This window comes from Chrysemys picta, unplaced genomic scaffold, assembly GCF_011386835.1.
Source record: "Chrysemys picta bellii isolate R12L10 unplaced genomic scaffold, ASM1138683v2 scaf212, whole genome shotgun sequence".
Lineage (NCBI taxonomy): Eukaryota > Metazoa > Chordata > Testudines > Emydidae > Chrysemys > Chrysemys picta.
Window position 1 is genome coordinate 33,259 of NW_027052919.1, and position 64,742 is coordinate 98,000.

Genomic DNA, 64,742 nt, shown 5'->3' on the forward strand with positions numbered 1-64,742 from the left:
GCCTGTAGCCCCCTTGCTGGGCTTGGGAACCCTCTCCAGGTGTGTGTACGCCGCCTCCTCTGGGGCCGGTAGGGGAACCCAGTCCCACCCTGACATTGATAGCAGCCCAGGGCCCTGGACCCAACAGCTAGGTCTGCTCCTTTCTCTTTGCTGCACTTTTCCAACCTCTCTTCTCAAGTTCCCCTCCAGGCTTTCCTTGCTGCTCTGAACTTCCTACCTCGTTCTCAATCCTGTTGCTACCCCGGTTGGGCTGTATCACCACTGAAGTCTGGCTCTTTAGGGGGACGGATATGGTGCCTCTCAGTTCGGGCTCATTCTGTAATCAGCTTTCTGTGAGTGCCAGGGGGCTCCATTTCCCCTTCCACTAGCTCCCAATTTACAGAGAGCAAGAGCAGTACCTCCAGCAGGGAGCGGGAGTTGCTGGTGGCCTCAGAGGCACAGGCCCTGCAGCGCCTCGGGCACCTGGTGCAAGTGCCGCATGATACGGAGCTGGCGCATCACATTGGCCGTGACGTCCTCCTGCTGCAAGGGAACGAGAACCTGTCTGAGACTCTGACGCCTCCGAGGAATCAGGGGGGATTAACGGCCCCTGGAACCAGCAGCATTTCCACCCAGCCCATGCCCACCTCTGAGGGATGGATTCCCCCTCCTGACTCCCAGGATGGAGTCTTCTTGTCCTTCCTAGTGACCTCCAGTGGCAACCCTCCTCCTTGTACGGGGAGCTCCTGCCACTTCCCCGTCAGTGCCCCTGACAGCTGTTCCACCTCCAATCCACAGCTCAAGTTCTCAGACCCCTCTCCTCCAGCCCCACCCAGGTTGGGTAGGGAGGGGACTGTAGCGGGGGGGCAGGAGGGATTCTGGCAGCAGTGAAGTGGGATGTGGGGAGGTTGAGACCTTTCCCCAAGTCACCCCAGCCACTAATGCTGAAGCCGCAGGATGGCAGCCCTGGTGAATGGGACGGATCGGCAGCCCCTGCTGACTGAATCCTCCTGTTCTCTCCAGCAGCGCCGGCTTTAGGAAGGACGGGGCCCAAATCGAACATTTTTGGCGGGGCCCCGGCAGGGATGACTAACAAAAAAAATAATGGAAAAAAAAGCCTTTAATTTCTTCCATGTATTATTTACTTTCCATAACTATATAAAAAATAAAATTATATATTCTGTACATTGCATCATATATGCTGTTGATCGGTTATTAATGAGCTCCGTTTCTCGTGTGTGGTCCCCGCCACTCCCTGGGGGTGTGCTAGGGTGACCAGATGTCCTGATTTTTTAGGGACAGTCCCGATTTTTGGGTCTTTTTCTTATAGGATCCTATTATCCCCCACCCCCTGTCCCGATTTTTCACACTTGCTGTCTGGTCACCCTAGTGGTGTGCACATGTGTGGGTCCCAGCTGCTCCCTGCCCCCCTCATTGAAGCAGGTGTGCAGGGTTACTGCCCTGGGAACTGCAGGGCACCAGTGGACATGGGGCTGGCTGGAGGCTGGGCAGGGGCTCACTGGAGGTAGGGTCTGGCTGCAGGCAGGGCAAGGGGTGCGGGGCTGGCTGGAGACAGGGGTGTGTGGGGCTGGCTGGCTTTGGGCAGGGCCGCAGGGGGGTGCGGCAGGGGTTGCCTGGAGACAGGGCAGGGGGTGTGGCAGAGGCTGGCTGTGGGCAGGGGGTGCAGGGCTGGCTGCAGGCAGGGCAGGGGGGCGGGGCTGGTGCGGGCAGAACAGGGGTGGCGGGGCTGGAGGTAGGGCAGGGGTGCAGCAGGGGCTGGCTGCGGACAGGGGGTGCAGGGCTGGCTGGAGACGGGGCTGGCTGCGGGCAGGGCAGGCGGTGCGGGGCTGGTGCGGGGACGGGGTGCAGCAGAGGCAGCTTTAAATAGCCCCCGAGTCCCCCGCTATCCCAGGGCTCTGGGGGCTATTTAAAGGGCTCAGGGCTCCCCTGCTTCTACCGCCCCGGCCCTTTAAATAGCCGCGGGAGCCCTGGGGAAGCAGCGGGGCTCCAGTGGCTATTTAAAGGGCCAGGGCGGTAGAGGCAGCGGGAGTCCCAGACTTTTTAAATAGCCCCCAGAGCCCCGCAGCCCTACCCCAGGGCTCCAGCAGTGGGGGTCTGGTGGCAATTTAAAGGGCCTGGGGCTCCGGCCCCTGCTGGGAGCCCTAGGTCCTTTAAATTGCCCCCTGGGGAAGCCGGACCACCCTGGTACAGCGCACTGGCTCTTGCCGGTACACCGTACCGGGGCTTGGGCCTGGGGCCCGATTCAGGGGAATTGGTTGAATTGGCCTAAAGTCGGCCCTGGTGGGGGTATGGCCACAGAGCCGCAGGGAGGGGAACCCTGAGGTGTGGGGGCTGGGTGTGTACTGGGAGTTCCTCCTGAAGGGACGGGGGTTGGCCAAGGTCACTCAGCCCCGGGGTGTGGGAGGGGGACAGGCTGAGGGCACTCAGAGCCCCAGGAAGTGGGGGGGGGGGGCTGGCCAGGGGCACTCAGAGCTCTCGGGGGGGGCTGTCCGGGAGGAGGGCACTCAGAGCCCCAGGAGGTGTGGGGGGAGGAGCACACAGGATTTCAGGAATTCCCTGGCAGTGAAGAGCTGCTGGCGGCAGGGAGGAGCCAGCCGTGACAATCCCCACTTGGGATCCCTGGCTTGGCTAGAGGGTATGGGGGCCCGTGGCCAAGCTGCAGCGGAAGGTGACCTGAAGAAAATGCCTCGGCCTCCAGCTAGGAAGGGCCTGGGCCAGACAATGACCCACCACGCAGTGTCCCAGCTCCCTGCCCCACACCTGTGGGGCACGGCCCCTCCTCTGTAGGGAGGTTGGCATGTACCTTAGTGCTGCTTCCTCCATCCCCAAAGGCCTCTCCCAGCCAGTCTCTGGCAACCCCTGCCGTTCAGTATGCACATTACCCTGCTGTGACATACCGGGGGGGGGGGGGAACCCCTCGGGGATGGGGGGGCTGTCACACAGCTGGGCAATTTTACCCGGCTGGGCAGGAGTGACTGTCTCCCTGGAGCTGGGGTCTCAGCCCAGGTGTCTCTCTGCCCTTCCCCCCAGTAGCGCCCCACATTGAGTTCCAGCCCCACATTCACACCCACAAGTGCTGGTGGGTTCCAATCCCAGCTGAACACGCCCACCCGGCCCTAGTGCGGAGCAGAAGGGCCCAGCGCTGCCCCACAGACCCTCTGGCTCTCCGAGCCCGCTCTTACCCATCACCGCAGCACGTCTGGCCCATGCTGAACGCTGCTGCTCTGTGCAGAGAGGCTGGCACTTCTCGCTCCTGCCGTACGAGGAGCAGGTGCTGCTACCGACTGCTCCCCCTAACCCCCGCCCTGCTGCGCTCTGGGGATGCTGCCCTGCTGTGGAGCTCTCAGGTATCTTGAACTGGAATTTGTTTGGAGAGAAACTGCTAAGGAGCCTTATCAGCCCCGAGCAGAGAGTACCTGGGAGCCTGCCTGGGTCGGGCGGGTCTGGTACAGCCTCCCCCCAGATAAGGCTCTTCCCTGGACCTGCCACCCATTGGAATCTGGAACGATTCCCTCCGAGGTAACACCCGGGGCAGCCAGGGCAGGGCAGGGTACGGCCTGCTCCCCTGGAGCGTTAGGGCTTTCAGGAGTCAGAGGTGCCAGCAGAGCAGGTTGTACGTTAAAGCAATGAAGGCAGTTGGGGGGCAGAGGAATTGGGTGCTTTGCCATTGCACTTGATCAGCTCAATTTGAAAATTCTTTCAAAGGAAATCCAGATGTATACATCTGACTGGGGTACATGTACACACATACACACGCACACTCACATGTGCACACACTCATGTGCACATACACGTACACGCATACATACACACATGTACACATACACATAGGTACAGATGTACACATACACGCACACACGCTGTCCCCGGAGCGCCCCAGGATGCGACTGACGGGGTGGCTGGCTATTATGGAGGCAGAAGGGGGTTGGGAGAAAATAATCAAGAAGAACTTTTGCTGAAAATGCAAACCTAAGCTGGAAATCTGTGCAGGGCTGGGTCAGCGAAAATGATCTTTTGAGCTGTTCTTATTAACCGTGGTCCTGTACTTCCTGGTTTGCGTCGGACCCAGGCAGGAGACTGGGCTGCTCTCAGCTGTAGAAGCCATTGGAATGAGCCAGGTCGGAATGAGCCAGGCCCTCAGAGCCTTCTGCCACCAATCGCCCCAGCAGTCACTGATCCACACCAAACCATGTCCTTCCAGTCAGGCAGTTTCATATGCACACGTCAAACCCTTGGTTTGCCACTCAGACACCACGGTGATGGGCACAGTAAGGACCGAGAGACGCTAAACAGGCAGACAGACAAGGAAATAGTGGCCCTGCCTACAGGTGTGTGTGTGGTGCAAACGGATGAACACCAGTTGCTGGCTGAAGGCACAATCTTAATTCCCACATCCCCTGTCTGTCAGCTATCGTTCGCTTGGCAGCCTGAGCTCCGATTTCTAACCCAGCGTTTTGCTCTGGCCTATTGTGGTTCTCATGTCCGGGGGCGCCTTGGCCCCTGGTATCAGGAGCGGTGCTAAGGAGGCTGCTTTTCAAAGGTCCTTAAGTAGGGTTGCCAACTTTCTACTTGCACAAAACCAAACGCCCTTGACCCAACCCCTTTCATGCCCTTCCCCAAGGCCCCACCCCCACTCACTCCAGCCCAGCCCACCTCTCTCAGTCGTTCGCTCTCACACCCTCACTCACTTTCACTGGGCTGGAGCTGGGGGTTGGAGTGCAGGGAGGGGTGAGGGCTCCGGTGGGGATGCGGGCTCTGGGATTGGGCTGGAGATTAGGGGGTTGGGGTGCCAGAGGGGGATCCGGGCTGGGACAGAGGGTTGGGGTGCGGACTCTGGGAGGGAGTTTGGGTGCGGGAGGGGGCTCAGGGCTGGGGTAGGGGATTGGGGTGGGGGTGTGGGGTCTGGGAGGGATTAGGGTACAGGAGGGGGTTCCGACCTGGGGCAGGGGGTTGGGGTGCCGGGTGTGAGGTCTGGGAGGGAATTTGGGTGTGGGAGGGGGTTCCGACCTGGGGCAGGGTTTCTGGGTGCGAGCTCCGGCCAGGCGGCGCTTACCTCAGCCAGCTCTTGGTCAATGGCACACCGGTGCTAATGCAGGCTCCTGACCCCTGGTCTCCCTCCGCTGGCAGGCTCTGAGCAAGGCCTGCCCAGAGAACATGGATGACGAGCTCTCGATCCTGCTGACAGCACCCCCCAGCACAGACAAACTCCAGCACATCTTGGAGGTGAGCAGAATGGGGAGGGGCCGCAGGGGTTTTACCTTAGCCCTGGGGACTCCTAGAAAGAAGAGACTGGAAAATCCATATTTCTATTAGATCCTTCCGAGTATGCATTGGTGATATAAACTCACTGGGTGACCTTGGGGTAACTCACTTCCCCCTTACGGCATCAGTCTTCTCCACTATCAAATCTACACTGGGGAAGAAGGACAGAAGCCCCGACAATCACCTTCACCTCTGGGTGTCTGGTCCTGGGAGCCGAAACCAACTGGACTATCTGCCCCATCTCCTAAACTGCCCTGTCTTTCCCTCCTAGGGCCTTGTCCTTAGTGCTCAGCCTGGCCCCTTCCCAGCTTGTCCCTGACCTTTAAAGGACTCTCCAAGCCCCTCCCATGCCTGCTTCCCTTGGGGTCTCTCTCCTGGCTGAGTACAGGCTGCCCTTCTATCTCTCAGCAGGCCTGGGTCCTAGTCACAGGCTGCGTCTTGTCACGTGACCCCCACACTTATTCCCTTCACCCTAGGGACCTGCATCACCTGGGCCAGGTGCAGTTGAGCTCCAACCCCTTTCCCTGCCATCTCACCCTGGGACAGGTTGAAACTGGTAACCTGTGGGTAACAGTAACTGGTTGCTCCCAAAGGTGCTGAAGACACAATGGAAGAGGAAATCCTTTGGCCTGGATTGAAATTATTCCGACTGAAAGTGAATGAGAGAAAATAGGTCCAGAGTTCTCTTCCTAGCAGCAGAAAATGTAGCGATTGATAGAGGTTCAGGTCAGAAAGGACCATTATGTGCATCTAGTCGCCCCTCCTGTATAACTCAGGGCTAGAATGTGACCACGTGGTTCCTTCAGCCAACCATAGCATGGGACTGAGTCAGAGCACGTCTTTTGGAACGACATCCACATGCAGGAGAGCCAGCTGGCTACCAGAAAATCTCTCTTCTGCAGTGACGTGGGGTTAAGGGACACGGGGGAAAAGACATGGCGGCTGTGACTAAACTTAGAGCAGCAAGGCCAGGAAAACCAGGGTTAGGTCCCAGGCCTGGCTATCAGATCTGCTGTTTTCTATTCCTGGCTTTGGGACCATGAGCGAGTCTCTGCACCGCTGGGTGCCTCGGTTTCCCCAGCTGTCAAGGAGCTAATCAAGGTTTTGTTTCTTCTCCCCATTTTACAGGGTGGGAAACCGAGACACAGTTGGGACCTGTCTACACTACAGGTCTGTCGTGCGTTTGTAATCTGCTGACCCCCACATGTTGTTCAGAGCCTATGGACAACACAGCTCCTAAAGGTACGTTTGTTCTGTGCTTATCCCCTCTGTACCAGCAGGGCTGGACAGCATTTCTCACTGTGATGTGGGGAGCAGGTCCTGGGTACTAAGGGTCTGAAGAAGCTCTCAAGGACTAATTTTTTAAAATAATTGTTATCAATGAATTGGGAGAAAACATACAATCACTGCGGATAAGATTGAGGGGTGACAAAATACAGGCAGAGTGGTAATTCCTGATGGGGAGAGGGCAGTGATACAGAGCGATCTGGCTCATTCGGCCAGCTGGACCCATTCAAAGAAAACAAGTTTGAGCAGAGCCCAATGCAAGGTCCTATACGTGGCAACAAGGCACGCCGGCCACACCTCCAGAATGGGGACGTGGATCCAGGAAAGCAGTGACTCTGAAAAGGATTTAGGAGCCAGAGTGGAGAAGCCACTCAACATGAGCTCCCAGTGTGATGCTGTGGTGAACAGGGCTAAAGCCATCGTTAGACGTAGGAGCAGAGCCGTGAGTAGGATAGGGAGGTGACACAGCAGCAGTGAGACTGCTATTGGAATACTGCCTCCAGTCTTGGTGTCCTCCTTTGAAAAAGATGGTCCTAGAAATTGGAGCTGGGGCAGCAAAGAGCCATGAAATGTTCTGAGGGCTGGAGAAAAATGCCTTCTAGTGACCTATGGAAAGAGCTCAACCTGTTTAGCTTATCAAAAGAAGATTGAAGGGGACTTCATTGAAGTGTTGAAGTGCCTTAATGGAGAGAAAATACTGGGTATTAAAGGGCTCTCTAGTCTAGCAGAGAAAGGCAGAACAAGACCCAATGGCTGGAAGGTGAAAAGAGACAAATTCCTATGACAAATAAGGCACAAATATTCAACAGCGAGGATGATTGACCACAGGAAGAAGCTACCAAGGAAAGTGGTGGATTCTCCATCTCTTGATGTCATTAATAAAGACTAGATGCCTTTCCGGAATGTGTTTGCCCCAAAAGTAGCTATTGTGGTAGACAGGAGGCCTGTGATATGCAGGGGGTCAGATTAGATGCTCTAACGGTCTCTGCTGCCCATAAAGTCTACTCATTTCTGAGAAACCGAGTGTAGCATTGGGAGCAGCTTGTGATGTTTTACTGTCTAGCCGGCTTGCTTTCTAGAATGAACACTCATTGAGTGGGGTGATCCACAGGGAGTAGCTCAAACCTCCAGAGTGTCAGCCCTGTGGCAGGACATTAGCACTGCAGGGGAGGGGTGTGTGTGGCAGTGACATCACAAAGGCCTTTTGCAGAACATCAGCCTATTGGCCAAAGGTGCAGGGGAGGTGGTGACCTCACAGAGGGATGCTGACATCAGCCAGGCAGGACAGGGGCGCAGGGCCAGGGAAACCTCAGAGACCCCTGTGGCTTTGCTTCAGCAAGTCCCCTTCTCGAGATCTCTCTTTGAGGTCTGAGAGAGTATTTGGGTTCATGTATGTGAGCACCAGGAGGAACCTCTTTTGAGTTTTCTCCTTTCTTTTTCCTGATTTCACTAGAAAACTGACGTCCCTGTTTAGAAGGTAAGAGCCTCCGAGAGGTTTGGAACCTGTTGAGTCTGATGCATCTGGTGCCAGCTGAATTTTAGGCATGGAAAACACTAGCTTAAGGTGGCCAAATTTTATTCCCCACCTGGGATTTTGTCCCTTAGAATCTCTGGGGACATTAAGGTTTGTCCTTTTTGTTTTACCTTTTCCTCCATCCCTCCCTCCTTTCTCTTCATCTCTTACTTCTTTTGTCCTTTCCCCGTTCCCCTCCCACCACCAGGAGGGGTGTGTGTGTGTCGTGGGGGGTGCTCTACAACTCCCATTGTGGGAGGTCCACCGAAAAATGTGGCGTTGAAATAGTGCTCAGACAGTGATCCCCAGCGGTGACCTGGGCCATCCTTTGGGCTCTCTGGTGAGAACCCTCATCCCCCCGCCCCTCGGTCTCTACCCTGATTGGCTGAGCAGGGGGTTATTGACAGGGAGGAGACTCAGGTCCCTGTTGTTTTCTTTTAAGAACAAGTAAATAGTCATAACCAGTCATATGTTCAACAAATTTTGCTGCTTCTCTGCAGTTCATTATTTTCTCTACCATTCCAGTTCTCCTAAAATACTTGCTGAATAATTACTATGAACTCTTGCTGGTCTGGAACTCACTTGAGAACACTTTATTCAGGTCATTCAATGTCTGAAATTCAAGATCCGATGGTTAGTTTGAAAATCAGGGCTCTTGGGTCCTATTCCCAACTCTGCCACGGACTGGCTGTGTGACCTAAGACAAGTCAATTCTCCTTTCTCAGCCTTAGCTTCTCCCTCTTTCAAGTAGGGATAACAATCCGCTCCTACCTACCTCCCGACAGGTGGAGGATGGGGATCTATTGGAGAGTGTCACTAGGAGCAGTGCGTAAGATGAGGTGTCCTATCACGTTTACTCAGATCAGATTAGGACATAATAGAATGGCTGAAATAGTCTATTTTATTTGTATTTTATTATGTTGCAATTGTTAAGAGCAGCAACTACTTAGCTCAGACTGAAACATCTCATCTAATTTTTGAGATCTAAGTGTCTCTTCTTTGTGTAGCTCAAACCTCCAAAGTGTCTGCCCTGTGGCAGGACATTAGCACTGCAGGGGAGGAGTGGGTGTGGCAGTGACATCACAAAGGCCTTTTGCAGGATTTCAGCCTATTGGTCAAAGGTGCTGGGGAGGTGGTGACCTCACAGAGAGATGCTGACATCAGCCAGGCAGGACAGGGGCGCAGGGCCAGGGAAACCTCAGAGTCCCCTATAGCTTTGCTTCAGCAAGTCTCCTTCTCGAGGTCTCTCTTTGAGGACTGAGAGAGTATTAAGGGTCACGTACGTGAGCGCCAGGAGGAACCTCTTTTGAGTTTTCTCTTTTCTTTTTCCTGATTTTACTAGAAAACAGACATCCCTGTTTAGAAGGTAAGAGCCTCCGAGAGGTTTGGAACCTGTTGAGTCTGATGCATCTGGCGCCAGCTGAATTCTAGGCATGGAAAACACTAGCTTAAGGTGGTCGAATTTTATTCCCCACCTGGGATTTTGTCCCTTAGAATCACTGGGGACATTAGGGTTTGTCCTTTTTGTTTTACCTTTTCCTCCATCCCTCCCTCCTTTCTCTTCATCTCTTACGTCTTCTGTCCTTTCCTCTGTTCCCCTCCCACCACCAGGAGGACTCTGTGTGTGTGTGTCGTGGGGGGTGCTCTGCAGTGGGAACAGGGACAATTCTCCAACTTTGGGCAGTCGAGAGCCTGGGTGAGATAAGGGGCGTTAAAGCCCTTTGTAAAGGAGAAAGGGGAGTTTCACGGTGTTGAGCACCAAGGAATTCTAAACTTTGCTAAAACATCTAGTCTGCAGAAACCAGAAATGGTTGGGGCCACATTGTAACCATTGTCTTTTTTAAAGCCCATTGAGGGATGTGAGTCCCACCCTTTTAGGTATCTGGGGTGCTGGGAGAAGAGAAGAGGTGCCTGTCTCCATTTTATGGCCTCAACAAACTACGTGCTGTGCCCCAGTTCTCGTCAGAGATCCCTGAAAAAGAACGTCTTCCCATCCATTAACATACCTGGAAAGATACTGGAACTCCTTATTAAACAATCAGTTTGTCAGCACCTACAGGACAATTTGGTTCTTAGGACTAGTGAGCATGGACTTGTCAAGAACAAATCATTCCAAACAAATCCTAGCTCCTTCTTTGGCAGGGTTACGGGCCTAGTGGAGGTGGGTAAACAGTAGATGTGATCCATCTTGGTGTTAATAAGGACATTCTCACAAACAAACTAGGGAGATGTGGTCTAGATGCAATTAGTATAATATGTGTGCACAGATGGTTGAAAGCCCGTACTCCAACAGCCCAGAACCAAACACTCCTCCTCCTGGGCAGTGTGCTCTGACCTCTAATGGTCAGATGCTGCTTAGCACTGTCAGAGCAGCTTTTGCTGGGGGATTCTCCCAGCACTTTCCAATAGTGGGAAAGTATGAAATCCCCATTTGACTGCTGGGGACAGAGCCTAGAGCGGGGAGCAACTTGCCCAAAGTCCCACAGGTCAATAGGAAACCAGCAATGTCCAGTGTGGCCCGAATCTCACACGCTCCTTTGTCTCCTTTGGGTCTCACAGGAGCTCATTGAGGAGCTGCCTGATAACTCTCCACCCGGCGCCGTCCTCGCTAACTCCCTGATTGCTGTGGGCAACCTCAGGTACCGAGACCCTCCGGCCCGGTTCCCCTAACCCCAGTGCTGCTCCGGCCCAGGGCTGGCAGTCACTGCCCCTCCCACTCCCTCTCCCAGGTCACCGCCCAAGGTGGCTCCTCTGGCAGAGGTGCGGGGAAGGGTCACTCTCTCCTGGCTGGGCTGTTCTTTTCACTCCAGTAACATTGCAACGGCTTTGGGGAGAGGCTCACTCCCAGGATCAGATACAGGAGGGGCAGCAGGGTGCAGGGAACAGGTGCTATTCCTGCCCTGCCACTGTCTGTCTGAGAAACCTTGGCCTTGTCATTCCCTGGCTCGGTGCCTCAGTTTCCCTTCTTGCCAGCCTGTGCCTATTTCCCTGCAGTTTAACCTGCGTCTTGGTGCCAGTCCCATCCCCGCACTGCACAGTCTAATACCGGCTCCTCTCTCTTCCAGCACCATGACACCTGCTGTGGAGCCAGAGCTGGAGACCCACCTCCTTCGAGCTGCCCTGCACGCCGTCTTCACCCTGGGCATGGAGAAGGACACCGCCCAAGTGCAGGTAGATCAGCTAAAGTCATGGATTGAAGAGCCAGCTGTCATCCTGCCATGAGTCCTTGCTAATTGCCTGCAGTGGGATGTGAAGGAGAGAGGCCAGGATATGTGTTTGGGGGTCACACCAGTGCTTCCCAGAGACCCCACTTCCCATCCTGTGGCAAGTTTAGCCCCAGTTTCCCTAACTCTGACCCATGGCTCTCCCTTGCTTTCAGGATCTGCCTAGGGTCTTGCCAGACCTCCTGGACGCCATGCTGGGGAACCTGCTGGCAGAGTCCCCAGACACCGACAGGCTCCAGTACATCTTGGAGGTGAGCCCGATGAGAGGGGTGGGGGCAATTTTACCTTCACTCTTAGATCCATTTTCCAGTCTGTCCTCCTAGCCGGGCCCCCAGTGGGCATCCTTGGTCAGGGCAGTCAGTGCAATGCCTCCTTTCCCCACAGCACATTAACTACTGGATCGTGTCCAGGGTGCCACGAGAGAGAGCCAGGGCCGTTAAGAGCAGCACGGCCCTGCTCAGATTCACCATCACCCTCCCTGAGTTTGACGTACGTGATCTCTGACCCCAGCTTCCTGACTCCAGGGGTAGGTGATCTGGCTCTGACGGGCTGTAGGATCTGCTGCTGCAGGGGCTGTGGGTTAGGAGTGTTCCTCTTGGGAAGGCAGAGTCAGAGCAGAGAGTGAGCCTGGCTTGAGTCAAGTTCTTCTTGTCCTAGTTAAGTGGTGACTCTGGGCTTTTAAGGGGACTGTGCTCCAGGTTCATGCCTCCCTGTCATCCTGGAGCAGCTGGGGAAGCAAGTCCTCATGGAGGGCCCTGTCCACAGCCCTGTGCTGCAGGCTTCCTTGGGGGCAGAGGAAATTAAGGGTCTGGCTCTAGCTCCTATCCTCTAGCATCTCCTGCAGAGGGGCTGAGGGGAAGGAGAGTCCTGGCCCGGGGGGACTGGGAGCTAACAGGAAAATGCTGATGGAGTCTCCTCTCCCTCTCCCGTCCATTAGAACTCAGCGGAATTCCCCAGGATGGGTCACCACATGGCACAGCTGGCTCTGTCCGTCAGTGACCCAGCCAAAGACATCAGCCGGCAGGCCAGGGATGGGGTTTACCGGCTCTACCAGCTGCTGCTGCACCAGAGGGATAAGGAACCCAGCTGGGAAATGGCACCCGCTAGAAGAGTGAGACTGGGACCCCAGCCAATTTCTCTCAGACTGACCCCGGCTGGAGGATGAGTCTCTCTATCTCTTTCTGTGTTCCACACCACGCCCTGCAATTCTGTTGGGCCAGGCACGCAGCGAGGACTCTGCCCACTGTGCAGCCACCAATGGGATTGGAAGGACACAAGCCCTGCAACCAGAAGGACAAATGTGTGTGTCTCTCTCTCCCTGTCACCTACTCCCTCCTGGGGGAAACCCAGCAGCTGATGGGGGAAAAGTTGAGCAGCTGCATTAGACTCAGGAGATTGGGGCGGGGCCCAGGCCTCATTCCCATCCTGTGGCCATTCGCTGGCCTGGCACAAGGAGCCTGGTGGTGAATGAAAGGGAGAGCAGGTGCTCCTGGGAAGGGAGATGAATTCACCTCCATGAGCAGGAGCGAGCCAGCTTGTCTCCGGAGCAGCTCCACCCAGCTCTTTAGCCAGGTTAATTAATGACAAGCTTTGCCTCATCCCAGACTTATGTTCTTAGGACAGGGTGCTATCGCTCTTGGGAAGGGCAGGAGAGTCCCCCAAGTGCCCTCTGCGAGACTCTCCTGTCCCACAGGGCCGCACCCAATTCCTAGTGGTCTGGTGTCTGTGTCACCCGAGCCACCATCCAGAGTTGCTCCCATCACTGGCAGCCTGGGAGGCCAAGGACTGACGGGTGATGGCGTCTGACCAGGCAAGGCTGAGGCACATGGGCAGGGGACGCTTGTCCTGCTGCTGGCAAGGCTGGACCCCTTCTGGAGAGAACAGGAGGATTCAGTCAGCAGTAGGGTTACCATGTCTAATAAATAAAAAAAGAGGACCCTCCATGGGCCCTAGCCCCGCCCATTTCCCCACCCCTAGCCCCACCCCAACTCCACCCCTTCCCCGCCCTAACTCAGCCCCCTCCTTCCTCCCACTCCCAGCCATGGGGAAAGGGCTGCCCCAGCGCTACCGGCTTCACGGTTTGCCGGGCAGCCCCCAGACCCTGCGCCCCCGGCTGGCGCTTCCCCAGCGCAGCTGGAGCCCGGGAAGGGAAGTGCCTGGCCCGTGGCTCGGGGTCCGGAGGCGGGGGGGGCTGCCCGAAGCCAGTAGCGCTGGCTCGGGCAGCTCGGCTCTTAAAGTCTGAGAGGGGAGGAGCGGAGCAGCTCAGCTGGAGCCCGGGAAGGGAAGTGCCTGGCCAGCGGCTGGGGGTCCGGAGGCAGGGGGGGCTGCCCGAAGCCGGTAGCGCTGGCTCGGGCAGCTCGGCTCTTAAAGTCTGAGAGGGGAGGAGCAGAGCAGAGCAGCCGTGGGAGGGGAAGTGCCCGGCCGGCATTTTCCCGGACATGTTTGGCTTTTCGGCAATTCCCCCCGGACGGGCGTTTGATTGCCGAAAAGCAGGACATGTCCGGGAAAAACCGGACGTATGGTAACCCTAGTCAGCAGGGGCTGCCGATCCGTCCCATTCACCAGGGCTGCCATCCTGCGGCTTCAGCATTAGTGGCTGGGGTGACTTGGGGAAAGGTCTCAACCTCCCCACATCCCACTTCACTGCTGCCAGAATCCCTCCTGCTCCCCCCGCTACAGTCCCCTCCCTACCCAACCTGGGTGGGGCTGGATGAGAGGGGTCTGAGAACTTGAGCTGTGGATTGGAGGTGGAACAGCTGTCAGGGGCACTGAGGGGGAAGTGGCAGGAGCTCTGCGTACAAGGAGGAGGGTTGCCACTGGAGGTCACTAGGAAGGACAAGAAGACTCCATCCTGGGAGTCAGGAGGGGGAATCCATCCCTCAGAGGTGGGCAGGGGCTGGGTGGAAATGCTGCTGGTTCCAGGGGCCGTTAATCCCCCCTGATTCCTCGGAGGCGTCTGAGTCTCAGACAGGTTCTCGTTCCCTTGCAGCAGGAGGACGACACGGCCAATGTGATGCGCCAGCTCCGTATCATGCGGCACTTGCGCCAGGTTCCCGAGGCGCTGCAGGGCCTGTGCCTCTGAGGCCACCAGCAACTCCCGCTCTCTGCTGCAGGTACTGCTCTGGCTCTCTGTAAATGGGGAGCTAGTGGAAGGGGAAATGGAGCCCCCTGGCACTCACAGAAACCCTCTCCCCTCTCTGTGGAGCAGGGTCCTTTCCTCTGCCCCCAAATTCCTTCATCTGGGACAGGAGCTCTTTCCCTCACACCCATTCCCCTCCCCCCTTTCCTTGATCTACCCCCATCCCATTCCCCCTGCGCCCAGGCAGAGCTCTGCCTGCCCCATATGGTGCAGAAAGGCCTGTGATATGCAGGGGGTCAGATTAGATGCTCTAACGGTCTCTTCTGCCCATAAAGTCTACTCCTTTCTGAGAAACCGAGTGTAGCATTGGGAGCAGCCTCTGCTGTTTTACTGTCTAGCCGGCTTGCTTCCTAGAATGAACACTCATTGAGCGGGGTGATCCACAGAGAGTAGCTCTGTGACATACTGGTGGAGGGTCTGCAAGGTCCATGGCCACCCCAGCCACCTCCACCTTGCCTGCCTCATGGGGGTTTGTGTCAGAGGACACCTTCTCCTTCTCCTTTCTTTCTAACTTCTTAGGGCCCTGGCCCCTCATTCAGCCACTCAGCAATTTCCTAAGCAGGCCGTGTCTTTTGATGTGGCCTGCTTCTCTGCCCCCAAAACAAAGAACTCTTGCTCCCATCTTGGCCTTAGGCCACGCTTGTACACTTTCTCATGCCCTTCTCCCTGGGCTAACCTTCTCAGCACAGCCCAGGCATGCTCTCCTTCTCTGCTCTTTTTGTCCATGGGCATAGCAGATCCTGGGTTGATTTCCCTTTGCAGGATCTCTCACAGGTATTGCTGCTGCTGCATCTGTAGCTCCACCTGCACTTCCTTCTGCGTCTGTTGGTTTTCTAGGAGCTGCAGGAGAAACCCCTAGATCTGTTTTGGCTGCTTAGCCAGTCCCTGGAACTGAAGTGGGAAATCCAGCGACCAGCTTGGTCCCTTGATACACCTGCTTGGGGGAGGGATAGCTCAGTGGTTTGAGCATTGGCCTGCTACACCCGGGGTTGTGAGCTCAATCCTTGAGGGGGCCATTTAGGGATCAGGGCAAAAAACTGTCTGGGGATTGGTCCTGCTTTTAGCAGGGGGTTGGACTAGATGACCTCCGGAGGTCCCTTCCAACCCTGATATTCTATGATTCCTTCAGCAACCAAGACTTCCCTCACGGATCACAGGGGGAACTCAATCCTGCCAACTATGCTAATCATAAATGAATCTACTCATCGTTAGGTGCCCCCCGGCGGCCAGGCATGGCATCACAGCCCTTTTGCTGGGCTAGCGTCCCCCATCCATGGTCGCTCCAGCACCACGGCAGTTTCTCTGCCTGGTAACTCCGGCCAGGTCACCATCTTTAGTCCACCCTTCTGGGGCCCAGCTTGCCTCACACTAAAAGTCCAAAGAGGTCTTTCCACAGACAGAAGTCCTTCTGCCATTGCTGGGGCATTGCTCAGCCTGTAGCCCCCTTGCTGGGCTTGGGAACCCTCTCCAGGTGTGTGTACGCCGCCTCCTCTGGGGCCGGTAGGGGAACCCAGTCCCACCCTGACATTGATAGCAGCCCAGGGCCCTGGACCCAACAGCTAGGTCTGCTCCTTTCTCTTTGCTGCACTTTTCCAACCTCTCTTCTCAAGTTCCCCTCCAGGCTTTCCTTGCTGCTCTGAACTTCCTACCTCGTTCTCAATCCTGTTGCTACCCCGGTTGGGCTGTATCACCACTGAAGTCTGGCTCTTTAGGGGGACGGATATGGTGCCTCTCAGTTCGGGCTCATTCTGTAATCAGCTTTCTGTGAGTGCCAGGGGGCTCCATTTCCCCTTCCACTAGCTCCCAATTTACAGAGAGCAAGAGCAGTACCTCCAGCAGGGAGCGGGAGTTGCTGGTGGCCTCAGAGGCACAGGCCCTGCAGCGCCTCGGGCACCTGGTGCAAGTGCCGCATGATACGGAGCTGGCGCATCACATTGGCCGTGACGTCCTCCTGCTGCAAGGGAACGAGAACCTGTCTGAGACTCTGACGCCTCCGAGGAATCAGGGGGGATTAACGGCCCCTGGAACCAGCAGCATTTCCACCCAGCCCATGCCCACCTCTGAGGGATGGATTCCCCCTCCTGACTCCCAGGATGGAGTCTTCTTGTCCTTCCTAGTGACCTCCAGTGGCAACCCCCCTCCTTGTACGGGGAGCTCCTGCCACTTCCCCGTCAGTGCCCCTGACAGCTGTTCCACCTCCAATCCACAGCTCAAGTTCTCAGACCCCTCTCCTCCAGCCCCACCCAGGTTGGGTAGGGAGGGGACTGTAGCGGGGGGGCAGGAGGGATTCTGGCAGCAGTGAAGTGGGATGTGGGGAGGTTGAGACCTTTCCCCAAGTCACCCCAGCCACTAATGCTGAAGCCGCAGGATGGCAGCCCTGGTGAATGGGACGGATCGGCAGCCCCTGCTGACTGAATCCTCCTGTTCTCTCCAGCAGCGCCGGCTTTAGGAAGGACGGGGCCCAAATCGAACATTTTTGGCGGGGCCCCGGCAGGGATGACTAACAAAAAAAATAATGGAAAAAAAAGCCTTTAATTTCTTCCATGTATTATTTACTTTCCATAACTATATAAAAAATAAAATTATATATTCTGTACATTGCATCATATATGCTGTTGATCGGTTATTAATGAGCTCCGTTTCTCGTGTGTGGTCCCCGCCACTCCCTGGGGGTGTGCTAGGGTGACCAGATGTCCTGATTTTTTAGGGACAGTCCCGATTTTTGGGTCTTTTTCTTATAGGATCCTATTATCCCCCACCCCCTGTCCCGATTTTTCACACTTGCTGTCTGGTCACCCTAGTGGTGTGCACATGTGTGGGTCCCAGCTGCTCCCTGCCCCCCTCATTGAAGCAGGTGTGCAGGGTTACTGCCCTGGGAACTGCAGGGCACCAGTGGACATGGGGCTGGCTGGAGGCTGGGCAGGGGCTCACTGGAGGTAGGGTCTGGCTGCAGGCAGGGCAAGGGGTGCGGGGCTGGCTGGAGACAGGGGTGTGTGGGGCTGGCTGGCTTTGGGCAGGGCCGCAGGGGGGTGCGGCAGGGGTTGCCTGGAGACAGGGCAGGGGGTGTGGCAGAGGCTGGCTGTGGGCAGGGGGTGCAGGGCTGTCTGCAGGCAGGGCAGGGGGGCGGGGCTGGTGCGGGCAGAACAGGGGTGGCGGGGCTGGAGGTAGGGCAGGGGTGCAGCAGGGGCTGGCTGCGGACAGGGGGTGCAGGGCTGGCTGGAGACGGGGCTGGCTGCGGGCAGGGCAGGCGGTGCGGGGCTGGTGCGGGGACGGGGTGCAGCAGAGGCAGCTTTAAATAGCCCCCGAGTCCCCCGCTATCCCAGGGCTCTGGGGGCTATTTAAAGGGCTCAGGGCTCCCCCGCTTCTACCGCCCCGGCCCTTTAAATAGCCGCGGGAGCCCTGGGGAAGCAGCGGGGCTCCAGTGGCTATTTAAAGGGCCAGGGCGGTAGAGGCAGCGGGAGTCCCAGACTTTTTAAATAGCCCCCAGAGCCCCGCAGCCCTACCCCAGGGCTCCAGCAGTGGGGGTCTGGTGGCAATTTAAAGGGCCTGGGGCTCCGGCCCCTGCTGGGAGCCCTAGGTCCTTTAAATTGCCCCCTGGGGAAGCCGGACCACCCTGGTACAGCGCACTGGCTCTTGCCGGTACACCGTACCGGGGCTTGGGCCTGGGGCCCGATTCAGGGGAATTGGTTGAATTGGCCTAAAGTCGGCCCTGGTGGGGGTATGGCCACAGAGCCGCAGGGAGGGGAACCCTGAGGTGTGGGGGCTGGGTGTGTACTGGGAGTTCCTCCTGAAGGGACGGGGGTTGGCCAAGGTCACTCAGCCCCGGGGTGTGGGAGGGGGACAGGCTGAGGGCACTCAGAGCCCCAGGAAGTGGGGGGGGGGCTGGCCAGGGGCACTCAGAGCTCTCGGGGGGGGCTGTCCGGGAGGAGGGCACTCAGAGCCCCAGGAGGTGTGGGGGGAGGAGCACACAGGATTTCAGGAATTCCCTGGCAGTGAAGAGCTGCTGGCGGCAGGGAGGAGCCAGCCGTGACAATCCCCACTTGGGATCCCTGGCTTGGCTAGAGGGTATGGGGGCCCGTGGCCAAGCTGCAGCGGAAGGTGACCTGAAGAAAATGCCTCGGCCTCCAGCTAGGAAGGGCCTGGGCCAGACAATGACCCACCACGCAGTGTCCCAGCTCCCTGCCCCACACCTGTGGGGCACGGCCCCTCCTCTGTAGGGAGGTTGGCATGTACCTTAGTGCTGCTTCCTCCATCCCCAAAGGCCTCTCCCAGCCAGTCTCTGGCAACCCCTGCCGTTCAGTATGCACATTACCCTGCTGTGACATACCGGGGGGGGGGGGGGGGAACCCCTCGGGAATGGGGGGGCTGTCACACAGCTGGGCAATTTTACCCGGCTGGGCAGGAGTGACTGTCTCCCTGGAGCTGGGGTCTCAGCCCAGGTGTCTCTCTGCCCTTCCCCCCAGTAGCGCCCCACATTGAGTTCCAGCCCCACATTCACACCCACAAGTGCTGGTGGGTTCCAATCCCAGCTGAACACGCCCACCCGGCCCTAGTGCGGAGCAGAAGGGCCCAGCGCTGCCCCACAGACCCTCTGGCTCTCCGAGCCCGCTCTTACCCATCACCGCAGCACGTCTGGCCCATGCTGAACGCTGCTGCTCTGTGCAGAGAGGCTGGCACTTCTCGCTCCTGCCGTACGAGGAGCAGGTGCTGCTACCGACTGCTCCCCCTAACCCCCGCCCTGCTGCGCTCTGGGGATGCTGCCCTGCTGTGGAGCTCTCAGGTATCTTGAACTGGAATTTGTTTGGAGAGAAACTGCTAAGGAGCCTTATCAGCCCCGAGCAGAGAGTACCTGGGAGCCTGCCTGGGTCGGGCGGGTCTGGTACAGCCTCCCCCCAGATAAGGCTCTTCCCTGGACCTGCCACCCATTGGAATCTGGAACGATTCCCTCCGAGGTAACACCCGGGGCAGCCAGGGCAGGGCAGGGTACGGCCTGCTCCCCTGGAGCATTAGGGCTTTCAGGAGTCAGAGGTGCCAGCAGAGCAGGTTGTACGTTAAAGCAACGAAGGCAGTTGGGGGGCAGAGGAATTGGGTGCTTTGCCATTGCACTTGATCAGCTCAATTTGAAAATTCTTTCAAAGGAAATCCAGATGTATACATCTGACTGGGGTACATGTACACACATACACACGCACACTCACATGTGCACACACTCGTGCACATACACGTACACGCATACATACACACATGTACACATACACATAGGTACAGATGTACACATACACGCACACACGCTGTCCCCGGAGCGCCCCAGGATGCGACTGACGGGGTGGCTGGCTATTATGGAGGCAGAAGGGGGTTGGGAGAAAATAATCAAGAAGAACTTTTGCTGAAAATGCAAACCTAAGCTGGAAATCTGTGCAGGGCTGGGTCAGCGAAAATGATCTTTTGAGCTGTTCTTATTAACCGTGGTCCTGTACTTCCTGGTTTGCGTCGGACCCAGGCAGGAGACTGGGCTGCTCTCAGCTGTAGAAGCCATTGGAATGAGCCAGGTCGGAATGAGCCAGGCCCTCAGAGCCTTCTGCCACCAATCGCCCCAGCAGTCACTGATCCACACCAAACCATGTCCTTCCAGTCAGGCAGTTTCATATGCACACGTCAAACCCTTGGTTTGCCACTCAGACACCACGGTGATGGGCACAGTAAGGACCGAGAGACGCTAAACAGGCAGACAGACAAGGAAATAGTGGCCCTGCCTACAGGTGTGTGTGTGGTGCAAACGGATGAACACCAGTTGCTGGCTGAAGGCACAATCTTAATTCCCACATCCCCTGTCTGTCAGCTATCGTTCGCTTGGCAGCCTGAGCTCCGATTTCTAACCCAGCGTTTTGCTCTGGCCTATTGTGGTTCTCATGTCCGGGGGCGCCTTGGCCCCTGGTATCAGGAGCGGTGCTAAGGAGGCTGCTTTTCAAAGGTCCTTAAGTAGGGTTGCCAACTTTCTACTTGCACAAAACCAAACGCCCTTGACCCAACCCCTTTCATGCCCTTCCCCAAGGCCCCACCCCCACTCACTCCAGCCCAGCCCACCTCTCTCAGTCGTTCGCTCTCACACCCTCACTCACTTTCACTGGGCTGGAGCTGGGGGTTGGAGTGCAGGGAGGGGTGAGGGCTCCGGTGGGGATGCGGGCTCTGGGATTGGGCTGGAGATTAGGGGGTTGGGGTGCCAGAGGGGGATCCGGGCTGGGACAGAGGGTTGGGGTGCGGACTCTGGGAGGGAGTTTGGGTGCGGGAGGGGGCTCAGGGCTGGGGTAGGGGATTGGGGTGGGGGTGTGGGGTCTGGGAGGGATTAGGGTACAGGAGGGGGTTCCGACCTGGGGCAGGGGGTTGGGGTGCCGGGTGTGAGGTCTGGGAGGGAATTTGGGTGTGGGAGGGGGTTCCGACCTGGGGCAGGGTTTCTGGGTGCGAGCTCCGGCCAGGCGGCGCTTACCTCAGCCAGCTCTTGGTCAATGGCACACCGGTGCTAATGCAGGCTCCTGACCCCTGGTCTCCCTCCGCTGGCAGGCTCTGAGCAAGGCCTGCCCAGAGAACATGGATGACGAGCTCTCGATCCTGCTGACAGCACCCCCCAGCACAGACAAACTCCAGCACATCTTGGAGGTGAGCAGAATGGGGAGGGGCCGCAGGGGTTTTACCTTAGCCCTGGGGACTCCTAGAAAGAAGAGACTGGAAAATCCATATTTCTATTAGATCCTTCCGAGTATGCATTGGTGATATAAACTCACTGGGTGACCTTGGGGTAACTCACTTCCCCCTTACGGCATCAGTCTTCTCCACTATCAAATCTACACTGGGGAAGAAGGACAGAAGCCCCGACAATCACCTTCACCTCTGGGTGTCTGGTCCTGGGAGCCGAAACCAACTGGACTATCTGCCCCATCTCCTAAACTGCCCTGTCTTTCCCTCCTAGGGCCTTGTCCTTAGTGCTCAGCCTGGCCCCTTCCCAGCTTGTCCCTGACCTTTAAAGGACTCTCCAAGCCCCTCCCATGCCTGCTTCCCTTGGGGTCTCTCTCCTGGCTGAGTACAGGCTGCCCTTCTATCTCTCAGCAGGCCTGGGTCCTAGTCACAGGCTGCGTCTTGTCACGTGACCCCCACACTTATTCCCTTCACCCTAGGGACCTGCATCACCTGGGCCAGGTGCAGTTGAGCTCCAACCCCTTTCCCTGCCATCTCACCCTGGGACAGGTTGAAACTGGTAACCTGTGGGTAACAGTAACTGGTTGCTCCCAAAGGTGCTGAAGACACAATGGAAGAGGAAATCCTTTGGCCTGGATTGAAATTATTCCGACTGAAAGTGAATGAGAGAAAATAGGTCCAGAGTTCTCTTCCTAGCAGCAGAAAATGTAGCGATTGATAGAGGTTCAGGTCAGAAAGGACCATTATGTGCATCTAGTCGCCCCTCCTGTATAACTCAGGGCTAGAATGTGACCACGTGGTTCCTTCAGCCAACCATAGCATGGGACTGAGTCAGAGCACGTCTTTTGGAACGACATCCACATGCAGGAGAGCCAGCTGGCTACCAGAAAATCTCTCTTCTGCAGTGACGTGGGGTTAAGGGACACGGGGGAAAAGACATGGCGGCTGTGACTAAACTTAGAGCAGCAAGGCCAGGAAAACCAGGGTTAGGTCCCAGGCCTGGCTATCAGATCTGCTGTTTTCTATTCCTGGCTTTGGGACCATGAGCGAGTCTCTGCACCGCTGGGTGCCTCGGTTTCCCCAGCTGTCAAGGAGCTAATCAAGGTTTTGTTTCTTCTCCCCATTTTACAGGGTGGGAAACCGAGACACAGTTGGGACCTGTCTACACTACAGGTCTGTCGTGCGTTTGTAATCTGCTGACCCCCACATGTTGTTCAGAGCCTATGGACAACACAGCTCCTAAAGGTACGTTTGTTCTGTGCTTATCCCCTCTGTACCAGCAGGGCTGGACAGCATTTCTCACTGTGATGTGGGGAGCAGGTCCTGGGTACTAAGGGTCTGAAGAAGCTCTCAAGGACTAATTTTTTAAAATAATTGTTATCAATGAATTGGGAGAAAACATACAATCACTGCGGATAAGATTGAGGGGTGACAAAATACAGGCAGAGTGGTAATTCCTGATGGGGAGAGGGCAGTGATACAGAGCGATCTGGCTCATTCGGCCAGCTGGACCCATTCAAAGAAAACAAGTTTGAGCAGAGCCCAATGCAAGGTCCTATACGTGGCAACAAGGCACGCCGGCCACACCTCCAGAATGGGGACGTGGATCCAGGAAAGCAGTGACTCTGAAAAGGATTTAGGAGCCAGAGTGGAGAAGCCACTCAACATGAGCTCCCAGTGTGATGCTGTGGTGAACAGGGCTAAAGCCATCGTTAGACGTAGGAGCAGAGCCGTGAGTAGGATAGGGAGGTGACACAGCAGCAGTGAGACTGCTATTGGAATACTGCCTCCAGTCTTGGTGTCCTCCTTTGAAAAAGATGGTCCTAGAAATTGGAGCTGGGGCAGCAAAGAGCCATGAAATGTTCTGAGGGCTGGAGAAAAATGCCTTCTAGTGAGCTATGGAAAGAGCTCAACCTGTTTAGCTTATCAAAAGAAGATTGAAGGGGACTTCATTGAAGTGTTGAAGTGCCTTAATGGAGAGAAAATACTGGGTATTAAAGGGCTCTCTAGTCTAGCAGAGAAAGGCAGAACAAGACCCAATGGCTGGAAGGTGAAAAGAGACAAATTCCTATGACAAATAAGGCACAAATATTCAACAGCGAGGATGATTGACCACAGGAAGAAGCTACCAAGGAAAGTGATGGATTCTCCATCTCTTGATGTCATTAATAAAGACTAGATGCCTTTCCGGAATGTGTTTGCCCCAAAAGTAGCTATTGTGGTAGACAGGAGGCCTGTGATATGCAGGGGGTCAGATTAGATGCTCTAACGGTCTCTGCTGCCCATAAAGTCTACTCATTTCTGAGAAACCGAGTGTAGCATTGGGAGCAGCTTGTGATGTTTTACTGTCTAGCCGGCTTGCTTTCTAGAATGAACACTCATTGAGTGGGGTGATCCACAGGGAGTAGCTCAAACCTCCAGAGTGTCAGCCCTGTGGCAGGACATTAGCACTGCAGGGGAGGGGTGTGTGTGGCAGTGACATCACAAAGGCCTTTTGCAGAACATCAGCCTATTGGCCAAAGGTGCAGGGGAGGTGGTGACCTCACAGAGGGATGCTGACATCAGCCAGGCAGGACAGGGGCGCAGGGCCAGGGAAACCTCAGAGACCCCTGTGGCTTTGCTTCAGCAAGTCCCCTTCTCGAGATCTCTCTTTGAGGTCTGAGAGAGTATTTGGGTTCATGTATGTGAGCACCAGGAGGAACCTCTTTTGAGTTTTCTCCTTTCTTTTTCCTGATTTCACTAGAAAACTGACGTCCCTGTTTAGAAGGTAAGAGCCTCCGAGAGGTTTGGAACCTGTTGAGTCTGATGCATCTGGCGCCAGCTGAATTTTAGGCATGGAAAACACTAGCTTAAGGTGGCCAAATTTTATTCCCCACCTGGGATTTTGTCCCTTAGAATCTCTGGGGACATTAAGGTTTGTCCTTTTTGTTTTACCTTTTCCTCCATCCCTCCCTCCTTTCTCTTCATCTCTTACTTCTTTTGTCCTTTCCCCGTTCCCCTCCCACCACCAGGAGGGGTGTGTGTGTGTCGTGGGGGGTGCTCTACAACTCCCATTGTGGGAGGTCCACCGAAAAATGTGGCGTTGAAATAGTGCTCAGACAGTGATCCCCAGCGGTGACCTGGGCCATCCTTTGGGCTCTCTGGTGAGAACCCTCATCCCCCCGCCCCTCGGTCTCTACCCTGATTGGCTGAGCAGGGGGTTATTGACAGGGAGGAGACTCAGGTCCCTGTTGTTTTCTTTTAAGAACAAGTAAATAGTCATAACCAGTCATATGTTCAACAAATTTTGCTGCTTCTCTGCAGTTCATTATTTTCTCTACCATTCCAGTTCTCCTAAAATACTTGCTGAATAATTACTATGAACTCTTGCTGGTCTGGAACTCACTTGAGAACACTTTATTCAGGTCATTCAATGTCTGAAATTCAAGATCCGATGGTTAGTTTGAAAATCAGGGCTCTTGGGTCCTATTCCCAACTCTGCCACGGACTGGCTGTGTGACCTAAGACAAGTCAATTCTCCTTTCTCAGCCTTAGCTTCTCCCTCTTTCAAGTAGGGATAACAATCCGCTCCTACCTACCTCCCGACAGGTGGAGGATGGGGATCTATTGGAGAGTGTCACTAGGAGCAGTGCGTAAGATGAGGTGTCCTATCACGTTTACTCAGATCAGATTAGGACATAATAGAATGGCTGAAATAGTCTATTTTATTTGTATTTTATTATGTTGCAATTGTTAAGAGCAGCAACTACTTAGCTCAGACTGAAACATCTCATCTAATTTTTGAGATCTAAGTGTCTCTTCTTTGTGTAGCTCAAACCTCCAAAGTGTCTGCCCTGTGGCAGGACATTAGCACTGCAGGGGAGGAGTGGGTGTGGCAGTGACATCACAAAGGCCTTTTGCAGGATTTCAGCCTATTGGTCAAAGGTGCTGGGGAGGTGGTGACCTCACAGAGAGATGCTGACATCAGCCAGGCAGGACAGGGGCGCAGGGCCAGGGAAACCTCAGAGTCCCCTATAGCTTTGCTTCAGCAAGTCTCCTTCTCGAGGTCTCTCTTTGAGGACTGAGAGAGTATTAAGGGTCACGTACGTGAGCGCCAGGAGGAACCTCTTTTGAGTTTTCTCTTTTCTTTTTCCTGATTTTACTAGAAAACAGACGTCCCTGTTTAGAAGGTAAGAGCCTCCGAGAGGTGTGGAACCTGTTGAGTCTGATGCATCTGGCGCCAGCTGAATTCTAGGCATGGAAAACACTAGCTTAAGGTGGTCGAATTTTATTCCCCACCTGGGATTTTGTCCCTTAGAATCACTGGGGACATTAGGGTTTGTCCTTTTTGTTTTACCTTTTCCTCCATCCCTCCCTCCTTTCTCTTCATCTCTTACGTCTTCTGTCCTTTCCTCTGTTCCCCTCCCACCACCAGGAGGACTCTGTGTGTGTGTGTCGTGGGGGGTGCTCTGCAGTGGGAACAGGGACAATTCTCCAACTTTGGGCAGTCGAGAGCCTGGGTGAGATAAGGGGCGTTAAAGCCCTTTGTAAAGGAGAAAGGGGAGTTTCACGGTGTTGAGCACCAAGGAATTCTAAACTTTGCTAAAACATCTAGTCTGCAGAAACCAGAAATGGTTGGGGCCACATTGTAACCATTGTCTTTTTTAAAGCCCATTGAGGGATGTGAGTCCCACCCTTTTAGGTATCTGGGGTGCTGGGAGAAGAGAAGAGGTGCCTGTCTCCATTTTATGGCCTCAACAAACTACGTGCTGTGCCCCAGTTCTCGTCAGAGATCCCTGAAAAAGAACGTCTTCCCATCCATTAACATACCTGGAAAGATACTGGAACTCCTTATTAAACAATCAGTTTGTCAGCACCTACAGGACAATTTGGTTCTTAGGACTAGTGAGCATGGACTTGTCAAGAACAAATCATTCCAAACAAATCCTAGCTCCTTCTTTGGCAGGGTTACGGGCCTAGTGGAGGTGGGTAAACAGTAGATGTGATCCATCTTGGTGTTAATAAGGACATTCTCACAAACAAACTAGGGAGATGTGGTCTAGATGCAATTAGTATAATATGTGTGCACAGATGGTTGAAAGCCCGTACTCCAACAGCCCAGAACCAAACACTCCTCCTCCTGGGCAGTGTGCTCTGACCTCTAATGGTCAGATGCTGCTTAGCACTGTCAGAGCAGCTTTTGCTGGGGGATTCTCCCAGCACTTTCCAATAGTGGGAAAGTATGAAATCCCCATTTGACTGCTGGGGACAGAGCCTAGAGCGGGGAGCAACTTGCCCAAAGTCCCACAGGTCAATAGGAAACCAGCAATGTCCAGTGTGGCCCGAATCTCACACGCTCCTTTGTCTCCTTTGGGTCTCACAGGAGCTCATTGAGGAGCTGCCTGATAACTCTCCACCCGGCGCCGTCCTCGCTAACTCCCTGATTGCTGTGGGCAACCTCAGGTACCGAGACCCTCCGGCCCGGTTCCCCTAACCCCAGTGCTGCTCAGGCCCAGGGCTGGCAGTCACTGCCCCTCCCACTCCCACTCCCAGGTCACCGCCCAAGGGTGGCTCCTCTGGCAGAGGTGCGGGGAAGGGTCACTCTCTCCTGGCTGGGCTGTTCTTTTCACTCCAGTAACATTGCAACGGCTTTGGGGAGAGGCTCACTCCCAGGATCAGATACAGGAGGGGCAGCAGGGTGCAGGGAACAGGTGCTATTCCTGCCCTGCCACTGTCTGTCTGAGAAACCTTGGCCTTGTCATTCCCTGGCTCGGTGCCTCAGTTTCCCTTCTTGCCAGCCTGTGCCTATTTCCCTGCAGTTTAACCTGCGTCTTGGTGCCAGTCCCATCCCCGCACTGCACAGTCTAATACCGGCTCCTCTCTCTTCCAGCACCATGACACCTGCTGTGGAGCCAGAGCTGGAGACCCACCTCCTTCGAGCTGCCCTGCACGCCGTCTTCACCCTGGGCATGGAGAAGGACACCGCCCAAGTGCAGGTAGATCAGCTAAAGTCATGGATTGAAGAGCCAGCTGTCATCCTGCCATGAGTCCTTGCTAATTGCCTGCAGTGGGATGTGAAGGAGAGAGGCCAGGATATGTGTTTGGGGGTCACACCAGTGCTTCCCAGAGACCCCACTTCCCATCCTGTGGCAAGTTTAGCCCCAGTTTCCCTAACTCTGACCCATGGCTCTCCCTTGCTTTCAGGATCTGCCTAGGGTCTTGCCAGACCTCCTGGACGCCATGCTGGGGAACCTGCTGGCAGAGTCCCCAGACACCGACAGGCTCCAGTACATCTTGGAGGTGAGCCCGATGAGAGGGGTGGGGGCAATTTTACCTTCACTCTTAGATCCATTTTCCAGTCTGTCCTCCTAGCCGGGCCCCCAGTGGGCATCCTTGGTCAGGGCAGTCAGTGCAATGCCTCCTTTCCCCACAGCACATTAACTACTGGATCGTGTCCAGGGTGCCGCGAGAGAGAGCCAGGGCCGTTAAGAGCAGCACGGCCCTGCTCAGATTCACCATCACCCTCCCTGAGTTTGACGTACGTGATCTCTGACCCCAGCTTCCTGACTCCAGGGGTAGGTGATCTGGCTCTGACGGGCTGTAGGATCTGCTGCTGCAGGGGCTGTGGGTTAGGAGTGTTCCTCTTGGGAAGGCAGAGTCAGAGCAGAGAGTGAGCCTGGCTTGAGTCAAGTTCTTCTTGTCCTAGTTAAGTGGTGACTCTGGGCTTTTAAGGGGACTGTGCTCCAGGTTCATGCCTCCCTGTCATCCTGGAGCAGCTGGGGAAGCAAGTCCTCATGGAGGGCCCTGTCCACAGCCCTGTGCTGCAGGCTTCCTTGGGGGCAGAGGAAATTAAGGGTCTGGCTCTAGCTCCTATCCTCTAGCATCTCCTGCAGAGGGGCTGAGGGGAAGGAGAGTCCTGGCCCGGGGGGACTGGGAGCTAACAGGAAAATGCTGATGGAGTCTCCTCTCCCTCTCCCGTCCATTAGAACTCAGCGGAATTCCCCAGGATGGGTCACCACATGGCACAGCTGGCTCTGTCCGTCAGTGACCCAGCCAAAGACATCAGCCGGCAGGCCAGGGATGGGGTTTACCGGCTCTACCAGCTGCTGCTGCACCAGAGGGATAAGGAACCCAGCTGGGAAATGGCACCCGCTAGAAGAGTGAGACTGGGACCCCAGCCAATTTCTCTCAGACTGACCCCGGCTGGAGGATGAGTCTCTCTATCTCTTTCTGTGTTCCACACCACGCCCTGCAATTCTGTTGGGCCAGGCACGCAGCGAGGACTCTGCCCACTGTGCAGCCACCAATGGGATTGGAAGGACACAAGCCCTGCAACCAGAAGGACAAATGTGTGTGTCTCTCTCTCCCTGTCACCTACTCCCTCCTGGGGGAAACCCAGCAGCTGATGGGGGAAAAGTTGAGCAGCTGCATTAGACTCAGGAGATTGGGGCGGGGCCCAGGCCTCATTCCCATCCTGTGGCCATTCGCTGGCCTGGCACAAGGAGCCTGGTGGTGAATGAAAGGGAGAGCAGGTGCTCCTGGGAAGGGAGATGAATTCACCTCCATGAGCAGGAGCGAGCCAGCTTGTCTCCGGAGCAGCTCCACCCAGCTCTTTAGCCAGGTTAATTAATGACAAGCTTTGCCTCATCCCAGACTTATGTTCTTAGGACAGGGTGCTATCGCTCTTGGGAAGGGCAGGAGAGTCCCCCAAGTGCCCTCTGCGAGACTCTCCTGTCCCACAGGGCCGCACCCAATTCCTAGTGGTCTGGTGTCTGTGTCACCCGAGCCACCATCCAGAGTTGCTCCCATCACTGGCAGCCTGGGAGGCCAAGGACTGACGGGTGATGGCGTCTGACCAGGCAAGGCTGAGGCACATGGGCAGGGGACGCTTGTCCTGCTGCTGGCAAGGCTGGACCCCTTCTGGAGAGAACAGGAGGATTCAGTCAGCAGTAGGGTTACCATGTCTAATAAATAAAAAAAGAGGACCCTCCATGGGCCCTAGCCCCGCCCATTTCCCCACCCCTAGCCCCACCCCAACTCCACCCCTTCCCCGCCCTAACTCAGCCCCCTCCTTCCTCCCACTCCCAGCCATGGGGAAAGGGCTGCCCCAGCGCTACCGGCTTCACGGTTTGCCGGGCAGCCCCCAGACCCTGCGCCCCCGGCTGGCGCTTCCCCAGCGCAGCTGGAGCCCGGGAAGGGAAGTGCCTGGCCCGTGGCTCGGGGTCCGGAGGCGGGGGGGGCTGCCCGAAGCCAGTAGCGCTGGCTCGGGCAGCTCGGCTCTTAAAGTCTGAGAGGGGAGGAGCGGAGCAGCTCAGCTGGAGCCCGGGAAGGGAAGTGCCTGGCCAGCGGCTGGGGGTCCGGAGGCAGGGGGGGCTGCCCGAAGCCGGTAGCGCTGGCTCGGGCAGCTCGGCTCTTAAAGTCTGAGAGGGGAGGAGCAGAGCAGAGCAGCCGTGGGAGGGGAAGTGCCCGGCCGGCATTTTCCCGGACATGTTTGGCTTTTCGGCAATTCCCCCCGGACGGGCGTTTGATTGCCGAAAAGCAGGACATGTCCGGGAAAAACCGGACGTATGGTAACCCTAGTCAGCAGGGGCTGCCGATCCGTCCCATTCACCAGGGCTGCCATCCTGCGGCTTCAGCATTAGTGGCTGGGGTGACTTGGGGAAAGGTCTCAACCTCCCCACATCCCACTTCACTGCTGCCAGAATCCCTCCTGCTCCCCCCGCTACAGTCCCCTCCCTACCCAACCTGGGTGGGGCTGGATGAGAGGGGTCTGAGAACTTGAGCTGTGGATTGGAGGTGGAACAGCTGTCAGGGGCACTGAGGGGGAAGTGGCAGGAGCTCTGCGTACAAGGAGGAGGGTTGCCACTGGAGGTCACTAGGAAGGACAAGAAGACTCCATCCTGGGAGTCAGGAGGGGGAATCCATCCCTCAGAGGTGGGCAGGGGCTGGGTGGAAATGCTGCTGGTTCCAGGGGCCGTTAATCCCCCCTGATTCCTCGGAGGCGTCTGAGTCTCAGACAGGTTCTCGTTCCCTTGCAGCAGGAGGACGACACGGCCAATGTGATGCGCCAGCTCCGTATCATGCGGCACTTGCGCCAGGTTCCCGAGGCGCTGCAGGGCCTGTGCCTCTGAGGCCACCAGCAACTCCCGCTCTCTGCTGCAGGTACTGCTCTGGCTCTCTGTAAATGGGGAGCTAGTGGAAGGGGAAATGGAGCCCCCTGGCACTCACAGAAACCCTCTCCCCTCTCTGTGGAGCAGGGTCCTTTCCTCTGCCCCCAAATTCCTTCATCTGGGACAGGAGCTCTTTCCCTCACACCCATTCCCCTCCCCCCTTTCCTTGATCTACCCCCATCCCATTCCCCCTGCGCCCAGGCAGAGCTCTGCCTGCCCCATATGGTGCAGAAAGGCCTGTGATATGCAGGGGGTCAGATTAGATGCTCTAACGGTCTCTTCTGCCCATAAAGTCTACTCCTTTCTGAGAAACCGAGTGTAGCATTGGGAGCAGCCTCTGCTGTTTTACTGTCTAGCCGGCTTGCTTCCTAGAATGAACACTCATTGAGCGGGGTGATCCACAGAGAGTAGCTCTGTGACATACTGGTGGAGGGTCTGCAAGGTCCATGGCCACCCCAGCCACCTCCACCTTGCCTGCCTCATGGGGGTTTGTGTCAGAGGACACCTTCTCCTTCTCCTTTCTTTCTAACTTCTTAGGGCCCTGGCCCCTCATTCAGCCACTCAGCAATTTCCTAAGCAGGCCGTGTCTTTTGATGTGGCCTGCTTCTCTGCCCCCAAAACAAAGAACTCTTGCTCCCATCTTGGCCTTAGGCCACGCTTGTACACTTTCTCATGCCCTTCTCCCTGGGCTAACCTTCTCAGCACAGCCCAGGCATGCTCTCCTTCTCTGCTCTTTTTGTCCATGGGCATAGCAGATCCTGGGTTGATTTCCCTTTGCAGGATCTCTCACAGGTATTGCTGCTGCTGCATCTGTAGCTCCACCTGCACTTCCTTCTGCGTCTGTTGGTTTTCTAGGAGCTGCAGGAGAAACCCCTAGATCTGTTTTGGCTGCTTAGCCAGTCCCTGGAACTGAAGTGGGAAATCCAGCGACCAGCTTGGTCCCTTGATACACCTGCTTGGGGGAGGGATAGCTCAGTGGTTTGAGCATTGGCCTGCTACACCCGGGGTTGTGAGCTCAATCCTTGAGGGGGCCATTTAGGGATCAGGGCAAAAAACTGTCTGGGGATTGGTCCTGCTTTTAGCAGGGGGTTGGACTAGATGACCTCCGGAGGTCCCTTCCAACCCTGATATTCTATGATTCCTTCAGCAACCAAGACTTCCCTCACGGATCACAGGGGGAACTCAATCCTGCCAACTATGCTAATCATAAATGAATCTACTCATCGTTAGGTGCCCCCCGGCGGCCAGGCATGGCATCACAGCCCTTTTGCTGGGCTAGCGTCCCCCATCCGTGGTCGCTCCAGCACCACGGCAGTTTCTCTGCCTGGTAACTCCGGCCAGGTCACCATCTTTAGTCCACCCTTCTGGGGCCCAGCTTGCCTCACACTAAAAGTCCAAAGAGGTCTTTCCACAGACAGAAGTCCTTCTGCCATTGCTGGGGCATTGCTCAGCCTGTAGCCCCCTTGCTGGGCTTGGGAACCCTCTCCAGGTGTGTGTACGCCGCCTCCTCTGGGGCCGGTAGGGGAACCCAGTCCCACCCTGACATTGATAGCAGCCCAGGGCCCTGGACCCAACAGCTAGGTCTGCTCCTTTCTCTTTGCTGCACTTTTCCAACCTCTCTTCTCAAGTTCCCCTCCAGGCTTTCCTTGCTGCTCTGAACTTCCTACCTCGTTCTCAATCCTGTTGCTACCCCGGTTGGGCTGTATCACCACTGAAGTCTGGCTCTTTAGGGGGACGGATATGGTGCCTCTCAGTTCGGGCTCATTCTGTAATCAGCTTTCTGTGAGTGCCAGGGGGCTCCATTTCCCCTTCCACTAGCTCCCAATTTACAGAGAGCAAGAGCAGTACCTCCAGCAGGGAGCGGGAGTTGCTGGTGGCCTCAGAGGCACAGGCCCTGCAGCGCCTCGGGCACCTGGTGCAAGTGCCGCATGATACGGAGCTGGCGCATCACATTGGCCGTGACGTCCTCCTGCTGCAAGGGAACGAGAACCTGTCTGAGACTCTGACGCCTCCGAGGAATCAGGGGGGATTAACGGCCCCTGGAACCAGCAGCATTTCCACCCAGCCCATGCCCACCTCTGAGGGATGGATTCCCCCTCCTGACTCCCAGGATGGAGTCTTCTTGTCCTTCCTAGTGACCTCCAGTGGCAACCCCCCTCCTTGTACGGGGAGCTCCTGCCACTTCCCCGTCAGTGCCCCTGACAGCTGTTCCACCTCCAATCCACAGCTCAAGTTCTCAGACCCCTCTCCTCCAGCCCCACCCAGGTTGGGTAGGGAGGGGACTGTAGCGGGGGGGCAGGAGGGATTCTGGCAGCAGTGAAGTGGGATGTGGGGAGGTTGAGACCTTTCCCCAAGTCACCCCAGCCACTAATGCTGAAGCCGCAGGATGGCAGCCCTGGTGAATGGGACGGATCGGCAGCCCCTGCTGACTGAATCCTCCTGTTCTCTCCAGCAGCGCCGGCTTTAGGAAGGACGGGGCCCAAATCGAACATTTTTGGCGGGGCCCCGGCAGGGATGACTAACAAAAAAAATAATGGAAAAAAAAGCCTTTAATTTCTTCCATGTATTATTTACTTTCCATAACTATATAAAAAATAAAATTATATATTCTGTACATTGCATCATATATGCTGTTGATCGGTTATTAATGAGCTCCGTTTCTCGTGTGTGGTCCCCGCCACTCCCTGGGGGTGTGCTAGGGTGACCAGATGTCCTGATTTTTTAGGGACAGTCCCGATTTTTGGGTCTTTTTCTTATAGGATCCTATTATCCCCCACCCCCTGTCCCGATTTTTCACACTTGCTGTCTGGTCACCCTAGTGGTGTGCACATGTGTGGGTCCCAGCTGCTCCCTGCCCCCCTCATTGAAGCAGGTGTGCAGGGTTACTGCCCTGGGAACTGCAGGGCACCAGTGGACATGGGGCTGGCTGGAGGCTGGGCAGGGGCTCACTGGAGGTAGGGTCTGGCTGCAGGCAGGGCAAGGGGTGCGGGGCTGGCTGGAGACAGGGGTGTGTGGGGCTGGCTGGCTTTGGGCAGGGCCGCAGGGGGGTGCGGCAGGGGTTGCCTGGAGACAGGGCAGGGGGTGTGGCAGAGGCTGGCTGTGGGCAGGGGGTGCAGGGCTGGCTGCAGGCAGGGCAGGGGGGCGGGGCTGGTGCGGGCAGAACAGGGGTGGCGGGGCTGGAGGTAGGGCAGGGGTGCAGCAGGGGCTGGCTGCGGACAGGGGGTGCAGGGCTGGCTGGAGACGGGGCTGGCTGCGGGCAGGGCAGGCGGTGCGGGGCTGGTGCGGGGACGGGGTGCAGCAGAGGCAGCTTTAAATAGCCCCCGAGTCCCCCGCTATCCCAGGGCTCTGGGGGCTATTTAAAGGGCTCAGGGCTCCCCTGCTTCTACCGCCCCGGCCCTTTAAATAGCCGCGGGAGCCCTGGGGAAGCAGCGGGGCTCCAGTGGCTATTTAAAGGGCCAGGGCGGTAGAGGCAGCGGGAGTCCCAGACTTTTTAAATAGCCCCCAGAGCCCCGCAGCCCTACCCCAGGGCTCCAGCAGTGGGGGTCTGGTGGCAATTTAAAGGGCCTGGGGCTCCGGCCCCTGCTGGGAGCCCTAGGTCCTTTAAATTGCCCCCTGGGGAAGCCGGACCACCCTGGTACAGCGCACTGGCTCTTGCCGGTACACCGTACCGGGGCTTGGGCCTGGGGCCCGATTCAGGGGAATTGGTTGAATTGGCCTAAAGTCGGCCCTGGTGGGGGTATGGCCACAGAGCCGCAGGGAGGGGAACCCTGAGGTGTGGGGGCTGGGTGTGTACTGGGAGTTCCTCCTGAAGGGACGGGGGTTGGCCAAGGTCACTCAGCCCCGGGGTGTGGGAGGGGGACAGGCTGAGGGCACTCAGAGCCCCAGGAAGTGGGGGGGGGGGGGGCTGGCCAGGGGCACTCAGAGCTCTCGGGGGGGGCTGTCCGGGAGGAGGGCACTCAGAGCCCCAGGAGGTGTGGGGGGAGGAGCACACAGGATTTCAGGAATTCCCTGGCAGTGAAGAGCTGCTGGCGGCAGGGAGGAGCCAGCCGTGACAATCCCCACTTGGGATCCCTGGCTTGGCTAGAGGGTATGGGGGCCCGTGGCCAAGCTGCAGCGGAAGGTGACCTGAAGAAAATGCCTCGGCCTCCAGCTAGGAAGGGCCTGGGCCAGACAATGACCCACCACGCAGTGTCCCAGCTCCCTGCCCCACACCTGTGGGGCACGGCCCCTCCTCTGTAGGGAGGTTGGCATGTACCTTAGTGCTGCTTCCTCCATCCCCAAAGGCCTCTCCCAGCCAGTCTCTGGCAACCCCTGCCGTTCAGTATGCACATTACCCTGCTGTGACATACCGGGGGGGGGGGGGGAACCCCTCGGGGATGGGGGGGCTGTCACACAGCTGGGCAATTTTACCCGGCTGGGCAGGAGTGACTGTCTCCCTGGAGCTGGGGTCTCAGCCCAGGTGTCTCTCTGCCCTTCCCCCCAGTAGCGCCCCACATTGAGTTCCAGCCCCACATTCACACCCACAAGTGCTGGTGGGTTCCAATCCCAGCTGAACACGCCCACCCGGCCCTAGTGCGGAGCAGAAGGGCCCAGCGCTGCCCCACAGACCCTCTGGCTCTCCGAGCCCGCTCTTACCCATCACCGCAGCACGTCTGGCCCATGCTGAACGCTGCTGCTCTGTGCAGAGAGGCTGGCACTTCTCGCTCCTGCCGTACGAGGAGCAGGTGCTGCTACCGACTGCTCCCCCTAACCCCCGCCCTGCTGCGCTCTGGGGATGCTGCCCTGCTGTGGAGCTCTCAGGTATCTTGAACTGGAATTTGTTTGGAGAGAAACTGCTAAGGAGCCTTATCAGCCCCGAGCAGAGAGTACCTGGGAGCCTGCCTGGGTCGGGCGGGTCTGGTACAGCCTCCCCCCAGATAAGGCTCTTCCCTGGACCTGCCACCCATTGGAATCTGGAACGATTCCCTCCGAGGTAACACCCGGGGCAGCCAGGGCAGGGCAGGGTACGGCCTGCTCCCCTGGAGCATTAGGGCTTTCAGGAGTCAGAGGTGCCAGCAGAGCAGGTTGTACGTTAAAGCAACGAAGGCAGTTGGGGGGCAGAGGAATTGGGTGCTTTGCCATTGCACTTGATCAGCTCAATTTGAAAATTCTTTCAAAGGAAATCCAGATGTATACATCTGACTGGGGTACATGTACACACATACACACGCACACTCACATGTGCACACACTCATGTGCACATACACGTACACGCATACATACACACATGTACACATACACATAGGTACAGATGTACACATACACGCACACACGCTGTCCCCGGAGCGCCCCAGGATGCGACTGACGGGGTGGCTGGCTATTATGGAGGCAGAAGGGGGTTGGGAGAAAATAATCAAGAAGAACTTTTGCTGAAAATGCAAACCTAAGCTGGAAATCTGTGCAGGGCTGGGTCAGCGAAAATGATCTTTTGAGCTGTTCTTATTAACCGTGGTCCTGTACTTCCTGGTTTGCGTCGGACCCAGGCAGGAGACTGGGCTGCTCTCAGCTGTAGAAGCCATTGGAATGAGCCAGGTCGGAATGAGCCAGGCCCTCAGAGCCTTCTGCCACCAATCGCCCCAGCAGTCACTGATCCACACCAAACCATGTCCTTCCAGTCAGGCAGTTTCATATGCACACGTCAAACCCTTGGTTTGCCACTCAGACACCACGGTGATGGGCACAGTAAGGACCGAGAGACGCTAAACAGGCAGACAGACAAGGAAATAGTGGCCCTGCCTACAGGTGTGTGTGTGGTGCAAACGGATGAACACCAGTTGCTGGCTGAAGGCACAATCTTAATTCCCACATCCCCTGTCTGTCAGCTATCGTTCGCTTGGCAGCCTGAGCTCCGATTTCTAACCCAGCGTTTTGCTCTGGCCTATTGTGGTTCTCATGTCCGGGGGCGCCTTGGCCCCTGGTATCAGGAGCGGTGCTAAGGAGGCTGCTTTTCAAAGGTCCTTAAGTAGGGTTGCCAACTTTCTACTTGCACAAAACCAAACGCCCTTGACCCAACCCCTTTCATGCCCTTCCCCAAGGCCCCACCCCCACTCACTCCAGCCCAGCCCACCTCTCTCAGTCGTTCGCTCTCACACCCTCACTCACTTTCACTGGGCTGGAGCTGGGGGTTGGAGTGCAGGGAGGGGTGAGGGCTCCGGTGGGGATGCGGGCTCTGGGATTGGGCTGGAGATTAGGGGGTTGGGGTGCCAGAGGGGGATCCGGGCTGGGACAGAGGGTTGGGGTGCGGACTCTGGGAGGGAGTTTGGGTGCGGGAGGGGGCTCAGGGCTGGGGTAGGGGATTGGGGTGGGGGTGTGGGGTCTGGGAGGGATTAGGGTACAGGAGGGGGTTCCGACCTGGGGCAGGGGGTTGGGGTGCCGGGTGTGAGGTCTGGGAGGGAATTTGGGTGTGGGAGGGGGTTCCGACCTGGGGCAGGGTTTCTGGGTGCGAGCTCCGGCCAGGCGGCGCTTACCTCAGCCAGCTCTTGGTCAATGGCACACCGGTGCTAATGCAGGCTCCTGACCCCTGGTCTCCCTCCGCTGGCAGGCTCTGAGCAAGGCCTGCCCAGAGAACATGGATGACGAGCTCTCGATCCTGCTGACAGCACCCCCCAGCACAGACAAACTCCAGCACATCTTGGAGGTGAGCAGAATGGGGAGGGGCCGCAGGGGTTTTACCTTAGCCCTGGGGACTCCTAGAAAGAAGAGACTGGAAAATCCATATTTCTATTAGATCCTTCCGAGTATGCATTGGTGATATAAACTCACTGGGTGACCTTGGGGTAACTCACTTCCCCCTTACGGCATCAGTCTTCTCCACTATCAAATCTACACTGGGGAAGAAGGACAGAAGCCCCGACAATCACCTTCACCTCTGGGTGTCTGGTCCTGGGAGCCGAAACCAACTGGACTATCTGCCCCATCTCCTAAACTGCCCTGTCTTTCCCTCCTAGGGCCTTGTCCTTAGTGCTCAGCCTGGCCCCTTCCCAGCTTGTCCCTGACCTTTAAAGGACTCTCCAAGCCCCTCCCATGCCTGCTTCCCTTGGGGTCTCTCTCCTGGCTGAGTACAGGCTGCCCTTCTATCTCTCAGCAGGCCTGGGTCCTAGTCACAGGCTGCGTCTTGTCACGTGACCCCCACACTTATTCCCTTCACCCTAGGGACCTGCATCACCTGGGCCAGGTGCAGTTGAGCTCCAACCCCTTTCCCTGCCATCTCACCCTGGGACAGGTTGAAACTGGTAACCTGTGGGTAACAGTAACTGGTTGCTCCCAAAGGTGCTGAAGACACAATGGAAGAGGAAATCCTTTGGCCTGGATTGAAATTATTCCGACTGAAAGTGAATGAGAGAAAATAGGTCCAGAGTTCTCTTCCTAGCAGCAGAAAATGTAGCGATTGATAGAGGTTCAGGTCAGAAAGGACCATTATGTGCATCTAGTCGCCCCTCCTGTATAACTCAGGGCTAGAATGTGACCACGTGGTTCCTTCAGCCAACCATAGCATGGGACTGAGTCAGAGCACGTCTTTTGGAACGACATCCACATGCAGGAGAGCCAGCTGGCTACCAGAAAATCTCTCTTCTGCAGTGACGTGGGGTTAAGGGACACGGGGGAAAAGACATGGCGGCTGTGACTAAACTTAGAGCAGCAAGGCCAGGAAAACCAGGGTTAGGTCCCAGGCCTGGCTATCAGATCTGCTGTTTTCTATTCCTGGCTTTGGGACCATGAGCGAGTCTCTGCACCGCTGGGTGCCTCGGTTTCCCCAGCTGTCAAGGAGCTAATCAAGGTTTTGTTTCTTCTCCCCATTTTACAGGGTGGGAAACCGAGACACAGTTGGGACCTGTCTACACTACAGGTCTGTCGTGCGTTTGTAATCTGCTGACCCCCACATGTTGTTCAGAGCCTATGGACAACACAGCTCCTAAAGGTACGTTTGTTCTGTGCTTATCCCCTCTGTACCAGCAGGGCTGGACAGCATTTCTCACTGTGATGTGGGGAGCAGGTCCTGGGTACTAAGGGTCTGAAGAAGCTCTCAAGGACTAATTTTTTAAAATAATTGTTATCAATGAATTGGGAGAAAACATACAATCACTGCGGATAAGATTGAGGGGTGACAAAATACAGGCAGAGTGGTAATTCCTGATGGGGAGAGGGCAGTGATACAGAGCGATCTGGCTCATTCGGCCAGCTGGACCCATTCAAAGAAAACAAGTTTGAGCAGAGCCCAATGCAAGGTCCTATACGTGGCAACAAGGCACGCCGGCCACACCTCCAGAATGGGGACGTGGATCCAGGAAAGCAGTGACTCTGAAAAGGATTTAGGAGCCAGAGTGGAGAAGCCACTCAACATGAGCTCCCAGTGTGATGCTGTGGTGAACAGGGCTAAAGCCATCGTTAGACGTAGGAGCAGAGCCGTGAGTAGGATAGGGAGGTGACACAGCAGCAGTGAGACTGCTATTGGAATACTGCCTCCAGTCTTGGTGTCCTCCTTTGAAAAAGATGGTCCTAGAAATTGGAGCTGGGGCAGCAAAGAGCCATGAAATGTTCTGAGGGCTGGAGAAAAATGCCTTCTAGTGAGCTATGGAAAGAGCTCAACCTGTTTAGCTTATCAAAAGAAGATTGAAGGGGACTTCATTGAAGTGTTGAAGTGCCTTAATGGAGAGAAAATACTGGGTATTAAAGGGCTCTCTAGTCTAGCAGAGAAAGGCAGAACAAGACCCAATGGCTGGAAGGTGAAAAGAGACAAATTCCTATGACAAATAAGGCACAAATATTCAACAGCGAGGATGATTGACCACAGGAAGAAGCTACCAAGGAAAGTGGTGGATTCTCCATCTCTTGATGTCATTAATAAAGACTAGATGCCTTTCCGGAATGTGTTTGCCCCAAAAGTAGCTATTGTGGTAGACAGGAGGCCTGTGATATGCAGGGGGTCAGATTAGATGCTCTAACGGTCTCTGCTGCCCATAAAGTCTACTCATTTCTGAGAAACCGAGTGTAGCATTGGGAGCAGCTTGTGATGTTTTACTGTCTAGCCGGCTTGCTTTCTAGAATGAACACTCATTGAGTGGGGTGATCCACAGGGAGTAGCTCAAACCTCCAGAGTGTCAGCCCTGTGGCAGGACATTAGCACTGCAGGGGAGGGGTGTGTGTGGCAGTGACATCACAAAGGCCTTTTGCAGAACCTCAGCCTATTGGCCAAAGGTGCAGGGGAGGTGGTGACCTCACAGAGGGATGCTGACATCAGCCAGGCAGGACAGGGGCGCAGGGCCAGGGAAACCTCAGAGACCCCTGTGGCTTTGCTTCAGCAAGTCCCCTTCTCGAGATCTCTCTTTGAGGTCTGAGAGAGTATTTGGGTTCATGTATGTGAGCACCAGGAGGAACCTCTTTTGAGTTTTCTCCTTTCTTTTTCCTGATTTCACTAGAAAACTGACGTCCCTGTTTAGAAGGTAAGAGCCTCCGAGAGGTTTGGAACCTGTTGAGTCTGATGCATCTGGCGCCAGCTGAATTTTAGGCATGGAAAACACTAGCTTAAGGTGGCCAAATTTTATTCCCCACCTGGGATTTTGTCCCTTAGAATCTCTGGGGACATTAAGGTTTGTCCTTTTTGTTTTACCTTTTCCTCCATCCCTCCCTCCTTTCTCTTCATCTCTTACTTCTTTTGTCCTTTCCCCGTTCCCCTCCCACCACCAGGAGGGGTGTGTGTGTGTCGTGGGGGGTGCTCTACAACTCCCATTGTGGGAGGTCCACCGAAAAATGTGGCGTTGAAATAGTGCTCAGACAGTGATCCCCAGCGGTGACCTGGGCCATCCTTTGGGCTCTCTGGTGAGAACCCTCATCCCCCCGCCCCTCGGTCTCTACCCTGATTGGCTGAGCAGGGGGTTATTGACAGGGAGGAGACTCAGGTCCCTGTTGTTTTCTTTTAAGAACAAGTAAATAGTCATAACCAGTCATATGTTCAACAAATTTTGCTGCTTCTCTGCAGTTCATTATTTTCTCTACCATTCCAGTTCTCCTAAAATACTTGCTGAATAATTACTATGAACTCTTGCTGGTCTGGAACTCACTTGAGAACACTTTATTCAGGTCATTCAATGTCTGAAATTCAAGATCCGATGGTTAGTTTGAAAATCAGGGCTCTTGGGTCCTATTCCCAACTCTGCCACGGACTGGCTGTGTGACCTAAGACAAGTCAATTCTCCTTTCTCAGCCTTAGCTTCTCCCTCTTTCAAGTAGGGATAACAATCCGCTCCTACCTACCTCCCGACAGGTGGAGGATGGGGATCTATTGGAGAGTGTCACTAGGAGCAGTGCGTAAGATGAGGTGTCCTATCACGTTTACTCAGATCAGATTAGGACATAATAGAATGGCTGAAATAGTCTATTTTATTTGTATTTTATTATGTTGCAATTGTTAAGAGCAGCAACTACTTAGCTCAGACTGAAACATCTCATCTAATTTTTGAGATCTAAGTGTCTCTTCTTTGTGTAGCTCAAACCTCCAAAGTGTCTGCCCTGTGGCAGGACATTAGCACTGCAGGGGAGGAGTGGGTGTGGCAGTGACATCACAAAGGCCTTTTGCAGGATTTCAGCCTATTGGTCAAAGGTGCTGGGGAGGTGGTGACCTCACAGAGAGATGCTGACATCAGCCAGGCAGGACAGGGGCGCAGGGCCAGGGAAACCTCAGAGTCCCCTATAGCTTTGCTTCAGCAAGTCTCCTTCTCGAGGTCTCTCTTTGAGGACTGAGAGAGTATTAAGGGTCACGTACGTGAGCGCCAGGAGGAACCTCTTTTGAGTTTTCTCTTTTCTTTTTCCTGATTTTACTAGAAAACAGACATCCCTGTTTAGAAGGTAAGAGCCTCCGAGAGGTTTGGAACCTGTTGAGTCTGATGCATCTGGCGCCAGCTGAATTCTAGGCATGGAAAACACTAGCTTAAGGTGGTCGAATTTTATTCCCCACCTGGGATTTTGTCCCTTAGAATCACTGGGGACATTAGGGTTTGTCCTTTTTGTTTTACCTTTTCCTCCATCCCTCCCTCCTTTCTCTTCATCTCTTACGTCTTCTGTCCTTTCCTCTGTTCCCCTCCCACCACCAGGAGGACTCTGTGTGTGTGTGTCGTGGGGGGTGCTCTGCAGTGGGAACAGGGACAATTCTCCAACTTTGGGCAGTCGAGAGCCTGGGTGAGATAAGGGGCGTTAAAGCCCTTTGTAAAGGAGAAAGGGAAGTTTCACGGTGTTGAGCACCAAGGAATTCTAAACTTTGCTAAAACATCTAGTCTGCAGAAACCAGAAATGGTTGGGGCCACATTGTAACCATTGTCTTTTTTAAAGCCCATTGAGGGATGTGAGTCCCACCCTTTTAGGTATCTGGGGTGCTGGGAGAAGAGAAGAGGTGCCTGTCTCCATTTTATGGCCTCAACAAACTACGTGCTGTGCCCCAGTTCTCGTCAGAGATCCCTGAAAAAGAACGTCTTCCCATCCATTAACATACCTGGAAAGATACTGGAACTCCTTATTAAACAATCAGTTTGTCAGCACCTACAGGACAATTTGGTTCTTAGGACTAGTGAGCATGGACTTGTCAAGAACAAATCATTCCAAACAAATCCTAGCTCCTTCTTTGGCAGGGTTACGGGCCTAGTGGAGGTGGGTAAACAGTAGATGTGATCCATCTTGGTGTTAATAAGGACATTCTCACAAACAAACTAGGGAGATGTGGTCTAGATGCAATTAGTATAATATGTGTGCACAGATGGTTGAAAGCCCGTACTCCAACAGCCCAGAACCAAACACTCCTCCTCCTGGGCAGTGTGCTCTGACCTCTAATGGTCAGATGCTGCTTAGCACTGTCAGAGCAGCTTTTGCTGGGGGATTCTCCCAGCACTTTCCAATAGTGGGAAAGTATGAAATCCCCATTTGACTGCTGGGGACAGAGCCTAGAGCGGGGAGCACCTTGCCCAAAGTCCCACAGGTCAATAGGAAACCAGCAATGTCCAGTGTGGCCCGAATCTCACACGCTCCTTTGTCTCCTTTGGGTCTCACAGGAGCTCATTGAGGAGCTGCCTGATAACTCTCCACCCGGCGCCGTCCTCGCTAACTCCCTGATTGCTGTGGGCAACCTCAGGTACCGAGACCCTCCGGCCCGGTTCCCCTAACCCCAGTGCTGCTCAGGCCCAGGGCTGGCAGTCACTGCCCCTCCCACTCCCACTCCCAGGTCACCGCCCAAGGGTGGCTCCTCTGGCAGAGGTGCGGGGAAGGGTCACTCTCTCCTGGCTGGGCTGTTCTTTTCACTCCAGTAACATTGCAACGGCTTTGGGGAGAGGCTCACTCCCAGGATCAGATACAGGAGGGGCAGCAGGGTGCAGGGAACAGGTGCTATTCCTGCCCTGCCACTGTCTGTCTGAGAAACCTTGGCCTTGTCATTCCCTGGCTCGGTGCCTCAGTTTCCCTTCTTGCCAGCCTGTGCCTATTTCCCTGCAGTTTAACCTGCGTCTTGGTGCCAGTCCCATCCCCGCACTGCACAGTCTAATACCGGCTCCTCTCTCTTCCAGCACCATGACACCTGCTGTGGAGCCAGAGCTGGAGACCCACCTCCTTCGAGCTGCCCTGCACGCCGTCTTCACCCTGGGCATGGAGAAGGACACCGCCCAAGTGCAGGTAGATCAGCTAAAGTCATGGATTGAAGAGCCAGCTGTCATCCTGCCATGAGTCCTTGCTAATTGCCTGCAGTGGGATGTGAAGGAGAGAGGCCAGGATATGTGTTTGGGGGTCACACCAGTGCTTCCCAGAGACCCCACGTCCCATCCTGTGGCAAGTTTAGCCCCAGTTTCCCTAACTCTGACCCATGGCTCTCCCTTGCTTTCAGGATCTGCCTAGGGTCTTGCCAGACCTCCTGGACGCCATGCTGGGGAACCTGCTGGCAGAGTCCCCAGACACCGACAGGCTCCAGTACATCTTGGAGGTGAGCCCGATGAGAGGGGTGGGGGCAATTTTACCTTCACTCTTAGATCCATTTTCCAGTCTGTCCTCCTAGCCGGGCCCCCAGTGGGCATCCTTGGTCAGGGCAGTCAGTGCAATGCCTCCTTTCCCCACAGCACATTAACTACTGGATCGTGTCCAGGGTGCCGCGAGAGAGAGCCAGGGCCGTTAAGAGCAGCACGGCCCTGCTCAGATTCACCATCACCCTCCCTGAGTTTGACGTAAGTGATCTCTGACCCCAGCTTCCTGACTCCAGGGGTAGGTGATCTGGCTCTGACGGGCTGTAGGATCTGCTGCTGCAGGGGCTGTGGGTTAGGAGTGTTCCTCTTGGGAAGGCAGAGTCAGAGCAGAGAGTGAGCCTGGCTTGAGTCAAGTTCTTCTTGTCCTAGTTAAGTGGTGACTCTGGGCTTTTAAGGGGACTGTGCTCCAGGTTCATGCCTCCCTGTCATCCTGGAGCAGTTGGGGAAGCAAGTCCTCATGGAGGGCCCTGTCCACAGCCCTGTGCTGCAGGCTTCCTTGGGGGCAGAGGAAATTAAGGGTCTGGCTCTAGCTCCTATCCTCTAGCATCTCCTGCAGAGGGGCTGAGGGGAAGGAGAGTCCTGGCCCGGGGGGACTGGGAGCTAACAGGAAAATGCTGATGGAGTCTCCTCTCCCTCTCCCGTCCATTAGAACTCAGCGGAATTCCCCAGGATGGGTCACCACATGGCACAGCTGGCTCTGTCCGTCAGTGACCCAGCCAAGGACATCAGCCGGCAGGCCAGGGATGGGGTTTACCGGCTCTACCAGCTGCTGCTGCACCAGAGGGATAAGGAACCCAGCTGGGAAATGGCACCCGCTAGAAGAGTGAGACTGGGACCCCAGCCAATTTCTCTCAGACTGACCCCGGCTGGAGGATGAGTCTCTCTATCTCTTTCTGTGTTCCACACCACGCCCTGCAATTCTGTTGGGCCAGGCACGCAGCGAGGACTCTGCCCACTGTGCAGCCACCAATGGGATTGGAAGGACACAAGCCCTGCAACCAGAAGGACAAATGTGTGTGTCTCTCTCTCCCTGTCACCTACTCCCTCCTGGGGGAAACCCAGCAGCTGATGGGGGAAAAGTTGAGCAGCTGCATTAGACTCAGGAGATTGGGGCGGGGCCCAGGCCTCATTCCCATCCTGTGGCCATTCGCTGGCCTGGCACAAGGAGCCTGGTGGGGAATGAAAGGGAGAGCAGGTGCTCCTGGGAAGGGAGATGAATTCACCTCCATGAGCAGGAGCGAGCCAGCTTGTCTCCGGAGCAGCTCCACCCAGCTCTTTAGCCAGGTTAATTAATGACAAGCTTTGCCTCATCCCAGACTTATGTTCTTAGGACAGGGTGCTATCGCTCTTGGGAAGGGCAGGAGAGTCCCCCAAGTGCCCTCTGCGAGACTCTCCTGTCCCACAGGGCCGCACCCAATTCCTAGTGGTCTGGTGTCTGTGTCACCCGAGCCACCATCCAGAGTTGCTCCCATCACTGGCAGCCTGGGAGGCCAAGGACTGACGGGTGATGGCGTCTGACCAGGCAAGGCTGAGGCACATGGGCAGGGGACGCTTGTCCTGCTGCTGGCAAGGCTGGACCCCTTCTGGAGAGAACAGGAGGATTCAGTCAGCAGTAGGGTTACCATGTCTAATAAATAAAAAAAGAGGACCCTCCATGGGCCCTGGCCCCGCCCATTTCCCCACCCCTAGCCCCGCCCCAACTCCACCCCTTCCCCGCCCTAACTCAGCCCCCTCCTTCCTCCCACTCCCAGCCATGGGGAAAGGGCTGCCCCAGCGCTACCGGCTTCACGGTTTGCCGGGCAGCCCCCAGACCCTGCGCCCCCGGCCGGCGCTTCCCCAGCGCAGCTGGAGCCCGGGAAGGGAAGTGCCTGGCCCGTGGCTCGGGGTCCGGAGGCGGGGGGGGCTGCCCGAAGCCGGTAGCGCTGGCTCGGGCAGCTCGGCTCTTAAAGTCTGAGAGGGGAGGAGCGGAGCAGCTCAGCTGGAGCCCGGGAAGGGAAGTGCCTGGCCAGCGGCTGGGGGTCCGGAGGCAGGAAGGGCTGCCCGAAGCCGGTAGCGCTGGCTCGGGCAGCTCGGCTCTTAAAGTCTGAGAGGGGAGGAGCAGAGCAGAGCAGCCGCGGGAGGGGAAGTGCCCGGCCGGCATTTTCCCGGACATGTTTGGCTTTTCGGCAATTCCCCCCGGACGGGCGTTTGATTGCCGAAAAGCAGGACATGTCCGGGAAAAACCGGACGTATGGTAACCCTAGTCAGCAGGGGCTGCCGATCCGTCCCATTCACCAGGGCTGCCATCCTGCGGCTTCAGCATTAGTGGCTGGGGTGACTTGGGGAAAGGTCTCAACCTCCCCACATCCCACTTCACTGCTGCCAGAATCCCTCCTGCTCCCCCCGCTACAGTCCCCTCCCTACCCAACCTGGGTGGGGCTGGAGGAGAGGGGTCTGAGAACTTGAGCTGTGGATTGGAGGTGGAACAGCTGTCAGGGGCACTGAGGGGGAAGTGGCAGGAGCTCCCCGTACAAGGAGGGGGGTTGCCACTGGAGGTCACTAGGAAGGACAACAAGACTCCATCGTGGGGGTCAGGAGGGGGAATCCATCCCTCAGAGGTGGGCAGGGGCTGGGTGGAAATGCTGCTGGTTCCAGGGGCCGTTAATCCCCCCTGATTCCTCGGAGGCGTCTGAGTCTCAGACAGGTTCTCGTTCCCTTGCAGCAGGAAGACGTCACGGCCAATGTGATGCGCCAGCTCCGTATCATGCGGCACTTGCGCCAGGTTCCCGAGGCGCTGCAGGGCCTGTGCCTCTGAGGCCACCAGCAACTCCCGCTCTCTGCTGCAGGTACTGCTCTGGCTCTCTGTAAATGGGGAGCTAGTGGAAGGGGAAATGGAGCCCCCTGGCACTCACAGAAACCCTCTCCCCTAACCTTCTCAGCACAGCCCAGGCATGCTCTCCTTCTCTGCTCTTTTTGTCCATGGGCATAGCAGATCCTGGGTTGATTTCCCTTTGCAGGATCTCTCACAGGTATTGCTGCTGCTGCATCTGTAGCTCCACCTGCACTTCCTTCTGCGTCTGTTGGTTTTCTAGGAGCTGCAGGAGAAACCCCTAGATCTGTTTTGGCTGCTTAGCCAGTCCCTGGAACTGAAGTGGGAAATCCAGCGACCAGCTTGGTCCCTTGATACACCTGCTTGGGGGAGGGATAGCTCAGTGGTTTGAGCATTGGCCTGCTATACCCGGGGTTGTGAGCTCAATCCTTGAGGGGGCCATTTAGGGATCAGGGCAAAAAACTATCTGGGGATTGGTTCTGCTTTTAGCAGGGGGTTGGACTAGATGACCTCCGGAGGTCCCTTCCAACCCTGATATTCTATGATTCCTTCAGCAACCAAGACTTCCCTCACGGATCACAGGGGGAACTCAATCCTGCCAACTATGCTAATCATAAATGAATCTACTCATCGTTAGGTGCCCCCCGGCGGCCAGGCATGGCATCACAGCCCTCTCGCTGGGCTAGCGTCCCCCATCCATGGTCGCTCCAGCACCACGGCAGTTTCTCTGCCTGGTAACTCCGGCCAGGTCACCACCTTTAGTCCACCCTTCTGGGGCCCAGCTTGCCTCACACTAAAAGTCCAAAGAGGTCTTTCCACAGACAGAAGTCCTTCTGCCATCGCTGGGGCACTTGCTCAGCCTGTAGCCCCCTTGCTGGGCTTGGGAACCCTCTCCAGGTGCGTGTACGCCGCCTCCTCTGGGGCCGGTAGGGGAACCCAGTCCCACCCTGACATTAATAGCAGCCCAGGGCCCTGGACCCAACAGCTAGGTCTGCTCCTTTCTCTTTGCTGCACTTTTCCAACCTCTCTTCTCAAGTTCCCCTCCAGGCTTTCCTTGCTGCTCTGAACTTCCTACCTCGTTCTCAATCCTGTTGCTACCCCGGTTGGGCTGTATCACCACTGAAGTCTGGCTCTTTAGGGGGGCGGATATGGTGCCTCTCAGTTCGGGCTCATTCTGTAATCAGCTTTCTGTGAGTGCCAGGGGGCTCCATTTCCCCTTCCACTAGCTCCCAATTTACAGAGAGCGAGAGCAGTACCTCAAGCAGGGAGCGGGAGTTGCTGGTGGCCTCAGAGGCACAGGCCCTGCAGCGCCTCGGGCACCTGGTGCAAGTGCCGCATGATACGGAGCTGGCGCATCACATTGGCCGTGACGTCCTCCTGCTGCAAGGGAACGAGAACCTGTCTGAGATTCAGACGCCTCCGAGGAATCAGGGGGGATTAACGGCCCCTGGAACCAGCAGCATTTCCACCCAGCCCCTGCCCACCTCTGAGGGATGGATTCCCCCTCCTGACTCCCAGGATGGAGTCTTCTTGTCCTTCCTAGTGACCTCCAGTGGCAACCCCCTTCCTTGTACGGGGAGCTCCTGCCACTTCCCCGTCAGTGCCCCTGACAGCTGTTCCACCTCCAATCCACAGCTCAAGTTCTCAGACCCCTCTCCTCCAGCCCCACCCAGGTTGGGTAGGGAGGGGACTGTAGCGGGGGGGGCAGGAGGGATTCTGGCAGCAGTGAAGTGGGATGTGGGGAGGTTGAGACCTTTCCCCAAGTCACCCCAGCCACTAATGCTGAAGCCGCAGGATGGCAGCCCTGGTGAATGGGACGGATCGGCAGCCCCTGCTGACTGAATCCTCCTGTTCTCTCCAGCAGCGCCGGCTTTAGGAAGGACGGGGCCCAAATCGAACATTTTTGGCGGGGCCCCGGCAGGGATGACTAACAAAAAAAATAATGGAAAAAAAAGCCTTTAATTTCTTCCATGTATTATTTACTTTCCATAACTATATAAAAAATAAAATTATATATTCTGTACATTGCATCATATATGCTGTTGATCGGTTATTAATGAGCTCCGTTTCTCGTGTGTGGTCCCCGCCACTCCCTGGGGGTGTGCTAGGGTGACCAGATGTCCTGATTTTATAGGGACAGTCCTGATTTTTGGGTCTTTTTCTTATAGGATCCTATTATCCCCCACCCCCTGTCCCGATTTTTCACACTTGCTGTCTGGTCACCCTAGTGGTGTGCACATGTGTGGGTCCCAGCTGCTCCCTGCCCCCCTCATTGAAGCAGGTGTGCAGGGTTACTGCCCTGGGAACTGCAGGGCACCAGTGGACATGGGGCTGGCTGGAGGCTGGGCAGGGGCTCACTGGAGGTAGGGTCTGGCTGCAGGCAGGGCAAGGGGTGCGGGGCTGGCTGGAGACAGGGGTGTGTGGGGCTGGCTGGCTTTGGGCAGGGCCGCAGGGGGGTGCGGCAGGGGTTGCCTAGAGACAGGGCAGGGGGTGCGGCAGAGGCTGGCTGTGGGCAGGGGGTGCAGGGCTGGCTGCAGGCAGGGCAGGGGGGCGGGGCTGGTGCGGGCAGAACAGGGGTGGCGGGGCTGGAGGTAGGGCAGGGGTGCAGCAGGGGCTGGCTGCGGACAGGGGGTGCAGGGCTGGCTGGAGACGGGGCTGGCTGCGGGCAGGGCAGGCGGTGCGGGGCTGGTGCGGGGACGGGGTGCAGCAGAGGCAGCTTTAAATAGCCCCCGAGTCCCCCGCTATCCCAGGGCTCTGGGGGCTATTTAAAGGGCTCAGGGCTCCCCTGCTTCTACCGCCCCGGCCCTTTAAATAGCCGCGGGAGCCCTGGGGAAGCAGCGGGGCTCCAGTGGCTATTTAAAGGGCCAGGGCGGTAGAGGCAGCGGGAGTCCCAGACTTTTTAAATAGCCCCCAGAGCCCCGCAGCCCTACCCCAGGGCTCCAGCAGTGGGGGTCTGGTGGCAATTTAAAGGGCCTGGGGCTCCGGCCCCTGCTGGGAGCCCTAGGTCCTTTAAATTGCCCCCTGGGGAAGCCGGACCACCCTGGTACAGCGCACTGGCTCTTGCCGGTACACCGTACCGGGGCTTGGGCCTGGGGCCCGATTCAGGGGAATTGGTTGAATTGGCCTAAAGTCGGCCCTGGTGGGGGTATGGCCACAGAGCCGCAGGGAGGGGAACCCTGAGGTGTGGGGGCTGGGTGGGTACTGGGAGTTCCTCCTGAAGGGACGGGGGTTGGCCAAGGTCACTCAGCCCCGGGGTGTGGGAGGGGGACAGGCTGAGGGCACTCAGAGCCCCAGGAAGTGGGGGGGGGGCTGAGGGGAGGGACTGGCCAGGGGCACTCAGAGCTCTCGGGGGGGGGGCTGTCCGGGAGGAGGGCACTCACAGCCCCAGGAGGTGTGGGGGGAGGAGCACACAGGATTTCAGGAATTCCCTGGCAGTGAAGAGCTGCTGGCGGCAGGGAGGAGCCAGCCGTGACAATCCCCACTTGGGTTCCCTAGCTGGGCTAGAGGGTATGGGGGCCCGTGGCCAAGCTGCAGCGGAAGGTGACCTGAAGAAAATGCCTCGGCCTCCAGCTAGGAAGGGCCTGGGCCAGACAATGACCCACCACGCAGTGTCCCAGCTCCCTGCCCCACACCTGTGGGGCACGGCCCCTCCTCTGTAGGGAGGTTGGCATGTACCTTAGTGCTGCTTCCTCCATCCCCAAAGGCCTCTCCCAGCCAGTCTCTGGCAACCCCTGCCGTTCAGTATGCACATTACCCTGCTGTGACATACCGGGGGGGGGGGAACCCCTCGGGGATGGGGGGGCTGTCACACAGCTGGGCAATTTTACCCGGCTGGGCAGGAGTGACTGTCTCCCTGGAGCTGGGGTCTCAGCCCAGGTGTCTCTCTGCCCTTCCCCCCAGTAGCGCCTCACATTGAGTTCCAGCCCCACATTCACACCCACAAGTGCTGGTGGGTTCCAATCCCAGCTGAACACGCCCACCCGGCCCTAGTGCGGAGCAGAAGGGCCCAGCGCTGCCCCACAGACCCTCTGGCTCTCCGAGCCCGCTCTTACCCATCACCGCAGCACGTCTGGCCCATGCTGAACGCTGCTGCTCTGTGCAGAGAAGCTGGCACTTCTCGCTCCTGCCGTACGAGGAGCAGGTGCTGCTACCGACTGCTCCCCCTAACCCCCGCCCTGCTGCGCTCTGGGGATGCTGCCCTGCTGTGGAGCTCTCAGGTATCTTGAACTGGAATTTGTTTGGAGAGAAACTGCTAAGGAGCCTTATCAGCCCCGAGCAGAGAGTACCTGGGAGCCTGCCTGGGTCGGGCGGGTCTGGTACAGCCTCCCCCCAGATAAGGCTCTTCCCTGGACCTGCCACCCATTGGAATCTGGAACGATTCCCTCCGAGGTAACACCCGGGGCAGCCAGGGCAGGGCAGGGTACGGCCTGCTCCCCTGGAGCGTTAGGGCTTTCAGGAGTCAGAGGTGCCAGCAGAGCAGGTTGTACGTTAAAGCAACGAAGGCAGTTGCGGGGCAGAGGAATTGGGTGCTTTGCCATTGCACTTGATCAGCTCAATTTGAAAATTCTTTCAAAGGAAATCCAGATGTATACATCTGACTGGGGTACATGTACACACATACACACGCACACTCACATGTGCACACACTCATGTGCACATACACGTACACGCATACATACACACATGTACACATACACATAGGTACAGATGTACACATACACATACACACGCTGTCCCTGGAGCGCCCCAGGATGCGACTGACGGGGTGGCTGGCTATTATGGAGGCAGAAGGGGGTTGGGAGAAAATAATCAAGAAGAACTTTTGCTGAAAATGCAAACCTAAGCTGGATATCTGTGCAGGGCTGGGTCAGCGAAAATGATCTTTTGAGCTGTTCTTATTAACCGTGGTCCTGTACTTCCTGGTTTGCGTCGGACCCAGGCAGGAGACTGGGCTGCTCTCAGCTGTAGAAGCCATTGGAATGAGCCAGGTCGGAATGAGCCAGGCCCTCAGAGCCTTCTGCCACCAATCGCCCCAGCAGTCACTGATCCACACCAAACCACGTCCTTCCAGTCAGGCAGTTTCATATGCACACGTCAAACCCTTGGTTTGCCACTCAGACACCACGGTGATGGGCACAGTAAGGACCGAGAGACGCTAAACAGGCAGACAGACAAGGAAATAGTGGCCCTGCCTACAGGTGTGTGTGTGGTGCAAACGGATGAATACCAGTTGCTGGCTGAAGGCACAACCTTAATTCCTGCATCTCCTGTCTGTCAGCTATCGTTCGCTTGGCAGCCTGAGCTCCGATTTCTAACGCAGCGTTTTGCTCTGGCCTATTGTGGTTCTCATGTCCGGGGGCGCCTTGGCCCCTGGTATCAGGAGCGGTGCTAAGGAGGCTGCTTTTCAAAGGTCCTTAAGTAGGGTTGCCAACTTTCTACTTGCACAAAACCAAACGCCCTTGATCCAACCCCTTTCATGCCCTTCCCCAAGGTCCCACCCCCACTCACTCCAGCCCAGCCCACCTCTCTCAGTCGTTCGCTCTCACACCCTCACTCACTTTCACTGGGCTGGAGCTGGGGGTTGGAGTGCAGGGAGGGGTGAGGGCTCCGGTGGGAATGCGGGCTCTGGGATTGGGCTGGAGATTAGGGGGTTGGGGTGCCAGAGGGGGATCCGGGCTGGGACAGAGGGTTGGGGTGCAGACTCTGGGAGGGAGTTTGGGTGCGGGAGGGGGCTCAGGGCTGCGGTAGGGGATTGGGGTGGGGGTGTGGGGTCTGGGAGGGATTAGGGTACAGGAGGGGGTTCCGACCTGGGGCAGGGGGTTGGGGTGCCGGGTGTGAGGTCTGGGAGGGAATTTGGGTGTGGGAGGGGATTCCGACCTGGGGCAGGGTTTCTGGGTGCGAGCTCCGGCCAGGCGGCGCTTACCTCAGCCAGCTCTTGGTCAATGGCACACCGGTGCTAATGCAGGCTCCTGACCCCTGGTCTCCCTCCGCTGGCAGGCTCTGAACAAGGCCGGCCCAGAGAACATGGATGACGAGCTCTCGATCCTGCTGACAGCACCCCCCAGCACAGACAAACTCCAGCACATCTTGGAGGTGAGCAGAATGGGGAGGGGCCGCAGGGGTTTTACCTTAGCCCTGGGGACTCCTAGAAAGAAGAGACTGGAAAATCCATATTTCTATTAGATCCTTCCGAGTATGCATTGGTGATATAAACTCACTGGGTGACCTTGGGGTAACTCACTTCCCCCTTACGGCATCAGTCTTCTCCACTATCAAATCTACACTGGGGAAGAAGGACAGAAGCCCCGACAATCACCTTCACCTCTGGGTGTCTGGTCCTGGGAGCCGAAACCAACTGGACTATCTGCCCCATCTCCTAAACTGCCCTGTCTTTCCCTCCTAGGGCCTTGTCCTTAGTGCTCAGCCTGGCCCCTTCCCAGCTTGTCCCTGACCTTTAAAGGACTCTCCAAGCCCCTCCCATGCCTGCTTCCCTTGGGGTCTCTCTCCTGGCTGAGTACAGGCTGCCCTTCTATCTCTCAGCAGGCCTGGGTCCTAGTCACAGGCTGCGTCTTGTCACGTGACCCCCACACTTATTCCCTTCACCCTAGGGACCTGCATCACCTGGGCCAGGTGCAGTTGAGCTCCAACCCCTTTCCCTGCCATCTCACCCTGGGACAGGTTGAAACTGGTAACCTGTGGGTAACAGTAACTGGTTGCTCCCAAAGGTGCTGAAGACACAATGGAAGAGGAAATCCTTTGGCCTGGATTGAAATTATTCCGACTGAAAGTGAATGAGAGAAAATAGGTCCAGAGTTCTCTTCCTAGCAGCAGAAAATGTAGCGATTGATAGAGGTTCAGGTCAGAAAGGACCATTATGTGCATCTAGTCGCCCCTCCTGTATAACTCAGGGCTAGAATGTGACCACGTGGTTCCTTCAGCCAACCATAGCATGGGACTGAGTCAGAGCACGTCTTTTGGAACGACATCCACATGCAGGAGAGCCAGCTGGCTACCAGAAAATCTCTCTTCTGCAGTGACGTGGGGTTAAGGGACACGGGGGAAAAGACATGGCGGCTGTGACTAAACTTAGAGCAGCAAGGCCAGGAAAACCAGGGTTAGGTCCCAGGCCTGGCTATCAGATCTGCTGTTTTCTATTCCTGGCTTTGGGACCATGAGCGAGTCTCTGCACCGCTGGGTGCCTCGGTTTCCCCAGCTGTCAAGGAGCTAATCAAGGTTTTGTTTCTTCTCCCCATTTTACAGGGTGGGAAACCGAGACACAAGTTGGGACCTGTCTACACTACAGGTCTGTCGTGCGTTTGTAATCTGCTGACCCCCACATGTTGTTCAGAGCCTATGGACAACACAGCTCCTAAAGGTACGTTTGTTCTGTGCTTATCCCCTCTGTACCAGCAGGGCTGGACAGCATTTCTCACTGTGATGTGGGGAGCAGGTCCTGGGTACTAAGGGTCTGAAGAAGCTCTCAAGGACTAATTTTTTAAAATAATTGTTATCAATGAATTGGGAGAAAACATACAATCACTGCGGATAAGATTGAGGGGTGACAAAATACAGGCAGAGTGGTAATTCCTGATGGGGAGAGGGCAGTGATACAGAGCGATCTGGCTCATTCGGCCAGCTGGACCCATTCAAAGAAAACAAGTTTGAGCAGAGCCCAATGCAAGGTCCTATACGTGGCAACAAGGCACGCCGGCCACACCTCCAGAATGGGGACGTGGATCCAGGAAAGCAGTGACTCTGAAAAGGATTTAGGGGCCAGAGTGGAGAAGCCACTCAACATGAGCTCCCAGTGTGATGCTGTGGTGAACAGGGCTAAAGCCATCATTAGACGTAGGAGCAGAGCCGTGAGTAGGATAGGGAGGTGACACAGCAGCAGTGAGACTGCTATTGGAATACTGCCTCCAGTCTTGGTGTCCTCCTTTGAAAAAGATGGTCCTAGAAATTGGAGCTGGGGCAGCAAAGAGCCATGAAATGTTCTGAGGGCTGGAGAAAAATGCCTTCTAGTGAGCTATGGAAAGAGCTCAACCTGTTTAGCTTATCAAAAGAAGATTGAAGGGGACTTCATTGAAGTGTTGAAGTGCCTTAATGGAGAGAAAATACTGGGTATTAAAGGGCTCTCTAGTCTAGCAGAGAAAGGCAGAACAAGACCCAATGGCTGGAAGGTGAAAAGAGACAAATTCCTATGACAAATAAGGCACAAATATTCAACAGCGAGGATGATTGACCACAGGAAGAAGCTACCAAGGAAAGTGGTGGATTCTCCATCTCTTGATGTCATTAATAAAGACTAGATGCCTTTCCGGAATGTGTTTGCCCCAAAAGTAGCTATTGTGGTAGACAGGAGGCCTGTGATATGCAGGGGGTCAGATTAGATGCTCTAACGGTCTCTGCTGCCCATAAAGTCTACTCATTTCTGAGAAACCGAGTGTAGCATTGGGAGCAGCTTGTGATGTTTTACTGTCTAGCCGGCTTGCTTTCTAGAATGAACACTCATTGAGTGGGGTGATCCACAGGGAGTAGCTCAAACCTCCAGAGTGTCAGCCCTGTGGCAGGACATTAGCACTGCAGGGGAGGGGTGTGTGTGGCAGTGACATCACAAAGGCCTTTTGCAGAACCTCAGCCTATTGGCCAAAGGTGCAGGGGAGGTGGTGACCTCACAGAGGGATGCTGACATCAGCCAGGCAGGACAGGGGCGCAGGGCCAGGGAAACCTCAGAGACCCCTGTGGCTTTGCTTCAGCAAGTCCCCTTCTCGAGATCTCTCTTTGAGGTCTGAGAGAGTATTTGGGTTCATGTATGTGAGCACCAGGAGGAACCTCTTTTGAGTTTTCTCCTTTCTTTTTCCTGATTTCACTAGAAAACTGACGTCCCTGTTTAGAAGGTAAGAGCCTCCGAGAGGTTTGGAACCTGTTGAGTCTGATGCATCTGGCGCCAGCTGAATTTTAGGCATGGAAAACACTAGCTTAAGGTGGCCAAATTTTATTCCCCACCTGGGATTTTGTCCCTTAGAATCTCTGGGGACATTAAGGTTTGTCCTTTTTGTTTTACCTTTTCCTCCATCCCTCCCTCCTTTCTCTTCATCTCTTACTTCTTTTGTCCTTTCCCCGTTCCCCTCCCACCACCAGGAGGGGTGTGTGTGTGTCGTGGGGGGTGCTCTACAACTCCCATTGTGGGAGGTCCACCGAAAAATGTGGCGTTGAAATAGTGCTCAGACAGTGATCCCCAGCGGTGACCTGGGCCATCCTTTGGGCTCTCTGGTGAGAACCCTCATCCCCCCGCCCCTCGGTCTCTACCCTGATTGGCTGAGCAGGGGGTTATTGACAGGGAGGAGACTCAGGTCCCTGTTGTTTTCTTTTAAGAACAAGTAAATAGTCATAACCAGTCATATGTTCAACAAATTTTGCTGCTTCTCTGCAGTTCATTATTTTCTCTACCATTCCAGTTCTCCTAAAATACTTGCTGAATAATTACTATGAACTCTTGCTGGTCTGGAACTCACTTGAGAACACTTTATTCAGGTCATTCAATGTCTGAAATTCAAGATCCGATGGTTAGTTTGAAAATCAGGGCTCTTGGGTCCTATTCCCAACTCTGCCACGGACTGGCTGTGTGACCTAAGACAAGTCAATTCTCCTTTCTCAGCCTTAGCTTCTCCCTCTTTCAAGTAGGGATAACAATCCGCTCCTACCTACCTCCCGACAGGTGGAGGATGGGGATCTATTGGAGAGTGTCACTAGGAGCAGTGCGTAAGATGAGGTGTCCTATCACGTTTACTCAGATCAGATTAGGACATAATAGAATGGCTGAAATAGTCTATTTTATTTGTATTTTATTATGTTGCAATTGTTAAGAGCAGCAACTACTTAGCTCAGACTGAAACATCTCATCTAATTTTTGAGATCTAAGTGTCTCTTCTTTGTGTAGCTCAAACCTCCAAAGTGTCTGCCCTGTGGCAGGACATTAGCACTGCAGGGGAGGAGTGGGTGTGGCAGTGACATCACAAAGGCCTTTTGCAGGATTTCAGCCTATTGGTCAAAGGTGCTGGGGAGGTGGTGACCTCACAGAGAGATGCTGACATCAGCCAGGCAGGACAGGGGCGCAGGGCCAGGGAAACCTCAGAGTCCCCTGTAGCTTTGCTTCAGCAAGTCTCCTTCTCGAGGTCTCTCTTTGAGGACTGAGAGAGTATTAAGGGTCACGTACGTGAGCGCCAGGAGGAACCTCTTTTGAGTTTTCTCTTTTCTTTTTCCTGATTTTACTAGAAAACAGACGTCCCTGTTTAGAAGGTAAGAGCCTCCGAGAGGTTTGGAACCTGTTGAGTCTGATGCATCTGGCGCCAGCTGAATTCTAGGCATGGAAAACACTAGCTTAAGGTGGTCGAATTTTATTCCCCACCTGGGATTTTGTCCCTTAGAATCACTGGGGACATTAGGGTTTGTCCTTTTTGTTTTACCTTTTCCTCCATCCCTCCCTCCTTTCTCTTCATCTCTTACGTCTTCTGTCCTTTCCTCTGTTCCCCTCCCACCACCAGGAGGACTCTGTGTGTGTGTGTCGTGGGGGGTGCTCTGCAGTGGGAACAGGGACAATTCTCCAACTTTGGGCAGTCGAGAGCCTGGGTGAGATAAGGGGCGTTAAAGCCCTTTGTAAAGGAGAAAGGGGAGTTTCACGGTGTTGAGCACCAAGGAATTCTAAACTTTGCTAAAACATCTAGTCTGCAGAAACCAGAAATGGTTGGGGCCACATTGTAACCATTGTCTTTTTTAAAGCCCATTGAGGGATGTGAGTCCCACCCTTTTAGGTATCTGGGGTGCTGGGAGAAGAGAAGAGGTGCCTGTCTCCATTTTATGGCCTCAACAAACTACGTGCTGTGCCCCAGTTCTCGTCAGAGATCCCTGAAAAAGAACGTCTTCCCATCCATTAACATACCTGGAAAGATACTGGAACTCCTTATTAAACAATCAGTTTGTCAGCACCTACAGGACAATTTGGTTCTTAGGACTAGTGAGCATGGACTTGTCAAGAACAAATCATTCCAAACAAATCCTAGCTCCTTCTTTGGCAGGGTTACGGGCCTAGTGGAGGTGGGTAAACAGTAGATGTGATCCATCTTGGTGTTAATAAGGACATTCTCACAAACAAACTAGGGAGATGTGGTCTAGATGCAATTAGTATAATATGTGTGCACAGATGGTTGAAAGCCCGTACTCCAACAGCCCAGAACCAAACACTCCTCCTCCTGGGCAGTGTGCTCTGACCTCTAATGGTCAGATGCTGCTTAGCACTGTCAGAGCAGCTTTTGCTGGGGGATTCTCCCAGCACTTTCCAATAGTGGGAAAGTATGAAATCCCCATTTGACTGCTGGGGACAGAGCCTAGAGCGGGGAGCAACTTGCCCAAAGTCCCACAGGTCAATAGGAAACCAGCAATGTCCAGTGTGGCCCGAATCTCACACGCTCCTTTGTCTCCTTTGGGTCTCACAGGAGCTCATTGAGGAGCTGCCTGATAACTCTCCACCCGGCGCCGTCCTCGCTAACTCCCTGATTGCTGTGGGCAACCTCAGGTACCGAGACCCTCCGGCCCGGTTCCCCTAACCCCAGTGCTGCTCAGGCCCAGGGCTGGCAGTCACTGCCCCTCCCACTCCCACTCCCAGGTCACCGCCCAAGGGTGGCTCCTCTGGCAGAGGTGCGGGGAAGGGTCACTCTCTCCTGGCTGGGCTGTTCTTTTCACTCCAGTAACATTGCAACGGCTTTGGGGAGAGGCTCACTCCCAGGATCAGATACAGGAGGGGCAGCAGGGTGCAGGGAACAGGTGCTATTCCTGCCCTGCCACTGTCTGTCTGAGAAACCTTGGCCTTGTCATTCCCTGGCTCGGTGCCTCAGTTTCCCTTCTTGCCAGCCTGTGCCTATTTCCCTGCAGTTTAACCTGCGTCTTGGTGCCAGTCCCATCCCCGCACTGCACAGTCTAATACCGGCTCCTCTCTCTTCCAGCACCATGACACCTGCTGTGGAGCCAGAGCTGGAGACCCACCTCCTTCGAGCTGCCCTGCACGCCGTCTTCACCCTGGGCATGGAGAAGGACACCGCCCAAGTGCAGGTAGATCAGCTAAAGTCATGGATTGAAGAGCCAGCTGTCATCCTGCCATGAGTCCTTGCTAATTGCCTGCAGTGGGATGTGAAGGAGAGAGGCCAGGATATGTGTTTGGGGGTCACACCAGTGCTTCCCAGAGACCCCACTTCCCATCCTGTGGCAAGTTTAGCCCCAGTTTCCCTAACTCTGACCCATGGCTCTCCCTTGCTTTCAGGATCTGCCTAGGGTCTTGCCAGACCTCCTGGACGCCATGCTGGGGAACCTGCTGGCAGAGTCCCCAGACACCGACAGGCTCCAGTACATCTTGGAGGTGAGCCCGATGAGAGGGGTGGGGGCAATTTTACCTTCACTCTTAGATCCATTTTCCAGTCTGTCCTCCTAGCCGGGCCCCCAGTGGGCATCCTTGGTCAGGGCAGTCAGTGCAATGCCTCCTTTCCCCACAGCACATTAACTACTGGATCGTGTCCAGGGTGCCGCGAGAGAGAGCCAGGGCCGTTAAGAGCAGCACGGCCCTGCTCAGATTCACCATCACCCTCCCTGAGTTTGACGTACGTGATCTCTGACCCCAGCTTCCTGACTCCAGGGGTAGGTGATCTGGCTCTGACGGGCTGTAGGATCTGCTGCTGCAGGGGCTGTGGGTTAGGAGTGTTCCTCTTGGGAAGGCAGAGTCAGAGCAGAGAGTGAGCCTGGCTTGAGTCAAGTTCTTCTTGTCCTAGTTAAGTGGTGACTCTGGGCTTTTAAGGGGACTGTGCTCCAGGTTCATGCCTCCCTGTCATCCTGGAGCAGCTGGGGAAGCAAGTCCTCATGGAGGGCCCTGTCCACAGCCCTGTGCTGCAGGCTTCCTTGGGGGCAGAGGAAATTAAGGGTCTGGCTCTAGCTCCTATCCTCTAGCATCTCCTGCAGAGGGGCTGAGGGGAAGGAGAGTCCTGGCCCGGGGGGACTGGGAGCTAACAGGAAAATGCTGATGGAGTCTCCTCTCCCTCTCCCGTCCATTAGAACTCAGCGGAATTCCCCAGGATGGGTCACCACATGGCACAGCTGGCTCTGTCCGTCAGTTACCCAGCCAAAGACATCAGCCGGCAGGCCAGGGATGGGGTTTACCGGCTCTACCAGCTGCTGCTGCACCAGAGGGATAAGGAACCCAGCTGGGAAATGGCACCCGCTAGAAGAGTGAGACTGGGACCCCAGCCAATTTCTCTCAGACTGACCCCGGCTGGAGGATGAGTCTCTCTATCTCTTTCTGTGTTCCACACCACGCCCTGCAATTCTGTTGGGCCAGGCACGCAGCGAGGACTCTGCCCACTGTGCAGCCACCAATGGGATTGGAAGGACACAAGCCCTGCAACCAGAAGGACAAATGTGTGTGTCTCTCTCTCCTGTCACCTACTCCCTCCTGGGGGAAACCCAGCAGCTGATGGGGGAAAAGTTGAGCAGCTGCATTAGACTCAGGAGATTGGGGCGGGGCCCAGGCCTCATTCCCATCCTGTGGCCATTCGCTGGCCTGGCACAAGGAGCCTGGTGGGGAATGAAAGGGAGAGCAGGTGCTCCTGGGAAGGGAGATGAATTCACCTCCATGAGCAGGAGCGAGCCAGCTTGTCTCCGGAGCAGCTCCACCCAGCTCGTTAGCCAGGTTAATTAATGACAAGCTTTGCCTCATCCCAGACTTATGTTCTTAGGACAGGGTGCTATCGCTCTTGGGAAGGGCAGGAGAGTCCCCCAAGTGCCCTCTGCGAGACTCTCCTGTCCCACAGGGCCGCACCCAATTCCTAGTGGTCTGGTGTCTGTGTCACCCGAGCCACCATCCAGAGTTGCTCCCATCACTGGCAGCCTGGGAGGCCAAGGACTGACGGGTGATGGCGTCTGACCAGGCAAGGCTGAGGCACATGGGCAGGGGACGCTTGTCCTGCTGCTGGCAAGGCTGGACCCCTTCTGGAGAGAACAGGAGGATTCAGTCAGCAGTAGGGTTACCATGTCTAATAAATAAAAAAAGAGGACCCTCCATGGGCCCTGGCCCCGCCCATTTCCCCACCCCTAGCCCCGCCCCAACTCCACCCCTTCCCCGCCCTAACTCAGCCCCCTCCTTCCTCCCACTCCCAGCCATGGGGAAAGGGCTGCCCCAGCGCTACCGGCTTCACGGTTTGCCAGGCAGCCCCCAGACCCTGCGCCCCCAGCTGGCGCTTCCCCAGCGCAGCTGGAGCCCGGGAAGGGAAGTGCCTGGCCCGTGGCTCGGGGTCCGGAGGCAGGGGGGGCTGCCCGAAGCCAGTAGCGCTGGCTCGGGCAGCTCGGCTCTTAAAGTCTGAGAGGGGAGGAGCGGAGCAGCTCAGCTGGAGCCCGGGAAGGGAAGTGCCTGGCCAGCGGCTGGGGGTCCGGAGGCAGGGGGGGCTGCCCGAAGCCGGTAGCGCTGGCTCGGGCAGCTCGGCTCTTAAAGTCTGAGAGGGGAGGAGCAGAGCAGAGCAGCCGCGGGAGGGGAAGTGCCCGGCCGGCATTTTCCCGGACATGTTTGGCTTTTCGGCAATTCCCCCCGGACGGGCGTTTGATTGCCGAAAAGCAGGACATGTCCGGGAAAAACCGGACGTATGGTAACCCTAGTCAGCAGGGGCTGCCGATCCGTCCCATTCACCAGGGCTGCCATCCTGCGGCTTCAGCATTAGTGGCTGGGGTGACTTGGGGAAAGGTCTCAACCTCCCCACATCCCACTTCACTGCTGCCAGAATCCCTCCTGCTCCCCCCGCTACAGTCCCCTCCCTACCCAACCTGGGTGGGGCTGGATGAGAGGGGTCTGAGAACTTGAGCTGTGGATTGGAGGTGGAACAGCTGTCAGGGGAACTGAGGGGGAAGTGGCAGGAGCTCCCCGTACAAGGAGGGGGGTTGCCACTGGAGGTCACTAGGAAGGACAACAAGACTCCATCGTGGGGGTCAGGAGGGGGAATCCATCCCTCAGAGGTGGGCAGGGGCTGGGTGGAAATGCTGCTGGTTCCAGGGGCCGTTAATCCCCCCTGATTCCTCGGAGGCGTCTGAGTCTCAGACAGGTTCTCGTTCCCTTGCAGCAGGAGGACGTCACGGCAAATGTGATGCGCCAGCTCCGTATCATGCGGCACTTGCGCCAGGTTCCCGAGGCGCTGCAGGGCCTGTGCCTCTGAGGCCACCAGCAACTCCCGCTCTCTGCTGCAGGTACTGCTCTGGCTCTCTGTAAATGGGGAGCTAGTGGAAGGGGAAATGGAGCCCCCTGGCACTCACAGAAACCCTCTCCCCTCTCTGTGGAGCAGGGTCCTTTCCTCTGCCCCCAAATTCCTTCATCTGGGACAGGAGCTCTTTCCCTCACACCCATTCCCCTCCCCCCTTTCCTTGATCTACCCCCATCCCATTCCCCCTGCGCCCAGGCAGAGCTCTGCCTGCCCCATATGGTGCAGAAAGGCCTGTGATATGCAGGGGGTCAGATTAGATGCTCTAACGGTCTCTTCTGCCCATAAAGTCTACTCATTTCTGAGAAACCGAGTGTAGCATTGGGAGCAGCCTCTGCTGTTTTACTGTCTAGCCGGCTTGCTTCCTAGAATGAACACTCATTGAGCGGGGTGATCCACAGAGAGTAGCTCTGTGACATACTGGTGGAGGGTCTGCAAGGTCCATGGCCACCCCAGCCACCTCCACCTTGCCTGCCTCATGGGGGTTTGTGTCAGAGGACACCTTCTCCTTCTCCTTTCTTTCTAACTTCTTAGGGCCCTGGCCCCTCGTTCAGCCACTCAGCAATTTCCTAAGCAGGCCGTGTCTTTTGATGTGGCCTGCTTCTCTGCCCCCAAAACAAAGAACTCTTGCTCCCATCTTGGCCTTAGGCCACGCTTGTACACTTTCTCATGCCCTTCTCCCTGGGCTAACCTTCTCAGCACAGCCCAGGCATGCTCTCCTTCTCTGCTCTTTTTGTCCATGGGCATAGCAGATCCTGGGTTGATTTCCCTTTGCAGGATCTCTCACAGGTATTGCTGCTGCTGCATCTGTAGCTCCACCTGCACTTCCTTCTGCGTCTGTTGGTTTTCTAGGAGCTGCAGGAGAAACCCCTAGATCTGTTTTGGCTGCTTAGCCAGTCCCTGGAACTGAAGTGGGAAATCCAGCGACCAGCTTGGTCCCTTGATACACCTGCTTGGGGGAGGGATAGCTCAGTGGTTTGAGCATTGGCCTGCTACACCCGGGGTTGTGAGCTCTATCCTTGAGGGGGCCATTTAGGGATCAGGGCAAAAAACTGTCTGGGGATTGGTTCTGCTTTTAGCAGGGGGTTGGACTAGATGACCTCCGGAGGTCCCTTCCAACCCTGATATTCTATGATTCCTTCAGCAACCAAGACTTCCCTCACGGATCACAGGGGGAACTCAATCCTGCCAACTATGCTAATCATAAATGAATCTACTCATCGTTAGGTGCCCCCCGGCGGCCAGGCATGGCATCACAGCCCTCTCGCTGGGCTAGCGTCCCCCATCCATGGTCGCTCCAGCACCACGGCAGTTTCTCTGCCTGGTAACTCCGGCCAGGTCACCACCTTTAGTCCACCCTTCTGGGGCCCAGCTTGCCTCACACTAAAAGTCCAAAGAGGTCTTTCCACAGACAGAAGTCCTTCTGCCATCGCTGGGGCACTTGCTCAGCCTGTAGCCCCCTTGCTGGGCTTGGGAACCCTCTCCAGGTGCGTGTACGCCGCCTCCTCTGGGGCCGGTAGGGGAACCCAGTCCCACCCTGACATTGATAGCAGCCCAGGGCCCTGGACCCAACAGCTAGGTCTGCTCCTTTCTCTTTGCTGCACTTTTCCAACCTCTCTTCTCAAGTTCCCCTCCAGGCTTTCCTTGCTGCTCTGAACTTCCTACCTCGTTCTCAATCCTGTTGCTACCCCGGTTGGGCTGTATCACCACTGAAGTCTGGCTCTTTAGGGGGGCGGATATGGTGCCTCTCAGTTCGGGCTCATTCTGTAATCAGCTTTCTGTGAGTGCCAGGGGGCTCCATTTCCCCTTCCACTAGCTCCCAATTTACAGAGAGCGAGAGCAGTACCTCCAGCAGGGAGCGGGAGTTGCTGGTGGCCTCAGAGGCACAGGCCCTGCAGCGCCTCGGGCACCTGGTGCAAGTGCCGCATGATACGGAGCTGGCGCATCACATTGGCCGTGACGTCCTCCTGCTGCAAGGGAACGAGAACCTGTCTGAGACTCAGACGCCTCCGAGGAATCAGGGGGGATTAACGGCCCCTGGAACCAGCAGCATTTCCACCCAGCCCCTGCCCACCTCTGAGGGATGGATTCCCCCTCCTGACTCCCAGGATGGAGTCTTCTTGTCCTTCCTAGTGACCTCCAGTGGCAACCCCCCTCCTTGTACGGGGAGCTCCTGCCACTTCCCCGTCAGTGCCCCTGACAGCTGTTCCACCTCCAATCCACAGCTCAAGTTCTCAGACCCCTCTCCTCCAGCCCCACCCAGGTTGGGTAGGGAGGGGACTGTAGCAGGGGGGCAGGAGGGATTCTGGCAGCAGTGAAGTGGGATGTGGGGAGGTTGAGACCTTTCCCCAAGTCACCCCAGCCACTAATGCTGAAGCCGCAGGATGGCAGCCCTGGTGAATGGGACGGATCGGCAGCCCCTGCTGACTGAATCCTCCTGTTCTCTCCAGCAGCGCCGGCTTTAGGAAGGACGGGGCCCAAATCGAACATTTTTGGCGGGGCCCCGGCAGGGATGACTAACAAAAAAAATAATGGAAAAAAAAGCCTTTAATTTCTTCCATGTATTATTTACTTTCCATAACTATATAAAAAATAAAATTATATATTCTGTACATTGCATCATATATGCTGTTGATCGGTTATTAATGAGCTCCGTTTCTCGTGTGTGGTCCCCGCCACTCCCTGGGGGTGTGCTAGGGTGACCAGATGTCCTGATTTTATAGGGACAGTCCCGATTTTTGGGTCTTTTTCTTATAGGATCCTATTATCCCCCACCCCCTGTCCCGATTTTTCACACTTGCTGTCTGGTCACCCTAGTGGTGAGCTATAAAAGCCACCCTGCCCTTAAAGAGTCTAAAGATGCTGTACGGCCCCTTTGACGATCCTATTCATATACCTCAGCCGCTAAACAAAACGCTGGGGGGGCGGCGGGGGAGAGAGAGATGGGCCTTCTGCAGCAAAATCCAGATTTCAGGTTGCAATAGGTGGCGTAGGCAGGTTAATAACCAGCCTCCAGGGAACTGTAATGATACCCCAGAAGGTGAGAACATAAGAACATCAGAATGGCCGTACTGGGTCAGACCAAAGGTCCATCCAGCCCAGTATCCTGTCTACTGACAGTGGCCAATGCCAGGTGCCCCAGAGGGAGTGAACCTAACAGGTAATGATCAAGTGATCTCTCTCCTGCCATCCATCTCCACCCTCTGACAAACAGAGGCTAGGGACACCATTCCTTACCCGTCCTGGCTAATAGCCATTAATGGACTTAATGCAGAAGGGCGGTATGGATGGACTATGTAGAAGCTGTGACTATGTATGGAGGCATAACTATAATGTGGAGATGCAGAGCAGCTTTCATTG

The 64,742-nt window shown here is 56.0% G+C and overlaps 1 long non-coding RNA gene across 1 annotated transcript; it reads left to right on the forward strand.

Moving 5' to 3' along the window:
* The first annotated feature begins 51,623 nt into the window (after positions 1 to 51,623).
* LOC135978330 (uncharacterized) lies at positions 51,624 to 58,185 on the forward strand. Its single transcript, XR_010595752.1, has 5 exons — positions 51,624 to 51,699; positions 52,099 to 52,194; positions 53,362 to 53,476; positions 54,975 to 54,998; positions 57,594 to 58,185. It is a non-coding gene; the product is annotated as an uncharacterized LOC135978330 (long non-coding RNA).
* The last annotated feature ends 6,557 nt before the right edge of the window (positions 58,186 to 64,742 follow it).